This window comes from Thamnophis elegans, chromosome 2 (assembly GCF_009769535.1).
Source record: "Thamnophis elegans isolate rThaEle1 chromosome 2, rThaEle1.pri, whole genome shotgun sequence".
In the NCBI taxonomy this organism is placed as follows: Eukaryota; Metazoa; Chordata; class Lepidosauria; order Squamata; family Colubridae; genus Thamnophis; species Thamnophis elegans.
The window spans coordinates 162,108,884-162,178,154 of NC_045542.1; the positions used below are offsets into that span (position 1 = coordinate 162,108,884).

The window sequence follows — 69,271 nt, forward strand, 5'->3', positions numbered from 1 at the left end:
TCCCAGCCAGGCGGAGTCCAGAGGGGCCCGGAGCCTTTCCCCCCCTTCTCCCCCCTCCCCCCCCAGGATTGGGAAGAGTCGGCCGCGGATCCCCGCTCCCTCCTTCCCCCGAAGTTTGGGGTGGACTTGGAGGCGGGACCGGGCGCTGGGATCCCCCATCCGGCACCTGGCAAGGCTGAGACGGCTGGGGAGGATGGGCTCCGTAGTAGAAGCTCGTGGATTCCGCAGGGACACAGACCGACACTAAACGAGGATTCCCTTCCAGCCCTGGAAGTCAGCCAAGCCCTCCATCCATTCATTGCCCGCCGGCCGGTCTCCCTGCAGCAGAGGCGGCCCCGTCGAGGTGGAAGGAAGGACCCCCCCCCCCTCTTCCTCCTCCCGCCAGGTGCAAAGGGCGAAAGTTTAATTCCCTGCCTTTCATCCCTTCCCAAGGAGCTCCGTCTCCACTCGGGGGCGCCTCTTCCCGGGTGGGTTGTGGGGAAATGCGGCATCGAAACTGCAAGTGGATGAGACACGTGGATCAGAGGTTGGATGTGATGTCTTTTGCCAATTGTAGAAAATGGGCGACATGTTTCCCTTATTGTGCATCTCTGGGCATCAGGAAAGAACATCCCATGAGCTTTGCTTTCATCGTGGTTTGCCCCGTGTGCCTCTTCTGGTGTCTCCGAAGTTCAACAGACTCCACAAATCGTTTTTCACATTCTGGGCATTGATGGTCACATTCTGGGCATTGATGGGAGTGACTGGTGGGTGTGTAACACTTTCCAAACCACAGGTGTGAAAGCTGACAGAGTAACAGACTTGGAAGGGAACCTGGAGGTCCTCAAACTCAACACTCCCCTCCCCCCCAGCAAGAGATCCTATGCCCATGATGGTGAACCTGTGGCAACCGATTTCGCCGGCCCTGGGCTCCACGAAAGCCCTGTGTGCATGCATGGAACAGCGGGAGGAGGATGTGTCACAGGTGATCCACTATTGGACACTGTTCCACTATCAGGGCATAGTGGGGATTTTCCCATTTCATTTTTCTGATGTGTCGCTTTTGAGCAAAACTTGATCACACTCTATGCCAGTGGTGGGTTTCTATCAGTTCACACAATTTTCCCCGAACTAGTAGCTCTCCTGTCAAGCAGACAGCAAACCGGCTCTGTTGCTTTGAAAGTGGTCCCATCCACTTTAATCAAAATTTTCATTAAATGTTGTAAAGATATCTGCTTGAATGTAAACTTGAGGAAGAACATGTTAAGGAAACTGTTGTGGCCCAGCACGATATGGTTCAGCTGCTGATGGACTTGGATAGCGAGGAACCATATGAGTCTGCCATGGTGATGTGGAGGACCCTGGGCAAGGTTCAGACTCAGAGCAGGGGCCAGAGTGGCTGGTTGGCCACCAGGAGGTGCCTGAGGCATGGAGCAGTGGGGGGGATCAAAGGAAGTTTGTCCCTAATGCTAGATTGAGAAGGGCTGAGAAACGGAAGCAGCAACTCCATAGGCAGACTCTCAAAAGATGATTAAGCACAGGTGGTTGTTGATTGACCCCTCCCAAGAGAGATTATAGATGAAGCATTGGGAGGGGACATTTGCAGGAAACAACTGTTTGAATTAGTAGTCAATAAAATCTGTCCGTCTATTCTAGCCATGTTTGTTTGTTTGGATTATCTACGTTGCTTCGTTCAAATTATCTGGGTTTCTGCAAAGCTACTGTATCGCACGTGAGTTGCCTGGGCCCTCAGCCAAAGGACACTCCGCACATTTATAGGGCCTCCTTCCTGCCCCTCCTGATGTCTCCATAGTTCAGAAGAATCCACAATCCCAGTAGGTGAGAATAGAAGAATCTATTCTCACCTATTGGGCATTGATAGAGTCTCTCTCGGGTGTGAAGCCTCTGATGTTTAAATTAGGTGTGACTTTTTATCAAAACATCTCCACATTCTTTTGTCGTCACCTTGACTTCTCCGTGTTCCTGTTTGAAGAACTCTCAATTTATTATCTAGAGGTAGTCCTCTACTTACGACCACCATTGAACCCAGAATTTCTGTTGTCAAGTAAAACACTTAAGTGAGTTTTCCACATTTTACAACCATTCTTCCCACACTTGTTAAGTGAAACACTGCAGTTGTATAGCTAGTCTCATGGTTATTAAGTGAATCTGACTTCATCCTTCACTTTCAGTGCCACTGTAACTTGAATGGACACTAAATGAACCCTCCTTTTGCTTTTCACCCATTTCTCTTTTTATTTTCAAATACTTAGAATCAAAGGGCTAGAAGGGACCTACCACAGAATAACAGAGGCGCAGGCTTCTAGTCCCACCTTCCCTGCGCAAGGCAGGAGTCCTTATACGGTTCCCAACAATTTCACATTAGATATTAGGTTTCCACACTCACATCAGATTTTCATTTTCATGTCTTAGAAATAATTTGTTTTAAAAAATATAACAACATTTAACTTAGCAAAGAAAATTTCCAAGGAGGCAATTTTAATGGACAAACTCCAGGAGACAAGATGTTCCAATTGGCAAGAAAAAGTATTCTCATGTTACTCACACCTGCAAGGTTTTCCTCCTGTGTGGATTTTTCATATGCATCTGAAGATAAAAATCTTTGCCACATTCTAAGCCCTGATAAAATTTTCTCTCCAATAAGAATTCACTGATGCTGAAAGAGTAGTTTTCCAAGGAAATCATTCATCACGCTTCAAACGTTTAAAGTGCATCTTTCCGATATGGAGTGTAATTTTTAAGGGACCATTGAAAAGAAAATGCTCTCCTACGATCTGAGAGTTTCTAATTTTTCTCCCTTTTATGAACTCTTATATGGCTTCTAAGGGTTGAACAACCATGAAAAACTGTTCTACCATCAGGGCCTATTAGGGCTTTTCCCATGTCATTTTTCTCATGTCTCCCTTTTGAACAAAACATTACCACACTCTGAGCATCTCTATGGCTTCACTTGTGAATGGACCTTTTGATGCCTCCTAAGGTGTTGTTTTTGGGAAAAACCTTTGCCACATTCCCCACATTTATAGGGCCTCTCTCCTGTGTGCCTCTTCTGATGTCTCCGAAGTCCAGCAGAATCCACAAACCTTTCTCACATTCTGAGCATTGATAGGGTTTGTCTCCAGTGTGAAGTTTTTGATGTCGAATTAGGTGTTCCTTCCGAACAAAACATCTCCCACAGTCTGGGCATTGATAGGGTCTTTCTCCGGTGTGAATTCTCTGATGTTTCAGCAGGCATGATTTGCTGGTAAAACATCTCCCACATTCTGAGCATTGATGGGGTCTTTCTCCGGAGTGAACTCTCCGATGCTGATTTAGCTGTGACTTTGTGTTAAAACATCTCCCACATTCTGGGCACTTTTCATTTTTCTGCACAGGCTTGGAAGGCTTCTCTCCTTTGTGAATCCTCTCGTGTTTTCTAAGATAATATTTGCAACGGAAAGTTTTCTCACACTCTGGACATTTATATTGCTTTTCTAAGTGGCTTATCTGATGCATCCGAAGTGTACTTTTCCGGGTAAAAGATTTCTCACAGACTGGACATTTATATTGCTTCTCTAAGTGGCTTTTCTGATGCATCCAAAGTGTATTTTTCCGGGTAAAAGATTTCTCACAAACTGAGCACTTGTGGCATTTCTCACCAGTGTGGGTTTGGCAGTGAATTCTAAAGGATGATGCATAAGCAAATGTTTTCCCACATTCTAAACATTTGAACTTTTTTTCCCCTCTGTGAACATTCACATGACTTCTGAGGATTTGTATTGTACGGAAAAATGTTCCACACTCGATGCACATATAGGGCTTCACCCCTGTATGGATACTTTGATGTTCAAAAAGATGTGACTTTGTAAAAAAACATTTGTCACATTTTGGGCATTTATAGGGTCTATCCCCAGTATGAAATCTCTGATGTCGAATTAGACTTGACTTTACACCAAAACATCTCCCACATTCTTGGCATTTGTGGGGTTTTTCCCCAGTGTGAATTCTCTGATGTTTCAGCAGGCATGATTTGGTGGAAAAAGATTTCCCACATTCTAGGCACATTTTGTTTTCGTCCTTTGTGTGTGTTTTATTATGTTTGCAAAGAAATGAGCTCTTAGTGAAACACTTCCCACATTCTAGGCATTTATAACGACTCTCCGCTGTGTGAATTTTCTCATGTCTTCTAAACAATTGTTTATAACGGAAAGATTTCCCACACTCCAGAAATTGATAAGGTTTCCCTCCGGTGTGGATTTGCTGATGATTAAGCAGCTGGGAGGTTTGAGGAAAGCATAGCCCACATTTCAGACACTTGCAGGGCTTCTCTTCAGTTGGGCTCTTCTGAGGCCTAGAGAAATGCCGTCTCTCAGGAAATCTTCCCCAGCACTTCCAGGACTCCTGAGATCTCTTTCCCTGGTGGATTCGCTGATGGGCTCCAAGGTCCGAGCCTTTAGCAAAACGCTCCCCGCACTCTCCGCATTTGTAAGGCTTCAGTCCTGGGTGGCTCTGTAGATGTTTGGCAAAGCTCCACACTCCAGGAAAGGATTTCCCACAAAGGAAACACAGGTGGGATCCATTCCCCGTGTGCAGCTTCTGGTGGATCAAAAGGAGGGAATGGTAAGCAAAGGATTTCCCGCAATGGGAGCATTTGGAGAGTCTCCCCTGATTCCTCTGGGGGGAACTTTGGCCAAAGTGTTTCCCACTCTGCATAGTCTCCAGGGTCTGCTCACCTCCAGGGATTTCTATCGGAGGAAATTCAAACAAGCAGAACTTTGGCCAAAAGGTTGGACGATGGGCAGGAGGAGGGGCTCCAGCATGAGTCCGAAAGCTGAGAAGACAAAACTTCTGGTCCTGGTGACTGACCCAGATTGGATCCTGCAAGCAGAACTTTGTGCAAAGGTTTTCCTGGTGGCACCTGCAGGATGAAGTGAAACAGAGAGGAAGATTTATTTTCTTCAGCTCTCCAAATAGCCCAAACAATAGCGGGGAGACCCCCTATATGAACACTGGAGGGCCCACCAAAGCCTATATTCCCTCCCCCCAGGATCAAAGCAATGCCGGGATGCCCCCTGTGGAGCTGACCTCCCCTCCCCTTTTCTTCATATGATGAGAGGGATGGCTGACAGAGTCCCTGTTGCCCCCCATTTGCCTGCCTGAACTGGGGATGATCCCTGCCTTTTCCTTTTGCTCGCTTTGGGTGTGGGAGATGATTCTATATGATGTGAGAGAAACTGCAAAGACCCCTCATAGGATTTATATGTTCCAAGTAGAGCTAATTGTGTACAGAGTACAATCCATGTAGGTATTCATAGACCCTTTTCTTTGGGCCAGCACAGATTGAATATGTCTCCCACCTAGAATGGCTTCCTATTGTTGCTTTATAGTTAAGGGAGGATACAAATACATTGATTGGGGCCAGCAATGCAGTTTGAACATAACAGGGAACAAACAATTCCCATTTTAAAAAATTGACCCTAGAATATATGGACCTAAAGAGGAAGACCGATGGAAGCCTATCACTTTTAGAAGGAAACAACAACCGAGAGCAAATCCCCTTCTATGTATCCTCCTCCACTCCAAGGAAGCCCCTCTGGAACTGAACAATCGCTGTCATGTTCTCCCCCTGGAAGGAAATATGAAGCCACCCAGAAAAGAGCAATAGTTTCTAAAAAAGAGGCAAAATCTAGCATTTCTACAACAGGGAAAAAATATTCCAGCATTTCTTAGAGAAAGAAAGCAAGTTTTATTTTTAGTTTGAAGTTTTATTTTATTTATATGCCGCCCTGTTCCCTGCCGGTGACAGGTGATTCAATTCATAGGGGAACAGAAACTATAGTTGATCTAGGCAGGTATGTTATCTCCCTGAAGCAAAAATCAAAGATGTAAGAGAAATAATCAAACCCATGGAGTAATACCCCTTTTTTCTACTGCACATGGAGACCAATAAAACAACAATGAATCTGAAAAGAGCAGATTATGGTTCCCATTTTCAAGAAAAGGGGGTGGGAGACCCTGGAAACTACAAACCAATCAGCCCAACATCAATATCTGGGAAGATACTGGAAAAGAATTTAAAAAATCTGATCTGCAAACATCTAGAGAAAAAAAAAGTTATAATTAAAAGCTATTATGGGTTTGTTAAAAAGAGATCATGCCAAACCAATCTTATTTCCTTCTTTGAAAAGAATAGAGAGTCTAGACTAGAAAAGAAGGATTGGAGGTGACATGATAGCTATTCCAGTATTTGAGGGGCTGCCACAATGAAGAGGAGGTCAGCCTATTCTCCAAAGGACCAGAAGGCAGGAGGAGAAACAGTGGATGGAAAGGCGGGGGGGGGGGGGGGACCCAGAAACTACAAACCATTCAAGAAGAGAAGCGAGCTGGAATTAAGGAGATACTTCCTAACGGGGGGGGGGGGGGGACAATTAATCAGTGGAGCAACTGGTTTGCAGAGGTTGTGGCTGCTACTACACTGGAGTCTTTTAGGAAAAGAATGGACAGCCACCGGCCCGAAATGGTATAGGAACTCCTGCTTGAGCAGGGGGCTGGACTAGAAGACCTCCGGGGGGGTTCCTTCCCGCCCTATTCTGATGGACAAAACCCACAACTGACACATCCTTTCAAAACAAAACTGGGCAAAGAATGGTGTTTTTTTTTTCAGATTCTACCCAGCTTTGCAGAAACAAAACAATTAAAACACTAGGATAAAAGCAAAGAATATTCATTTTCCTCCATTTAAATAAAGGCGAAAGAAAGTGGATCTTTTCTGCGCTGGGAAAACATTCAACTCAATTCAAGCCATTTGAACCCCTTTTCTTCCCCTAAAGAAAAACCCTCCACCCCCCATTGAAGAGAGAAGGGCGGGTATTTCTTTCAGCCACCCAATAATCCCCCCCCCTTAAACCCTTGGAGGAGAAGCCCCCTTTCCCTCCGTGGGGCGAGGCTCCCCCACCCCCCTTTGCCCAGAGGCTCCCTGTCCAGCCCTGCATCCACCCGAAGCTTCCTCCTGGCACCGACTCGGGGCTACCTTCCTCCTGGCGGGGAGAAGCCCTCCTGGCAGCCCGAGGGAGAGCTGGTGCCCCACCTGCTCGGAGCGGAGCCCAGTAGCAGCCTTGCCGGATGCCCAGAAGTTGCACAGCCGCCCAAAATGCCGCAAGTGGGCAAACCCCAGGGAGGGAGGAAGAACGAGAGGTGATTCCTAGAGAGGCCCCTAGAAAGCCTCTCCCCGCCTTTTCCGTCTCCTTTTTCCTTCCTGGGAGAATGGAGGGGGGAGACGCTCTGGCCCCTCCTTCCTCTCCGCCCCCGGGATCAGTTGCTGTTTCGGGGTCCGGCAAGCGACTTTTCCCCTTCGGAGGACGCTGGGCGAGAGCCGCCTCTTTCCTGGCCGGGCGAAGGCGAGTCTTTTAAGCGGGAGGTAGAAAGTCAGAGGGACAGTCACAGGACCCCAGCAACTGTCTTCCCCAGCCGACTTGGCCGGGGATGATGGGCGAGGCTGTATCCCAGAGCTGGGGTCAGCAGGAGGGTGTTTGGCGGCTCTTTCCAAGCTGCCGCCTTCCCACTTGGGGCGAGTTCCCACGACGGCTAAACGAAACCCGGGTTGGGGCGCCCTCCCCTTCCCGGGTGCACGTCGGAAGGGCCGATCTAGTGCGCAACGCACCCCGTCCTTGCTTCTCCGTTAAGGAGTTTGTGTCCAAGTTTGGTCTGGGATGTTTTTTGGGGGGACTGTTAACATTTTTCTTGGGGCGAGGACTAAGGAAGTGGCATCTGTATTGGGTCCTCGGGGTCTGTTGTTGACAAATGGCTTGCGAGTTGCAACCCACCCACCCCCGAAATAGACCTAGTCCTCAACTTACAACAGTTCATTTAGTGACCGTTCAAAGCCACACCCCAGGGTCACACGATCAAAATTCCGATGCCGGGCAATTCGACTCATATGGATCACGGTTTGCAGTATCCTGGGGTCATGCGATCAACGTTCGCCACCTTCGGATGAGCAAAGTCAGTTGTGGGGAATCAGATCCACCGAAAGGTTTGGTTTACTAATTTAAGAGCGGCAGGGATTCCCTTTAACAATGGCGGTAGGAAAAGTCCTAAAATGGGAGGAAGCTCATTTAACAAATTCCTCGCTTAACAACAGACATTTGGGGCTCAATTGTGGTCGTAAGTCGAGGACTACCAGTATTGCTTTTTGAACAGTAGTTAAGAAGGGCAGTTTAGCACTTCCTCCTTTCATTCCCTCTCCCCCCCCCCACACACACACCCAAACCTTGAAAATTAGTTTAGCATGAGAGCGAAAGAGATAAGGAAGGGAGGAAGGAAGGAAGGAAGGAAGGAAGGAAGGAAGGAAGGAAGGAAGGAAGGTTAATCCTGAGTTCCCAAGTTGAAGGACCCAGAGGCTGGATCTCCTGAATGCTTCTTGCTTCCTAACAGTGTTTTTCAACCTTGGAAATTTTAAGCTATTTATTTATTTTTATTTATTTTATTTACTTAGTTTGTCAAGCATGTACAAGATAACAGGTATAAATATAAACATGGACATGAGCACATGAAATAAGTACAAACAAATGGGGACAGTGGGACAGGGACCGTAGGCACGCTGGTGCGCTTATGCACGCCCCCTTTATGGAATCCCTTTAAGAATGGGGTGAGGTCCACGGTGGTCAGTTTGAGGTTGAAGCCGTGGGGGTTGGAGGATGTAACAACAGAGTCAAGTAGAACATTCCAGGCATTGACCACTCTGGTGCCGAAGTCGTATTTTCTGCAGGTTACCTTGACTTTGTATCTATTGTTTGCCCGTGTATTGTTGCAGTTGAAGCTGAATTAATTGTTGACAGGTAGGATGTTGTAGCAGACAATTTTGTGTACTATGCTGAGAACAGACCATAGGCTGTAGTTCAAGGTGGTCCAAGGCCAAAATTTCGAGCCTGGTGGCATAAGGGATTTTGTATTGTTGAGCGGAGGAATGGAGGACTCTTCTCGTGAAATACCTCTGGACTCGCTCAATTGTATTAATGTCCGATATACAGTATGGATTCCAGGCAAACGAGGTGGCGCAGTGGTTAAATGCAGCACTGCAGGCTACTTCAGCTGACTGCAGTTCTGCAGTTCGGCTGTTCAAATCTCACCAGCTCAGGGTTGACTCAGCCTTCCATCCTTCCGAGGTGGGTAAAATGAGGACCCGGATTGTTGTTGGGGGCAATATGCTGACTCTGTAAACCACTTAGAGAGGGCTGAAAGTCCTATGAAGCGGTATATAAGTCTAACTGCTATTGCTAAATACCTCGCCATCCTGCTTGTTCACTCTTCCCATGTTCTCATCTCTAAGGATACCTTTCCCCGATCCTTGACAGATTTGCTTTTCTTACGCAAGGATTTGTTTGCTTTTGGACAAGTGACCAATCTGCAGGGGCACTCAGAAATGTACAATATATGGACTCTTGCTTGAGCTGGGGGTTGGATTAGAAGACCTCCATGGTCCCTTCCAACTCTGATGACAACATGATTAAAAAGCTAATTGTTGGCTTGTCTTTTTCCCCATTTCTCCCATCTTCTCTGTCCTGTAGGGGGAAAAAAACATCAACCTTTTGGAAAAAACAATTATTTCACTGACCGAGCCAGTTTGGGAAAGAAAAGTTTCTTCCTTGGACAAATCCACGGATTAACCAGAGGTCTTTGCAAGCGTCTCCTTTCTGCATTTAGGAGAAGAGGCAGAAGGCGATGTCCGCATTGAGCGCCTTGAGTGAGGTCCAGGCGAAACGCATGTGGGAATTTTTCCCCAAGAAACTGGGAGGGGAGATGCTACAGACAGATGTGGAGTTACCCCAACACTGGCAGGACCTGATCATAACCGCAGGCTCTCTGCACTCCGGCTGGTGGGGCAGCCAGGCTCCAGAGGAGCCCACCCCCTGGGACGACCCCAAGGGTTTCCTGGCCTCCTTCGAACAAGTGGCTGAGGCCTGTCGGTGGCCCCGGAAAGAGTGGGCAGCCCGGCTTTGGCCTGCCCTCCGCGGAGAAGCCGAACAAGCTTTCAGTAACCTGGAGTCTCGAGACCGGCAGGATTACGGGAAAGTGAAAGCAGCCATCTTGCACTGGGATGCCCTGAGCCGGGAGAAGCAACGCCAGCACTTCCGGCGTTTCCGCTACCAGGAAGCGGAGGGGCCCCGCGGGGTTTACAACCGGCTCCAGGCGCTGTGCCGTCAGTGGCTGAAGGTGGAGAGGCACTCCAAGGAGCAGATCCTGGAGCTGCTGATCCTGGAACAGTTCCTGACCGTCCTGCCTCCGGAGATCCAGAGCTGGGTACGGGAGAGGGGCCCTGCTTGCTGCACCCAGGCGGTGGCCCTGGCCGAGGATTTCCTCTGGATGCAAAGAGAGTCTTTGAGATGGGAACAACAGGTAAATCCCCTGTCAGGGTTCCATATAGCATCCAAAAGTAAATCAGAGTTTTTGCATTTTCTATTGTGAGAAAATGGGAGCAGAATAATAGACAGTGTGGCAGGCCAAAGACCCAAAAGAAAAGATCCAGCCATGGGGGGCTTAAATCTGGCCTGCGGGATTGACCTGGAAAGGACCTGCCCGTGGTGCCTCTGTGTGGGCCATTTTCGGCCTCCCCGGCCTCCAGCAGCATTCTGCCAGCCCAAAACAGGCTGTGTGGAGGCCCCATGGGGCCCGTTTTCGGCCGGGACAGTGTCGCAGGAGACCGTCCAGGACGAAAACGGGGTTCAGGGGGGTGGGGGCCTTGAGCCCATTTTGGCCGGCTGGATGCTGTAGGAGGCGTCCGTCCTGTCTCCCCATCCCCACCCCCCCTGCCAGCCCGTGGAGGAGAACTACAATGCCGATCCAGCCCTCTAAGAAATCCAGTTTGACATCCCTGCCCTACAACAATGGTTCCTAACCTTTCCTGCTTGTTGGACCGGGGTGGGAGGGAGACGGGATGGTTCCATGCGCGGGGCAGAAATTTCCTGATAGTTGTTAATCAATTCTTTCCCCATTCTTTCTTATTCCATTCCATTCTTCTTAATTGCTCATCTCCCTCAGGATGGGGCTCTAGGCAGTGTACAATTCCATCAATAACATTAAACATTAAAATCAGAATAATTTAGGATTAAAAAAAAAAATTTAAATTCTAAAACCACATTCTAAACATTCCAACAGAAGACGAATTCCAAGATGGGGAGGTTAGGCTTGTTAATTAAGGGGGGGGAGCGAATTCCCTGTATCCCTCACGCAAGGGCGCACAGCCTTCCCTACCTGAATGTGTGGGACAGGCTGAGGTGATGGGGCAAACTCATTTCCTTGCCTTCCCTGTTCCTAAGTTGCATTTCATGTTTTGATCCTGTCTGCAGGGGACCACAGCCGCTGTTCCCTCAGCCAAGGCAGAGCGGGACTCGTCTGACAGCGGAGGGATTTTCCCAAGGTCGTTCCTGGAGGAAGAGGAGAAAGTTGGAAATTTGTGTGGTGAGTAAAAAACAGAGATTCCTGGGTTTCCATGGAATAATCAATGAGAAATTTGGTACCTTGCTCAATAGTAGTAACTGTCAGAGGGATTTTTTAATGGACAACCATTGAAATATGAGCCAGCAGTGAGCAGCAGCTGCCAAAAAAGCCCACACAGTTCTAGGCTGGATTAACAGAAGGATAGACTCAAGATCACATGAAGTGTGAATACCACTTTATAATGCCTTGGTAAGGCCACACTTGGAATACTGCATTCAGTTTTGGTCACCACGATGTAGAAAAGATATGGAGACTCTAGAAAGAGTGCAGAGAAGAGCAACAAAGATGATTAAGGGCCTGGAGACTAAAACATGAAGAACGGTTGCAGGAACTGGGTATGTCTAGTTTAATGCAAAGAAAGACTAGGGGAGACATGATAGCAGTGTTCTCAGGGGTTGCCACAAAGAAGAGGGAGTCAAACTATTCTTCAAAGCACCTGAGGGCAGGACAAGAAGCAATGGGTGAAAACTAATCAAGGAGAGAAGCAACTTAGAACTGAGGAGAAATTTCCTGACAGAACAATTAATCAGTGGAACAACTTGCCTTCAGAAGTTGTGAATGTTCCAGCACTCACAACTTTTTAAAGAAGGTGTTGGATAACCATTTGTCTGAAGTGGTATATTTTATGTTTTCTCCCTTTTGCCCTCTTCAATCCTCTCTTTATTTCAGCAGGCGATGTCCGGCAGAACGAGAATGGCAGGAAATTTTTGAAAGTTGCCTCCGACAGAACTGAGCCACCAAAGCTGGAAGAGATGCCCTTGCTGAAGAGAACAAGGAGAAACTATCTCACGGATAAGTGTAAGAAAAGTACGGCTTCCCAAGTGGCGGGATTCCATAACGCTTCCCTCCCCGAAGAGAAACCGAACGAAAAGAGAAAATACAAGTGCAACGTTTGCGGGAAATTCTTCAGCTACAAGTCGAGCTTGAAGATCCACCTGAGAATCCACACCGGGGAGAAACCGTACAAGTGCTTGGAGTGCGGGAAGAGCTTCATCCGTAGCGACCTCCTGGCCTCCCATCAGAGGATCCACACGGGGGAGAAGCCCTACAGCTGCTCCTTTTGCGGCAAGTGCTTCTGCGACTTGTCCACATTGATCAAGCATCGGAGGATCCACACGGGGGAGAAGCCGTACATCTGCGTGGAGTGCGGCAAGAGCTTCAGCCAAAAGGCGATTCTCAACTCCCACCAGAGGATTCACACGGGTGAGAAACCTCACAAATGCGGCGAGTGTGGGGACAGCTTCAGCCGGAGCACTTACCTGGCCTCCCATCAGCGAGTCCACCTGGGGGGACGGATGTGTCAAAATGCAGATTGTAGCCTCCCAGATCAGCCCAAACTGATTCAGTCCCCCATCGTTCCTGTGGAGGAGAAGACCTTTAAATGCCCCGAATACGGTCAGAAGTTGAAGCAGCATTCGCCGTGCTTGGCCCACCAGAAAATGTACGCATTGGGCAAAAGTATCAGTGTTTTTGAATGTGGAGACAAGATTCATTTGGAAGCCATGGCTTGCGAGACTTCGGAGAAGCTGAGTGATTAGCCCGGAGGTCGACAAATCTGCGGCTCTGAAGCCGCATGTGGCTCTTTCATCCCTCTGCTGTGGCTCCCTGTCGCCGGTTAGCTGCACAATTGATAGGGCTTTTGGTTAGGACAGGTAGAGGAAAAGGGACGCCGCTCTAGGAGGAGACTCTATGTTGAGGGAACCGGACTTCCAGAATTGAATGGGGGGCTTCTGGTTATGACTTTTGTGGCTCTTTGAGTCTTTAAGGTGGCCGACCCCTGGATTAGCCCATGGGGAGGGGATTTGCTCCTCTCTTGGCGCTCGGAAAAATTTCCAATCCAATTGGCATTAAAGCAATATGGCGAATTGCCCACAGTTGTGAGGGAAGTGGGGGCAAAAGATTTCAACTATTTGTCCCTTTCAGAGAGTTGTGCACTGAGAAGCTACAAGATGTACTTCTTGGGGATAGCACTTAGCAGCAGCACTTAAGACTTATAAGACACACCTTTTTCCCTAAAAAAAGAGGATGAAAATCTGGGTGCGTCTTATACACCGAATACAGCATTTTTTCCAGAGGTGGGTTCCTACCAGTTTGCACCAGTTCGGTAGAACCAGTTCGTCAAATCTACCGAACCGGTTAGAAGAGGTTTCACCAGTGGACTCGGAAAGCAGGCCACACCTACAGAAGAGGTTCCAAAAAATTTTCCCCAACACACACACACACACACACACACACACACACACACACACACACAGACTCGCACACACACACAAAGAGAAAGGAAGAAAGAAAGAAAAAGAAAAAGTGAGAGAGATGAAAGAAAAAAAGTAAAAATGGACAAAGAAACAAAAGGAAGGAAAGAGAGAGAGAGAGAGAGAACACATGGCCAGCAAGCCACTCCCACCAGGTCACATGGCCAGCAAGCCACTCCCACAAAGGAGGCCACACCCACAGAGTAGGTTCAAAAAATTTTTGAAACCCACCACTGATTTTTTCCCTCCCGAAACCCCGCACCCTTCACCAAAATGGCTGTGTAGAGTCTGTAGGAGGCTTTCAGAGTGCTCCTGGGGGTTGCAGAGGGCAGAAATGAGTAAAAAATGGGCCATTTTTGCTCAATTTTGGCCCCACCCCATCCTGCAGCCCCAGGAGCACTCCATAAACCTCCTAAAGGCTATGCATGCAATTTTTTTGATAGAAAATGGACCTGTTTTGCGAAAAATGGGCCGTCCCCCCCCCCCCCCCGGGAGCACTCTACAAGCCTCCTAAAGGCTATTCGTGTCCCATTTTTGGAAAGTTTGCAGAGTGCAAAAAAAAATTTTTTTTTTATTTGATTCTTCAAAACCTTGGTGCATCTTATACTCCAGTGTGTCTTATACTCTGAAAAATATGGTATATACTGCTTCTCAGTGCTTTGCAGCTCTCTCTAAGGGGTTTACAGAGTCAGCCTATTGCCCCTCCCTCCCAACAATCCGGGTCCTCATCGTGGTTAGCTGTCGGTTTCTCGGGTTTCAGTCAAGAAGGAATGGCATCCGCTACGCACTCTTCCTTGTTGGTTGTTCCTTGTTCCGTCCTTGTTCTCAAGCCGAGAAACCACCCACACCTGGATGACCGTTTGACGAGTCTCAAGATTGGCCCTAGCAATTATTGGATACAAATAGTCCTCAATTTATAACACTTCTTTTACTGACTGTTCAAAGTTACAACGGCACTGAAAAAGAGTGACTGATGACTGTTTTTTCAGGGTTGCGTGATCGAAATTCGGTCGCTTGGCAACTGACTCATATTTATGACAGTTGCAGTGTCCCCGGGTCACGTGATTCCACTTTCGCGACCTTCTGGCGAGCAAAGTCAAGGGGGACGACGACCAAGATTCGCTTAACGACCTTCTTACTAACTTAACCCCGGTGACAAGGAAGGGTCCTAAAAGGTGGGCAAAATTGATTGAACAATGCTCTTGCTCGGCAACATAAGTCGTGCTGTCAATCTGTGGAGAATTATTTTCGAAGTATTATCTTTTTGATTAAAATAGTACAAGCGCCAACAGGCTTTTCTGTTGTTTGAAGCAGGGCCTCTGGTGTCTTTTGGACAAATGCTTTGGAATACGGGGTGGGGGCCCACAACATGGTTGCCAAGGCAAGGGGCTGCCTACTCAGCAACCCACCCACCCCAAACTACAGGTCCTTTAGCAAAAGGACATTTAGTGACCATTCAAAGTGATGTTTTACCTCTCTAAATGTCTCTGGAGATTCTCAGTCATCCAAGGTCATGGTTGTCCCCAAAGATGCTTTTTCAAGAGGCCACTGGACTTTCTGGTTTTTCTTTGAAGACGTTTCGCTTCTCATCCAAGAAGCTTCTTCAGCTCTGACTTCCATTCCCCACCATCCAGTCAGAGCTGAAGAAGCTTCATGGATGAGAAGCAAACATCTTCCCAGAACAAGTCTCTCCAGGGGTACTTACAATCCAGTTCTGAAGTCCTGGCAGTTGAGTCCCCCATGATCAAATGACGGCATTTCAAGAGCTCCGCAACTGGTCTGCATTTACGGCTGTTTGCAGCGTCCTGCCAACATTTTACGATGTTTTTACCCCAAAACGGCATTTGCTTCCAGTTCCAATAAAAGGAGAATACTTGTAGTTCAGGGTGGAAACGAAGAGTCCTTGGTCCTCTCTGAGGTTGTTGATATTCTTTATATTCACAGCATAGCTGATTGTCGGAACTTTTAAAAACTTTGTAAAGCATTTTTTTTTTTACTACCGTTAGTAAAATAAATGCTAAAAAAAAGTTTAGGCGATCAGGTGTGCGAGAATCAGCTGTGCTGCACGATTTATATTTGCTAGAAAGCAGGAAATCCTGCGGCACAGCTGTTCTCTCCTCCCCCCCAATCGCTGTTCTACTTAATGTTTGCAGACTCAGAAAAGACTTCTTAGCGCCTGTTGTGCGCATTCACACAAAGCAAACTGGTAGCAGACTTTAGAGTGTTTCACCCCTGGCCAGATCTAAGCACCCACGGGCCTTGAGTTTGACACCCCTGATCTCGGGCCAAAGAAATGAAGGACTGACATCTTTGAGACTCTCCGTTATGGACTTCAACTCCCAGAAATCCCCAGTTTGTTATATATATATAATGTGTTGTATTTGTGCTGATAAATAAATAAAGGGAAACTAGTATAGATCTATTGCAAGCTATTTAGCTCTCATCAGCTAGCCATACCCTTACTGGGATTAGAACCTGTGCTGTTCTAATCCCAGTAAGGGTATGGCTAGCTGATGAGAGCTAAATAGCTTGAAATAGATCTATACAGGGACGTGCAGTCACTAGAGGCAAGGGAGGCGGGGCCTCACCAGTCTCCTCAGGGAAAGGAAAGGATTTTAAATAATTTTCTTAAAATAATTAAAGCCAGGGTAGTTGCTACCAGATCTCAAGTCACAGTGGCTTGGTGTCTGCTCTCAGTATTAACTAGGAGGAGGCCAGAGAACGAGGGGCCTCTTTTGCTTAAGGAATTTTTCGCCTTTTAAGAGTTAAGCAAGGGTTAACAAGCGAAGAATTTCTTATGCAAATGAGGCACGTATTCTCTCGCCTCCTGTAGAGGGCATTTTTAGAGGCTTTTTAGAGTTCTCTGGGAGCAACTAGCTCAGTCTGACTTCAGAGCTCTGGCTTTTCAAGAGTGGAGGGCAGGGCTGGAAGAAGCAGAGTTGAAATAGTCTCTGAAACAGCTGGAAAAGGTGCGTGTGGGGAGGGGGGAGGAATTCAAAAAGTTTGATTGGAAGGCAGCAGGGGAAGGGGGGGTATGGCAGAAGAGCTGCTTTCAAGCCTTTGGAAAATATATCCAATCCAACTTCTGTGTTTGTGTTTGAGAGTGAGTGAATGAGAGAGGGATCGAAGTTCTCTGTGTGCGTGTGTCTGTTTGAGAGAGTGGGAGGGAGGGAGATAGGGAGGAAGGAGCGGGAGGGAGAATAAAAAGAATGGAAAAACCTATTTTGCAAGGGGGAAAAATGCTGTCGCTTTAAATCGGAACTGAGCATGCCTGGCTGTGGAATTCTGGGAGTTGAAGTCCACAAGTCTAAAAAGTGCCTCATCAGGGCTAAAGCTGACCGCACGTCACTGGATCTATACTAGTCTCCCTTTATTTATTTATCAGCACAAATACAACACAAATGTAACAAAGGCAACAGTAAAAAATATTGGGCTTTCTGTCTGGATGGTCTCTTGTGACGAGCCAATAGACAGAGAATGGAAGCAGTACCCTTCCTCCCATATTTGGGCATACCAGGGGTTGTGACACTAAATACATGTGTGTGTGTGTGTGTGTGTGTGTGTGTGTATTTGTGCTGATAAATAAATAAAGGGAGACTAGTATAGATCTATTTCAAGCTATTTAGCTCTCATCAGCTAGCCATACCCTTACTGGGAATCGAACCTGTATTGCATCCTAGGCAGATGTGTTAACCACCAAGCCACAGAGCTCGACTCCTTATCAGCTGTGCCGGGGTGAAAGGTATCTATTTTAGAGTTACAACCCCCGGTATGCCCAAATATGGGAGGAAGATCACTACATACATACATACATACATACATACATACATACATACACACACACACACACACACACACATACATACATACATACATATAAAATCTTTGAGGTTTTTAATTATTTGTTTAGTTTGGTACACTGGCCAGAGTCCACTGGAGTTGGGCAGCCAAAAAATTAAAATACATAATAAACACTAAGGTTTACTGGATTATGAATTCAGCATGAGCCAACAGAGGGTTACAGCTGCCAAAATAGCCAATGCAAGCTTGCGCTTCCTCAACAGTTATACACATCCTCTCCTCGTTTAGCGACTGCAATCCATTTCTTAAATTGGAAGCGAAATGGTCACTAAGGAAAACGGTTGCCAAGGGAAGGTGGGGCAGAGACAAATGCTGTGAAGATCACAGGTTGTGGTGTTTCATTTGTAGATTTTCACTCTTGTCAGTTTCCAATTGCTTTTTGCATGAACGCCTCAAGTCAAGATTCTACGCGTGTTGCTATGCCACCTTATCACTTTCAATCAGAAAAAAATCAGAAAAGAACTGGGAGGGACCTTGCAGGTCATCTAGTCCAACCCCCTACTCAAGCAGGAAACCCTATGCCATTTCAGACAAGTCCAATCTCTTCTTCAAAACTTCCCGGGATGAAGCACCCACAACTTCTGAAGGCAAAGCTGTTCCAGCTGTTCTCCCTGTGAGGGGATTTCTTCTCAATTCCAGGTTGCTTCTCTCCATTAGTTTCCATCCATTGTTTCATGTCCTGCCCTCGGGTGCTTTGGAAAATAAATTGATTCCCTCTTCTTTGTGGCAGCCCCTCAAATCCTGGAATGCTGCTATCATGTCCATCCGTCCCCCGCCCAGTCCTTTTTTCTAGATTAGCCAAACCCAAATCCTGCCAAAAATCAGTTGCAACTGCGTACCCTGGTTAGAAGTTGATTTCTTAAATTACCATCATATTGGAGGATGGATGTCGAATTTGTGAGATCTGATTGGTCTGTTGATACCACATGGCGAAGGCCATACTTGCAATCACTACAATACAAGAAGAATAGAAAATCCGGAGGAGAGCCACAGAGAGCGAGTAGCTGGAAGGGCAAGTTCCCAACCCTTGAGTTTGGAACCGGGCCGCAGAAGTGATGGGGGAGGGTGTGCATCCCCCTCTTGTGTGAGCGGTGGGTGAGCATGTGCATACGTGCACCATTGGTGCAAGCTGCGGGCGCAAATTGAGCTACGTGCATGCACCCTTGCCTGCCGCTTACGCATGACCCTCTCTTTACCAGTGGTGGGATTCAAATAAATTGAACAACCGTTTCTCTGCCCTAATGACCGGCTGGATGGGCGTGGCCAGGAGGTGTGACAAGCAGCACTCGGTCTCCTGCAACCCCCACCCGGAGCAAAAACGGGCTGCGGGGGACGGGGGGGGGGACGCTTAAAACAAAAGTTTTTAAGACTTGTGCAGTGGAGCTGTAATTCCTTTGGTAAGCTTAAAGAAGAGCAAATGAAGGCGGAAGTGATTTCTTTTTTCTCTAGCATACAGAGCTGAATTCAAGAGAGACTGCAAGGCTTCTCACTTAGCTGGAAGGTATTAATTTTGGGCCTAGCACAGGGGTGGGATACCTGGTGGGAGCACCAGGTACCGTTCCAGTACGGTCAGTGGTGGGTTTCAAAATTTTTTAGAACTTCTTGTGTAGGTGTGGCCTACTTTGTGGGAGTGGCTTGCTGGCCATGTGACCAAGAGTGGCTTGCCAGCCATGTGACTGGGTAGGCCAACTTATAAAATGTGGTGAAACTCAATAATGCTCTTGCTTAGCAACCAAAATGTTGGCTCAGAAACTCTGGCATTTGAAGCAGGCAAGTCTTAAAGCTGTCGAGTTACAAGGCCATTGCACCCCTAACCCTTTGGGAAAAAAACCCCAGGGGTGTTCAAACTTGACAGCTTTAAGACTTGTGGACTTCAACTCCCAGAATTCCTCCTCTTGCTCTTCATCTTGATGATGTGCGGACGGGTGGGGGGGAGGGAGCTGGAACCGGTTCTAAATGGCACTGTAGATTTGTGGAACCTCTTCTATAGAAGAGGTTAGAACTGGCAGGAACCCACCCCTGAGTCTGCCACGGATTCTGCTTACCCTTGTTTCTTCTGGTTAACCGGGTTTGTCATGAACTTTCCAAAACTTCTCTTCCTTGATTTCTATCTAGCCAATCATACATAGCGTTCCCTCATATTTTTTCTGCACAACCACCTCGTGAAATTAAGGGGGCTGGACAGGGGTGAAATCAACTTACCTTTGCTAATGGTTCGTAAATGTGAGCGCACACACCACCTCTGCGCATGCGCAGGACTTTCCACGCATGCACAGAGCATAAAAAATGGGACGTGATGTCTGGGTGGGCGGAGCCTCCCGCCACGACCGCTACTGATTCACCCGAACCAGACAGAACCGGCTGAATTGCACAACTGGGGCTGGACTAAAAAAACTCCAGCGACCCCAGAGTTTGGGGTGGGGGATTAGACTCTAGATCTCACCACTCCTAGTCCAGCCCCTTCCTCATGACTGAAAATTCCCTAAGAGCACAGGCTGGGAAGCATGGGCCAACAAGGATTTAGAGAGGCAAGCCAATAGATGTGTGTCTTGAATGAGTGGGACCAAGATGAGAAGAACCAAAATAAAAATAATGCCAATATCATGACAATATAGTTCATATTTATTCCCATTGGATCGAACCATTTCTTCATTCTAGCATATTCAAAGTTGGTGGCAGTTTTGAGAAGGCTCAGGAGCAGCAGAATCGAACGCTTAGGAAAGGGGGCACTCGCTCTGCCTATTTCAGTTTTGACTATTGTTCCTATAAGCTAGTATTTCTCAAGGTTGGCCACTTTTAAGAAGTATGGACTTCAACTCCCAGAATTCCACAGCCAGCATGAGGCATCCTGGGAGTTGAAGTCCACTTCTCTTAAAGTTGCCAAGCTTGGGAAACACTGCTATAGACAAATGATCAAGAGACACCAATTTATAACATCGTGGTGGGCATGACTGCTGTACGGGTAGTTCTCCATTTACGAGCACAATCGAACCCAAAGTTTAAGCAAAACAGACATTAAATGAGTCGTGCCCAATTTTTACGACTTTTTTTCCCCCCACTTCCGTTATTGATGGTTGTTAATAACGTTCAAAGTTACAACGGCCCGTGATTTCCACTACCGCTTTGGGTGAACCAGTCCAAACCAGGCAGAATACCACCTGTGGTATTACTAATTTAACAATTGTAGGGATTCGCTTAACTAAGGTGGCAAGAAAAGTCGTAAAATGGGGTGACCCTCACTCAGCGGCATAAATTCTGGGCTCAATTGTGGTCGTTAAGTCGAGGATTACCTGTATTAAGCCTTAGAAATGGCGGGCATTTGAAACTGGAACGCAACCGTTGGGTTATAAGGAGAGGTTAATTTGTGGGCTTCCTCTCCAGTATGGATTCTCTGATGTCTAATAAGATTGGTGCTTTGGCTAAAACTCTTCCCACATGCCAGGCATTTATAGGGTTTCTGCCCTGTGTGAATCCTCTGGTGTTTAACGAGTCCCGACTGATCGCAGAAGGTTTTGTTACAGTCCGAGCATTTGTACGGTCTCTCGCCGGTGTGAATTCTTTGGTGCGAGGTAAGGTGGGTGCTCTGGCTGAAACTCTTCCCGCACTCCGAGCATTTGTACGGCTTCTCCCCCGTGTGGATGGTCTTGTGGTTAATGAGGCCCGACTGGTTGCAAAAGCCTTTCCCGCACTCCGAGCATTTGTAGGGCTTCTCCCCTGTGTGGATCCTCTGGTGGGAGGTCAGGCTAGTGCTGTGGCGGAAGCTCTTCCCGCACTCGGAGCATTGGTAGGGCTTCTCCCCCGTGTGGATCCTCTGGTGTTGAATCAGGTTGTTGCTCTGAGTGAAGGTCCTTCCACAGCTTGGACAACCGTACGGCCTCTCCCCCGTGTGAGTCCTCTGGTGGGCGGTCAGTTGATTGCTTTGACTAAAACCTTTCCCACATTCTAAGCATTTGTAGGACTTCACGCCACACTCAGCGAGGTTGTTGGTCTGATGAATAGTCTTCCCAAAACTCGGGTTCTTCTTGGGTTTCTCTCTCCAGGGGTCACCCTGGCGCCGCTTCTTCCTCTCTTCCGTTGATTGTCCCGGAACGATGACTTTGTGGACGTCTTCCTCCTGGCAGGAAGTGGCGAGGTCACTCCTTTTCTCTAGAGGGATCCCCTCAGATCTGTTTGATCCGCCCTCCTTCCGTACGTTTCCTTTGAGCACTTCGATAGGGTTGGTTTCTGAAGTCATCTCACAAGGTTCCATCTCGTCTTCATTCTTCATTCCCCCCACTGGAATAAAAAGAGGAAGCGATTAAAACGGTGGAAGGAGCCGTTCCTCCGATGAACGATCCACCCTTGTTTTGGTGACCTACGTCAGGCCATCTACATCTAAAACACAGACAAACTATGGTTACAAAATAATGGCTTCCGGATGGTTACTCAACTTCAGGTTTAACCTTAGATCTGAACCCTCAGCCTAGCTCAATGCACATTAGAAGGTTCCCTTTCTGATCCAACGGCATGGTGTCTCACTCACCGTCTCCCTGCTGAGTTTCGGCATGCAGCTGCCTCTGCTCCGTATCATGGGGAATCTGGCCAGTCTCAGTGGAAGGCAGGGAGTTCTCTTTGATGTTGACCTGGAATGAGCAGAGAGGAAGAGTTTTAGGATAGGACAACAGAGCTGGGAGGGGAGGATTGTGTCCTTTGCCACATGGATAGATATTTATTCCCAGATAGGATTGGGTTTGTCTCCCATGGAGTTCATTTTTCATTTCTCTCTCCCTCTTTCTCTCTCTCTCTCATACACACACACACGCACATCTATCCATCATCTTTGTCTGTCTGTATGTCTGTCTGTCTATCTATCTATCTATCTATCTATCTATCTATCTATCTATCTATCTATCTATCATCTATCTATCTATCATCTATCTATCTATCTATCTATCTATCTATCTATCTATCTATCTATCTATCTATCTATCTATCTCCATCCATCCATTCATCCTTCCATTTATCTAGCTATCAATCCATCCATTGTCTGTCTGTCTGTCTATATCTATCTCTAGACTATCCATCCATTCATCCATCCAATCATCCATCTATCCATTTCTCCCTCTATCCATTATCTCTATCTCTATCCATCCACCCATCCATCCATCCTTCCATTTATCTATCTAGCTATCAATCTATCCATTCATTGTCTGTCTGTCTATATCTATTTCTATACTATCCATCCATCCATCCATCCATCCAATCATCCATCTATCCATTTCTCTCTCTATCCATTATCTCCATCCATCCATCCATCCATCCATCCATTTCTCTCTATCCATTATCTATCTATCTATCTATCTATCTATCTATCTATCTATCTATCTATCTATCTATCTATCTATCTATCTATCTATCTTCTCATTATCGATTATCATCTATCCATTATCTATCTACTGTATATCTCCCTTTCTCTCTCTCTGGAAATCTTGGGTTCTTCTGAAACCTATAAATATATTTCTTTTGTGTAAGGATACTGCTGTCTTGACTGCAATTGGAGAACAGGTTTAGTCTTAATGGATTAAAATGGAGGTGTCTGATAGATACTTTGAATTACAACTGCAATTAACCCTAGACATTGTCTGCTCTGGGGGACAGATGGGGCCTAGTCCCAAATCTCTAGAAAACAGCTCAATGGGGAAAGCTGAGAGAGGACATTTGGTACCTGGCTATCATTGGTACATTAGCCAGTTGAAGCCAAAGCCAAACAGGCACAAGACTAAAGGAAGGAAGAACTCAACAGATGCTGGAACAAGGCTTGGCTGGTTCTCCAGAATGTGCGGGGAAGCAGGAGCAGCTACAATGCCCTTTACTTGACCTCTGCTTATCATTAGTATAAGCTTCTCTACCCAGCTTCTTACATGTTTTGTATGGGCTCTTTGGACTTAGCCTGCAACAGCTTCATTACTGCAACTCTGCATCCCAAAACACAGCTGTGATTAAGACAGAGAACTCAAGACAAGCGAGCGATCCATGATTATCACTAAGCTTCTTGGCCAATGGGGAGACCAGAGGTGGGTTCCTACCAGTTCGCACCTATTCGGTAGAACCGGTTCGTCAAATCTCCCGAACCGGTTAGAAGAGGTTCCACCAGTGGACCTGGAAAGCAGGCCACACCTACAGAAGAGGTTCCAAAATTTTTTGAAACCCACCACTGGAGGAGAGAGATACAGAGAGAGAGAGAGAGACAGACAGACAGACAGACACACAGAGAGAATTACATAGGGAGGGAGGGAGGGAGGGAGAGAGAGGCAAAGAGCCACTCACCCCCCCACCCACCCCCACCCACACACAGAGACAGACTCACACAGAGAGAGAAAGAGAAAGGGAAGGAAAGGAAGAAAGAAAGAAAAAAAGAAAAAAAGAAAGAATAAGTGAGAGATATATGAAAGAAAAAAGAAAAAAGGGACAGAGAGACAAAAGGAAGGAAAGGAGAGAGAGAGAGAGAGAGAGAGAGAAAGAGAGAGAGAGAGAGAACACATGGCCGGCAAGCCACTCCCACCAGGTCACATGGCCAGCAAGCCACTCCCACAAAGGAGGCCACACCCACAGAGTAGGTTCAAAAAAATTTTGAAACCCACCACTGGGGGAGACTTCTGCAATCTTCTACACCCGAGTACCACAACGTCTCACCTGCTTCCCACAGCGCTCCTTGGCCTCTCGTTGACGCTGAAGGAACTCTTCGGCTAGGCCCACCGCTTGGGAGCAAGTCTCGGGGCTGCATTCCCGGACCCAACTCTGGATCTCCGGGGGCAGGATCGCCAGGAATTGCTCCAGGATCAACAGCTCCAGGATCTGCTCCTTAGAGTGTCTCTCCACTTTCAGCCACCCATAACAAAGATCTTGGAGCCGACTGTATGCTGCGGTAGGTCCCTCCGCCTCCTGGTAACAGAAATGCCGGAAGTGCTGACGATGCTTCTCCCTCTGCTGGGCGTCCCCTTGCAAGATGGCTGCTTTCACTTTCCCGTAATCTATCTTATCTTTGGCAACCATCCTGTCAAAGACCTGTTGTGTCTTTCCACTGAGAGCCGGCAAGAGCCTGGCTACCCATTCCTCCCTGGGCCACTGGCAAGCTTTGGCCACTTGCTCAAAGGAATCGAAGAATGCCTTGGCATTGTCCCACGGGGTAGTCTCCCCCGCCAAGGGTGCGGATGTCCAGGTGGAACAAGGGGACTCCATCTTCTTCAGAAACACCTGCAACTGGGCTTCCCAGCGTCTCCTCACCCCTTCTCTTGCTTCTTCTCTCACCCAATGGGATGTTGTTGTCCTTTGTGGATAGTGTCCAATACACCCAGAAGGCACTGACTCCAATGGTGGACCTCCTCCTCCTTCCTCATCTCCCCGGGGTTTGAGGGCAGCAACCTTCTGGAGGCCACCAAGGGCTTCTCTGACCTCTTCTAGGTCTTCTTCTTTTGGCCAGACAGGGAACGGGGTCTCTTCCATTTTAATCCAGGGATGGAAGGAGCTCCAAAAACAAGTTCTCGGGAGTCACACTCTTCTCCTCAACTCCTGGTTGCGAAAGCAGAAAAAAAACCGAACCTAAGTTAGCGATCAACTGATGTCTTTACTCAAAATCCTGGGTGTCAGATAGCAAATTACCGCGATGGCGAACCTGTGGCACTCTGCGGGCACATGAGTTGTTGCCCAGCTAAGCTCCATCGCGCATACGTGCACGCCTCCCATCAGCCAGCTGATTTTGGTGTCTTTGCCATGCATGCGGGAGACGCATGCGCACAAGTGGGGGGGAAAGGGGGTTGTGCGTGCATGCACAGGGCAGGAAGGCACTCTCTCATCTTTCTCTCTATCTCCCTCTCTCATCTCTTTCTTTCTCTCTATCTGCCCCTCCCCTTCTCCCCCCTCTCTATCATCTCTCTTTCTCATCTCTTTCTCATCTCTTTCTCTCTCTCTCTTTCCTCCCCCCTCATTTTGTCTGCGGCAAAACTAAAACAAGTAACTAAACCCATCCTCATTCACCTATTTTAAAGAGAAAAAAACATTTTATCTATTCATCTTAGTTAGAAGATGAATAGCTGCTGGAAATCTCTCTCTCTCCCACCCCCCCTTTCAAATCTGCTTAAATCACCACGAAGGGTCCCGCTCCCATCAGGCTGCCTGCAGACCTTATTGGATTCCCAAACCCACCGAGCCCAGGATGATGGGTGCGGATGGCAAGGCATAACGGAATAACAGAGTTGGAAGGGACCTTGGAGGTCTTCTAGTCCAACCCCCTGCTCAAGCAGGGGACCCCGTTTCCCATTTCCCTCCCGCTGGTTTCTTCTTTTCTGGGATCCGGTGCGCCTCGCCTGCGATCTATGGAGAGCGGGGGGTGGGGGGGGAGGACCTATATAATTTGGGAAAGAAAAGTCTGCCTGTCAATCAAATCCAGAGGGTTTCCCCCTAATTTTGTCGAAAGCTCCTTCGCGTTTTTGCACCTCCTTCCATCCCCCCTCCCTAAATCTTTTGCTTTTTTTCATACTACCTTCGTCTGGGTCCTTTTGCAGCGGTGGAAGCAATTATATATATATAAAAAAACTAACCTCTTCTCGCTTTACAGAAAAAGAACCTTCTGATCCCTCCCATTAACTCCTCCCCCTCTTCCTTTCTAGGAAGCACAGCTCTATAGGTTTAACCCTTTGTAAACGAAGGTGTTTTTTTTTTAAAAAAAACTTTGATTTGAAAAGCAGAATTTAATTTTAAGTCGAAGAGACTCGGGAGCTAAAAGTCTTTTTTTTTTTAATCACTGGCCAGATCAAACAAGGAAGAACCATCCAACCGTTGATATTATAATAATCCCGCGTTTCTCAACCTTAGCAAATGTGTGGACTTTTAAGTCCCAGAATTCATGCTGGCTGAGGAATTCTGGGAGTTGAAGTCCCACCAGTCTTCAAGTTAACAGACTAACAGAGTAATAACAGAGTTGGAAGGCATCTTGGAGGTCTTCTAGTCTAACCGCCTGCTTAGCCAGGAAACCCTACACCACTTCAGACAAACGGTTGTCCAATCTCTTCTTAAAGACTTCCAGTGTTAGAGCATTCACAACTTCTGGAGGTAAGTTGTTCCACTGATTAATTGTTCTGTCAGGAAATTTCTCCTTAATTCTAAATTGCTTCTCTCCTTGATTAGTTTCCACCCATTGCTTCTTGTTCTACCCCCAGGCACTTTGGAGAATAGTTTGACTCCCTCATGAAGCCGAGGTGGCGCAGTGGTTAAAATGTAGCACTGCAGTTCAGCAGTTTGGCTGTTCAAATCCCACCAGGCTCAAGGTTGACTCAGCCTTCCATCCTTCCGAGGTGGGTAAAATGAGGACCCAGATTGTTGTTGGGGGCAATATGCTGACTCTGTAAACCGCTTAGAGAGGGCTGAAAGCCCTATGAAGCGGTATATAAGCCTAACTATTGCTATAAGCCTAACTATTGCTATTGCTTCGTCCTCAAAGACGGAAACACTGCTATCATGTCTCCCCTAGTCCTTCTTTTCATTAAACTAGACATAACCAGTTCCTGCAACCATTCTTCATATGTTTTAGCTTTCAGTCCCCTAATCATCTGTGTTGCTCTTCTTTGCCTGGGTCAATGATCAAAATTTGGGCACCTGACAAGCAGCATATATTTGCAACCGTTTCCGCTACCTGGTAATATGTGATTGTGACTTTTCCAACCCGCTGTTGACCAGCAAAGTCAGGGAGGAAAGACGGATTTGCTTAACAACCATGTGATTCCCTTAACAACTGTGCTGATTCACTTAACAACTGCAGCAAAAAAGGATGTAAAGTTGGGCATGATTCACTTACGCCTTGCTTAACCACAGAAATTTTGGTCCCCACCGTGGTCGTAAGACGAGGACCACCTGTATTTATAGCTCAATATTTTCTCTCTTCTGAAGTCCTTACTTCTTCTGCTTCATTAGGTTAGGGGAAAATGAACTGGCACTGAGTTTATGGACTGAGCGAGGCTTCCCGAGAGCATGAATCTTGGTGGTCTCCTTCTAAGATCCACTGTGGAACCACTTCAGTGACATGGATCTGCATCCAAGAACAGAGATTAGAAAGAGGACAAGATTTAGGGAAAGGATCTCCACAATCTTCTCCAAAGACGAAGTTTTTTCCAGAAAAAAATTGATGGAATTAAGGAAGGGGTGACTGTTCTGACTGAGGCTTCCCGAGAGCATGAAGCAAACTCCTGACAAAAAAACTATTTTATTAATTTACTGTGAATTCTGCTCATTGACACCCAGCAAAGTTTTTCAAGGGAGGATTTACAGTCACAGCCCTTATCTGGCTTGGAGAGCTGCCAGACCGATATCTGTAAAACGTAGGAAGGAGTCTCAGAGAGTCAAAAACCAATTAAGCGAAATAATTGTCTCCTGCAAACTCCACTCCCCTTTCACTCCTCTTTTATTTCCTCTGGGAGGGGGCATTCATCGTCCACCTGTGGCCTTACTCCCAAGTCGACCCCTGTTCTTTAGCTGTTCCCTTCGTCTGGCAACTCTGCGCATGCGCACACTGGGAACAGGCTGTTCTTCTGCCTCACTGATATCTGACTCTGAAGGCAGCTGATAACTGTCAGACAGCTCTGGCCCCCTCTGCCTCCGACATAGAGCCCTCATCAGAGCCTTCCCCAGACTCCGAAGACTGGCCCATCTTCCTCCCCAACCTCCTCACTGTCCGAATCTGCTGCCAGCTTCAATGGCCACTGGTGAACCACAACACAGACTTTGCTTTGTTTTTTTAAACTAGAATTAGATCCGTTTCTGAGAGGTCAGTTTGAATGGGTCAAAAGGGATTTTTGGCTTTTGATCCTGGCACCTGTGGTAACTTTTCTCTACCAGGCAAAGGTAGGGATTTGATCTGAGGATATATGCTGGATTGCAAGAATAGGGCTGTTGGACTCCAGCAATTTTTGTGTATACTTGTAATAACAGAATCATGAACTTTCAACTGGGTGGAATCCCAGGAAGTTTTCAGAATTGGAATTTTCCATAGATGTGCCAACATGTCTGTCTTATTAAATTGGAACTTTAAGGATAGATCTGCCTTGGACTCTGATTTAATTCTGCATGATATTTGGAACGCTGACATTAATAACAACAACAACAAAATTTAAAAAAAACGACCCGGATTGATTTTAATATCCTGATGACATTTCAGGTTTCTCTCTTCTCCAAATGAGCAGTTAATGGCTGTTGACAGCCAAACATGTACACATTCACATTTAAGCGTGTATCTTTAATACATTACTACAAGTGTTGCATAAGAGGGTCAAAGTTTCCATTAGATACGGTCCTTTGGGAACATGTCAGAGAGTTTTGGCAGTGGAGATGAAGGCAATTTTTTTTTTTGGCCTTATTCTTCTTTACAGAGTGCTTTTCTGCGTATCCTCTATTTTATTTGTTTGCATTTATTAACCACCTGATTCCAAAATTATTCAGTTTCTTGAGATTAGCTAAGAGTGCTTAGCTAGGGACGCGGTGGCTCAGTGGCTAAGACACTGAGCTTGTCGGTCAGAAAGGTCGGCATTTCGACCGTTCGAATCCCTAGCGTCGCGTAACGGAGGGAGCTCCCGTTACTTGTCCCAGCTTCTGCCAACCTAGCAGTTCGAAAGCATGTAAAAAATGCAAGTAGAAAAATAGGAAACACCTTCGGTGGGAAGGTAACAGTGTTCCCTGCATCTTCGGTGTTTAGTCATGCTGGCCACATGACCACGGAGGCATCTTTGGACAGCGCTGGCTCTTCAGCTTTGAAACAGAGATGAGCACCGCCCCCTTGAGTCGGGAATGGCTAGCACATGTGTCCAAGGGGAACCTTTACCTTTAAGAGTACTTAGGGGCTACTGCTTGCAGTTGGCAAGCATACAGTTAATCCTTGCTTACTGACTGCCTTGTTTGGTGGTTATTCAAACTTGCAGTGGCATTGAAAAAAATGGCTGTGACCAATTCTTGAATTTATGGGGACCTTTGCAGCTCTTCATGGTTACAAGATTGCAATTCATGTGCTTTGGAACTGGCTGGAGACAAGTGGAGTTAACAGAGAAAGAATTGAAGGGGAAGGAGGAGGGGGAAGAAGGGAGAGGAGGAGGAAGAAGAAGGAGAAAAGGAGGCGGGAGAAGGAGAAGGAGAAAGAAGGAGAGGGAGAAGTGAAGGAGGTGAAAGGGAGAAAGAGAAGGAGCAGGGAGAGGGAGAAGGAGGAGGGAGGAGAAAGAAGGAGAGGAAGAAGAGAAGGAGGGGGAGAAGGAGAGGGAGAAGGAGGGGGAGAAGGAGAGGGAGAAGGAGAAGAAGGGAGAAAGAAGAAACCATCTTTCTCACCAGTTTCATAGCAATCATAGACTTTTTTTATTTATTTATCAAAACCGACTTCAAATGCCAGCTAAGCAAGTTCTGCTTCAGCCTGAGAGCAAGAACGGCTGGCTCACCTACAGACAAGCATTCAGTGTTACCTGGTGGGGGGGAGGTCAATGCCCCATGGGTTTCCCCACCTCCCTGGTTTTTGCAGCTCTGCACTATCCCAAATCCGGCTGCTGAAAGTTGCAGGCAAGTGGCCAAATAAAAGTTGGCCACCTTTCTTGCAATTATTGGTTGTTGTCGTTGTTGGAATGAAATCAAGAAAATGCTCTAATAGGCTTGGAAGTAAAGCTTCTTCAAGCAGAGTGTCACTCTGGTGGCTTTAGGAGGACATCCCTGTGGTTTTCGTTGCAGAAATAATGAAGTGGTTTGCCATTCCATTCCTTGAGGAATTTTTTTCTTTGGATGGGAGTCTAGGCTGAAGTTCTATGATTTTCTGGTAGTCTTCCATCCAAGCACCAATGAGCTGTTGTGGCCCAGCAGGAGCCGTTGGGGCTGTCGATGGACTCCGATAGCGAGGAATCCTATGAGTTGGCTATGGAACATGAGGAGGACCCTGGGCAGGGTTCAGACTCAGAGCAGGGACCAGAGAGGCTGGTTGGCCACTAGGAGGCGCCTGAGGCATGAAGCAGTGGGGAAAATCAAAGGGAGTTTGTCCCTGACACCAGGCAACAAAGGGCGGAGAAACGGAGGCAGCAGTTATGGAGACAGACTCATAAGAGATAATCAAGCCCAGGTGGTTGTGGCTTGGCCCCTCCCAAGAGAGTATATAAGAAAAGACTTTAGGAGGAGTCCTTTTGCAGGACACAACCATTCGTAGTAATCTGGAGAACTCCTTGTCTGGTCTGCCTTGTGTCCCCATGTCTGTTGGAGTCTGGGTTGCTGCCAACGTCTTGCCAGTGAGTCGTGTCTGGGCTTTCAGCCAACAGGATTATAATTGCTGTGAATAAAGAGTGGCAAACAGCTAAGCCTGTGTCTGCGTTCATTACCGGACGGAGGGGGGGGGGGGGGCAGAACAGAGAACTAACAACACAAAATGAAATTCAATGATGAGAGAAGTAAGGTCCTATATTTAGGCAAGAAAAACCAAAATGCACAGGTATGGAATAGTACCTATGGCGTATGTGCCAAATGTGGCACGAACGCCTCCCGCTGGCCAGTTGGTCTTTCGATCTCTGCCACCCATGCGCACAGGGCAGGGGGCATGGGGGGGAAGTCACGTGTGCATGCACAGGGTTGTGTGTGTGGAGTCATGCATGCATGCAAGGGGTGGGGCAGGGTGCATGCACAGGGTGTGTGCACATGGCATTGGGGGGGGGTTGGGCCTGCACACCCTTGTGCTTTGGGCACTCTGACTGAAAAAGTGTAGCCACCACTGTTATAGAGCTTCCTGCTTGAGCAGGAAGGGGGGTTGGACCAGAGGTGGGCTCCTAACCGGCAGTGACCCACGCCTGCCACACCCCTCAGCTCTTGTTTTTTGCTTCTGTGAATGCGCAGAGCATTTTTTTATTGCATTGCGCATGCGTGCGCAGCACATGAAGTGCAGGTGGTGCATCCACAAGCGAATCGGCAGTAGTGACTGCTGGAGCCCACCCCTGGATTGGACTAGAAGACTCTAAGGCAGGGGTCAGCAAAGTGCGGCTCTGGAGCCGCATGTGGCTCTTTCCTCCCTCTGATTGATTTTGATTTGATTTGATTTGTCTTGTATACCGCCCACTCCCGAAGGACTCCGGGCGGCTCACAATAGACAAGGGAAAGGTGAAAACTAGACAAAGACAACACTTTAAAAACAAAACCGCAACATTCACAATTTCCGTGGGGCTGGATATTTCACAGCCCACCCGGCCAGCTGGAGCAGCCAGGACTTGGTGGCTTTGTGGAAGGCCGGGAGGGTAGTAAGGGTCCGGATCTCGACAGGGAGATCATTCCAGAGGGCCGGAGCTGCAACAGAGAAGGCTCTCCCCCGGGGAGTCGCCAGCCGACATTGGCTGGCAGATGGAATCCGGAGGAGACCTAACCTGTGAGATCTAATCAGTCTGAGGGAGGTAATCGGCAGGAGGCAGTCTCTCAGGTACCCAGGTCCGATGCCATGTAGGGCGGCTCCGTCATTGGTCGGCGCCACAATTTTGAGAGGAGCTTCCGGTGGGGGGCGGAGAGAAGCACAGTGCACCAGGAGAAGACTCTATGGTAAGGAGAGGGCTTTCCAGTTGTCTCCACAATTGATAGGGCTTTCGGTTATGACAGGTAGAGGAAAAATTACGCCGTGCTAGGAGGAGACACTATGGTCAGGGAACTGAACTTCCGGCCAGCTCCAGAATTGAACAGGGGGCTTCCGGTTAGGACCTTTGTGGCTCCCGGTGTTTTCTTTTCTGTGGGAAATGGGTCCAAATGGCTCTTTGAGTGTTTAAGTCTGCCAACCCCCTGCTCTAAGGTCCCTTCTAACTCTAACTCTGTTCACTGTCTTGAAGTCTGTTGTTGAGAATAGTCCAAGGTGGTGCTGCCCCGTAGTAAAGCCTTAAGACACCCGTGAGCTTAAAAAAGAAAAGCACTGCAAAAAAAACCTCCCAAAATTGTGTAGCTCACCATTCTAGACCCTTAACCACCTCAGCCCTAGTAGTTCTGGTGTGCAGTGCCCTATTGTGTCGTTTTGAGGGTAGAAGTTGAAACAATTTCTGTCCAGGATGTGAGGGGTCTGTAGATATTTTCACAGCCCCTTTTTGACTCCTGCAGTTTATGGGTCCTCCATGGAAGGCAGGTTGGCAGCCATTGGTTTTTCTGCAGTTCTGATTCTCCTCTGAAGTCTGTGTCTCTCGTTGGGTTGCAGAGCCAAACCAGACAGTTATGGAGGTGCACATGACAGACTCAATAATTCCTCTGTAGAATTAGAATTAGATATTAGTCTTTGGTGGCAGGAAAGCAGAGATCTGGATCATCTGGTATCAATTAACACGGTTTGTTAACAGGCGGACCTGTTGAAAGCACCTGCCTTTTAATAAAACGAGAGTTAAAAGGTATTACTAGACCCTTAGTCACGAATCCCAGGGCCGCGGCACAACACCGGGCCAGGGCCGTGTCCCATTCGGAACTGACCCACGCGAGAGCACGTCTGCCTCTACTGCTCCACTCACGCGAGTGTGCAAGGCTCCACTCGTATGAGCGGCAAGGAAGCAAGCAAGCAAGCAAGCAAGCGCGCGCGCACACACACACACACACACACACACAGAGAGAGAGAGAGACATGGAGCTGTGCACAGGCACACGTGCGCCTACCACGCACCCGGATCAATCCCGCTTCCACACCAGCCCGCCAAGTCGGAAAGGTTGGGGCCCGCTGTACTAGACTAGAGAGTTGAGACGAGACCAGCGTTTCAGGACCTTGGACAGCTCCGATTCGGGTTGAAATACCGGCTGAGCGTCAGGAAACGGACCATTCTATTTATCTCTGTATTAAATCCTTGTCTGTGTCTTGGGCAGACATTCAGTAGACCACGATCTGCTTCTGAGGAGTTGGAAGTTATTGGTTTTGGGTCTCAGGTTCAGAAAGTGGCAAATGAGTGGAAACAGACTCCTCAACTTTGGAAACCTTACAATGAGCGGACTTCAAACTCCAAGTACAATTCCCCATGCTGGGTGGAGAATTCTGAAAGTTGAAGTCCATGCATCTTAAAAGTTGTTAAGATTGAGAAACGTCAGTCTGGAAACGGTGTTGTTGTTGTTAAAATAAGTCTCTTCTAGATGATCTTGGAGTTCATAGAAGACACCAGTGGTGAAATGATCTTGGGGGGGGGGGAAACCCCTGTTCTGGCCATTTGTGGGTTAGTGGGATCATTTGACAGTCATTGATTTTGGATCCACCCAGGGGCTGTGCTTACCCCAAATTTTACAAATGGATTATGAGTTAATCCATTTTCTGGATTCATTACAAAACAACACACCAATCAATCACAACAAGGCCTCAAGGTAAGTCTAGAATGAGTCAGGTTTAGCAAGCATGTCTGACCCTCTTGCATGCATTGTGTGAATGCAATCAATTGTTTAAAAGAAAACCTTCCTTACACCTTTGTGATCATGGTCCCTTTGTGAACGTGGCCCACAGTGTAATGATGCACAACAGGGCCTCTTCAGTGGTGGCACCCCATTCTTTGCAATCTCTTCCCTGCTGGACTATGTTTGTTTCCAAATATTGTAACTTTTGAGCACTAGCAAGACTCATTCATTTATCCGGATCTTTGATTGATATTTAGTTTAGTTTAGTTTAGTTTATTTGGATTTATAGGCCGCCCTTTTCCCTGAGGGGACTCAGGGCGGCTTACAATCATTAGGGGGGGGGGGTGAAATTCAAAACAAACAATATGTGCACAAAATAAGTAAAATAATAAAAGCACAACTTGCATTCAACATTCACACTTGGGTGGGGCAAATCGAAGACTTATCCCCAGGCCTGTTGGGATAGCCAGGTCTTAAGGGCTGCGCGGAAGGCCTGGACGGTGGTGAGGGTGCGTATCTCAACGGGGAGATCGTTCCACAGGGTCGGAGCTGCAACAGAAAAGGCTCTCCTCCGTGTAGTCGCCAGTCGGCATTGACTGGCAGATGGAATTCGGAGGAGGCCCAGTCTGTGCGATCTTATCGGTCGAAGGGAGGTAATCGGCAGAAGGCGGTCTCTCAAGTACTCAGATCCACTACCATGAAGGGCTTTAAAGGTGGTCAACAGGACCCTGAAGCGCACCCGGAGATCAACAGGTAGCCAGTGCAGCTCGCGGAGGATGGGTGTTATGTGGGCGAACCGCGGTGCGCCCACTATCACTCGCGCGGCCGCATTCTGGACTAACTGCAGCCGCCGGATGCACTTCAAGGGCAGCCCCATGTAGAGCACATTGCAGTATTCCAGCCTAGAGATCACAAGGGCTCGAGTGACTGTTGTGAGAGCCTCCCGATTCAGGTAGGGTCGTAACTGGCGGACCAGGCGAACCTGGGCAAATGCCCCCCTGGTCACAGCCGACAGATGATGGTCGAAGGTCAGCTGTGGATCCAGGAGGACTCCTAAGTTACGAACCCTATCTGAGGGGTATAGAATTTGACCCCCCAGCCTGATAGGTGGAACATTAGCCAAATTGTTGGGAGGGAAACACAACAGCCACTCGGTCTTGTCCGGGTTGAGTACCAGTTTGTTAGCACTCATCCAGTTCTTAACGGCCTCAAGACCCTGGTTCATCACATCCACCGCTTCATTGAGTTGGCACAGGGCGGACAGATACAATTGCGTATCGTCCGCATATTGGTGGTATTTTATCCCGTGCCTCCGGGATATCACGTAACTGCAGATTTGTTTTTGTTGTTCTTGCTAGTTTTTTTTAAATCTTAAACTGCATTTAGGTTATTTGTTTACTCTGTTTTATATGACTGCTACAATGATGAAAAGAAGGCAAGCAATTAAAAAAAAACAGAATATTCACCCTTAGCCACTTTATTATTAAACAAAAGCAAGAGAGAGTCCACAGGTATGAGCTGGTTTCTAGACTGATAAGATTCAAAACTGTTATATAAGCAGTTGCAACTGAAGAAGCTTCTTGTGTTTTCAACAACAACAACAACAACAACAAAACAAGGAAGTCCAGTTGGTTTTTGAAAAGCACTTTTGACACAACCATGACCTGGATGATGGAGCATCACAGATAAAGAGCTGCAAGCCTTCCCGTTATCAGTGAACAGACTTGCCTCGTCATCAGGCTACAAAGAAGAAAATTTAAATAAACTTAAAAATGACACTATCAAGTTGCATACAAGGAAAACCAGTACAAAATGTTTTACAGATGGCACCTGTCACCAACAAGGTTAGCTAAAATCTTAACAAATACCTCCCCAAAATGTTGGAAATGCAAATCAATACATGGAACATATTACCCTTTAGGGTGGACCTGTGAGGAGGCTAATTTTTTTTGGAAAAGGATCAAAAATTGGCTGGAGGCAATAACAGGAGTTAAAATAGAATGGAAACCTGGAGTTTTTTTTATTAGGATTTATGTCTGCGAAATAGAAAAAAGAAATCCAGTTATACTACATATAATTACGGCGGATTGCCTTTGCCCAGAAATGGAAAAACAAATTAATTCCAAGCAAAGATGAAATAATAAGAAAGGTTATGGACTGTGTCGAAATGGACAAACTAACTAAAGAAATCCAGGGAAAAGAAGAATCAGAATTTTATCAGATATGGGATAAATAGTATAGGTGGATGGAGGAAAGAAACAAAAATCAATGAAGGAATATAACAAAACTCAAAAAATAATAGTTATGAGTAAAATAAGAGGGTTAAGAATGGTGAAATCCAAATGAAATACAATAGAAGGGGAAATAATATAAGGTGAGTGGTATCGATTGATAAATTGCTATTAGAAAGAACAGGAAGTTCCTGTTCATATTGTATTGTATAAATGTGGTGTACGTCTAAATTGTGTGTGTGTGTGTATTTTACATGTTTGTTAATAAAAATCTTTAAAAAAAAGTTTCTTCCCAAACAAATCCTACACTGAAAATAGATTTTATTTTCCTGGGCTCCAAGATCACTGCAAATGGGGATTACAGCCAAGAAATTAAGACGCTTGCTCCTGGGAAGGAAAACTATAGCAAATCTAGACAGCATCCTAAAAAGCAGAGACATCACCCTGCCAACAAAAGTGTGTATAGTCAAGGCTATGGTTTTCCCAGTTGCAATGCATGGCTGTGAAAGTTGGACCATAAGAAAGGATAGGCACCAAAGAATTGAGGCTATCGAGATGGGTACGGTAGTCCCCTGGAGCTGCTGGATTCTCTGTCTTAGGTAAGAAAACCACTTGGGACCCCACAAGAGGAGGACCCCCAACTGCTAGCAGCAAATTAAAATAAGTGGGCTAAAGATGGCTGAGAGCATCAGTGGTGGCAGAAATGCGGGCCAGGCCCACTGCACTCGATGTCATAGATTGCAGGGCCGCAGTAACCTCGCCAAACAGGCACCACAAAAGGGCCGGTGGCTGCACGGGGGCGGGGAATGGTATCCACTGTGCTTGGCGCTTCGAACACAGATGACTGAAAATCAGTCATCCCTGATGGAACTGGTGCTGGGCCCCCGATATGCCTGTCTCCAGCGCCCTGATAGCACGGTGGCTGCGGGGTCTTTACGGCGGAGATTATAGAGCTGCTGGATAACAGCCAAGTTTGCTCTTCATAGAGTACGATTGCTCCCCTTACGCCTTATGCCGGATAATGGATGGTCTCCACTTATAGGGGAACCACTCTTGGGCATGCTCTGGTGATAGGTCCTGACCCTGGCGGTCACCAATCTCACTGGACTTAAGGGCGCTGGCGATGGACTGCAATGCTGCAGCCCCCAGCTTCGACTCCTTGATTCTTATAGTGGAGTCAAGCAAAGCGAGTCTCCATGCTGGGGGGCCTGAAACAAATACTAACAAGGTAGGCAATTGGCAGTGGTCGGATTCAGCCAGTTCGTACCTATTCGGGAGAACTGATTGTTAACTTTCTAAGCAGTTTGGAGAACTGGTTGTTGGAAGAAATCTCATTTTGTTTTTTCTACTTTACAGGGCTAATCCTGTAAGGAAGGCAGGAAGGAAACATTCTGGTGTTGTTTCTAGCCTAATCTTTGTTGCCCTGCTTACAGAAACTGCCTCTCCGGTTAACCCTTATTACATTGTAATAGTTAAGGTGAAGCGCCCATCGATGTGAGTGACGTTGAGTTGGCCGCGCCCACCCAGTCACATGGCCATTGAGCCACGCCTACCCAGCTGGTCATTAGGGCAGAGAACCGGTTGTTAAATTATTTGAATCCCACCACTGGCGATTGGGGAGGAGGAGAACAGGGAGGTTGGCACCCTTGATTTAAATCCGCTGCAGATACAAGCTCCAAGGTAGGTGGTGGAGGAGGGTCTGATAACACTGGGGCAGAGGGTGGCCCCGCCCACTTGATAAACTGCACACACGTCTTAATTGCCTCAGCCGACCGCCCTGGAAAATGTAAGGTTAATAACACATGGAGAACTTTCTTTAACATCCCCATTGTCCAGCAGCGGTTAGCATGGCATTGCAATGCCTCATCCTCCACAGGTAAAATAGCAAACCTCTCAGCGTTCACATCTGTGGGATGTTTGTGGGCACATGTGCGTACTCGGGCCACGCTGAGATTTTAATTGCCAGCCACAGATGCACGAGAACATGCTAGACCGAGAACTATCGTGGCTAAAACCAGGAACATCATGGGGAGCTTCCATGGCTCCTGCTAGCCTCTCTTGAATGCTGTTATCCTGGGCTCCAGAGTGGCCAGGATTTTTCTTATGATTTTACGATGTAACCAGCAGTAAACCCCTGCAGGAAGGTTAGCCCCGCCGGGGGATGGCCTGGCTCTTTGCTAAAGTGCTGGGGAGTAAATCCACCAGCACCTTGCCCAGCGGTCGCCACGAGGAAGCGCCTAGGACGTGCAACCAGGGTGCTCCCAAGCATCAAAAAGATCCTTAAGAGAATCAAGGTCTCATCTGAGTGGGACTGAAAGCACCTGGGATGAGGCTCGTGTGAGGAGGACTGAGGCAGCCTGCAATGCCGCTTACACCAGTGGAGTCACAAGCGCCTGCAACAAGGCTTGCACGAGTGGGGCTGTTGCCCAGCCACAGTGCTGAGAGGGATGCTTGTGTGAGTGGGCTGGCTGGCGGCTCATGCGGCCTGATGGCAATTAGTCCACGGCCTGGTAGTGGCCCACAGCCCACAGATTGGGGATCCCTGATCTAACTTAAGCAGTGAGTTCTTGACGGAGCTTCTCTGCCTGGTCCCTCACAAGCCAGGTCACGTGCCGTCCTTGTCATCGCTGTGTACGCTCTGGTGCCGGGTGAGGTGGGCCTTCCGGATGAAATCCCTCCCACACTTCAAGCATTTGTACGGTTTCACTCCCGCGTGAATCCTCTTGTGGTTAATCAGCCCCGAGCCTGAATGGAACTGGCTGCCGCACTGCACGCAGGCGTACGGCTTCTCCCCCGTGTGGGTCCTTTGGTGGATGGTCAGAAGGGAGTTGCGGCTGAAGCATTTCCCGCAGGTCGGACACCTGAAGGGCTTCTCGCCCGTGTGGCTCCTCTTATGCACCAGGAGGTGAGAACTCTGGCTGAAGTTTTTCCCGCAGAAGGAGCATTTGTACGGCTTCTCGCCGGCGTGGCTGCGTTGGTGGTAGATGAGGCCCTGGCGTGAGTGGAAACTGTTCCCACACTGGGTGCACTTGTAGGGCTTCTCTACGTCGTGGGTCCTCTGGTGGAAACTGAGATGAGAGCTTTGACCAAAGGTCTTCCCGCAGATCAGACACTTATGGTAAGGTCTCTCGGGAACCGGGATATTATCGTCTGTTTCCTGTCTCAAGGGCAGCCCAGACGGGATGCTTGACCTCTGGATCTGGAATAATAGGGGTTTGCCCAAGATCTTCCTATTGATGACCGAAGTGATGGACATGGCTGCTTTGCTCCCTATATGGATTCCTGGCTGAATCTTTGGCTGGGTCTGATTCTGGAAGAGTTTCCGCTGCTCGGGGACACGGGAAAAGTTCTCGGCAAATTGTCTTTGGGGGATCCAGCACAGATCGCTTTCTTCACCTCCTTCCTGCAAACAGCTTCTCTCCTTCTGATCATCCGCAGGTCTGCACTCTGTCAGAATGAGAAGAGATGTTGGTTTCACGTAGAATAGACAGAGTTGGAAGGGACCTTGGAGGCCTTCTAGTCCAACCCCCTGCTTAGGCAGGAGACCCTATACCATTCCAGACAAATGGCTGTCCAATCTCTTCTTAACACCCCACTCCACCCACCCACCCACCGCAATGATGGAGCACCCACAACTTCTGGAGGCAAGTCGTTCCACTGATTAACTGTTCTAACTGACAGGAAATTTCTCCTTGGTTCTAAGTTGCTTCTCTCCTTTGATTACCATATTTTTCGGAGTGTAAGACGCACCTTTCCCCCTCAAATAAGAGGCTGACAATATGGGTGTGTCTTATACAGAGAATACAGCAATTTTTTTGCCCCCTGAAACCCTGCCCCCTTCACCAAAATGGCCGTGCATAGCTTGTAGGAGGCTTTCAGAGAGCTCCTGGGGGCTGGGGAGGGCAGAAATGAGCAAAAAACAGGCTGTGAAAAAAGGTTGTTTTTTGTCAAAAAGGGGGCATTGGGAAGCTTATAGTGCTCCACTCTATAGGCTTCCCAATGCCTCCTTTTTTGACAAAAAAACGGGCCCATTTTTGCAAAAAATGGGTCAGTTTTGCTCGTTTTTGCACCCTCCCTCCCCGAACACTCTACAAGCCTCCTAAGCACTATTCATGCCCTTTTTTGGGAGTGGGGGAACGGGCCTATTTTCATGAACAACGGGCTGTTTTTTGGAGATTTGCAGAGTGCAAAAACTTTTTTTTAAATTTGCCTCTTCAAAATCTTGGTGTGTCTTATACTCCGAAAAATATGGTAGTTTGGAGAATAGGCTGCCTCCCCTTCTTTGTGGCAGCCCCTGAGATATTGGAACACTGCTATCATTTCTCCCCTAGTCCTTCTTTCTATTAAACTAGACATACCCAGTTCCTGCAACCGTTCTTCATATGTTTTAGCCTCCAGTCCCCTAATCATCTTTGTTGCTCTTCTCTGCACTCTTTCTAGAGTCTCCACATCTTTTCTACATCGTGGCGACCAAAACTGAATGCAGTATTCCAAGTGTGGCCTTACCAAGGCCTTATAAAGTGGTATTAACACAACGTGATCTTGATTCTATCCCTCTGTTTATGCAGCCTAGAACTGTGTTGGCTTTTTGGCAGCTGCTGCATGCTGCTGGCTCATATTTCAATGGTTGTCCACTAGGACTCCAAGATCCCTCTCACAGTTACTACTGTTGAGCAAGGTACCACCTATATTGTACCTGTGCATTTCGTTTTTGTTGCCTAAGTGTAGAACCTTACTTTTCTCACCACTGAATTTCATTTTGTTAGATAGTGTCCAATGTCTTTGTACTGCTTTCTGCCCTAAGCAAATCAGGGGCACCTTTTCTGTCCGAGAAATTATATTAAAAGGCAGAAGTTTTTATGAGCCGAAATTCTTCATCATTTATTTCCATTCGTTTCATTTTTCAAAAGCTTCATCCTTTTTAATATAATTCCTTGGCTTGAAAATGTGCTACCAGACTCCTTCTGATTTTTTTTTTTTTTTTGGGGTTACTATAGGTCAGTGTTTAGCAATGGAGATTTTGGCCTCAATTGTGGTCATAAGCCGAGGACTACTTCTATCTTTGAAATGATGTCCCAAGGGGATATGGGCTGTCTAATATACTAAAAAAACACTGACTCATATCTAAACCAAGAGAGGCTACAACAGTGTGGAAACCTTTGCAAGAAAAATGTCCCTTAGAAGATGTGGAGGAGGAGGAGGAGGAGCAAAACTTAAACTGAGATGTTTTAAGGATGTGGGATGCAAAAAGTACCTGGGAGACTCCTGTCCCCATCACTTTCTCCTTTGGCTTCTTCTTGCAGCTGGCTTTGATCTGGAGGCTGGAAGCCTTGTTCTGAAAAGCCAACTGCTACCTCCTCACATGGCATGATGTCCTGAAATATTAATGGAGATATACTTTAGCTAGCTGATGGAGAGACTATACCTTAATGTAATATAAAGAACATTTGATGGAATTTGGTGGGTCTATTCTAATGAAAAGAAGGACTAGGGGTGACATGATAGCAGTGTTTCAGTATCTCAGGGGTTGCCACAAAGAAGAGGGAGTCAAACTATTCTCCAAAGCACCTGAGGGCAGGAAAAGAAGCAATGGGTGGGAACTAATCAAGAAGAGGAGCAACTTAGAAGGAAGGAGAAAATTCCTGACAGTTAGAACAATTAATCAGTGGAACAGCTTTCCTCCAGAAGTCGTGAATGCCCCAACAATGGAAGTCTTTAAGAAGATGTTGGATAGCTATTTGTTTGAAACGGTATAGGGTTTCCTGCCTAGGCAGGGAGTTGGACTAGAAGACCTCCAAGGTCCCTTCCAACTCTGCTATTGTATTGTATTGTATAGTCCAGCATATGAATCCAGTCCTGTTGTAACTTTGAGCGGTCACTAAATGAAATGTTGTAAGATGAGGACTACCTGTATTTAATTAATTATTGCAGCAACAATTTTTATTACAGTAACGGATCACTTCACTAACCAGCCTTACTTACTTACTTACTTATTTATTTATTTGTCAAATTTATTGGCCATCCATCTGACCGCAGGGTAACTCTGGGCGGCAATGGGGATAGAGAGATAGAGATAAGGATAGAAACAGACAGACAGACACCATCTAATGGTTAAGCTTCAGGCTAGAAAACAGAACACTGTGAGTTCAAGTCCCACCTTTTAGCCATGAAAGCCAGCTGGGTGACTTTAGGTCATTCACTCTCAGTCCAACCCACCTCCCACAGTTCTTGTGGTGGGGGAAATTATGAGGAGGAAGGTGTGTCGGACATGTCTGCCGCCTTGTGTTATTCGTAAAAATAAACCAATAAAAGGTGTGATGCAAATAAATTAAAAACGTCTGTCTGTGAGTCCTAGGCAGAGGACAGGTAATTTATTTGTATGGTCAAAACATACAAGAATCTTAAGAGCTGTTTCGGCCGTGAACAAGTGATCCGTTTCTCATATCTAGTCAATTTCTCAGTGGCTGGTACAGTACAATCAGAGTACTAGCTTGCAGTACATAGAAGAGCATATACATATATATCTATATCTATATCTATATTTATATCTATATCATCTATATCTATATCTATATCTATATCTATATCTATATCTATATCTATATCTATATCTACCCATCCATCCATCCATCCATCTATCTATCTAGTGCTAGTTTAGTGAACATTAAAGTCCATCCACATTGGAAATTGATAGCAATGCTTCATATGTCTCTCTGAGACAGGCTGCGTCTCCACCACTAACCTCACGGATGCAATCAGGATCAGTTCTCCTCGCCTGGCGCTCCCACTCCTCCGCTTCCTGCTGCTTCTGCAGAAAATCCTCGGCCAGGGCCACAGCCTGGGAGCAGGTATCAGGGCCGCAGCCTCTGACCCAACTCTGAATCTCCCCTGGCAAGATAGTCAGGAACTGCTCCAGGATCAACAACTCCAGAATCTGCTCCTTGGAGTGTTTCTCTACCTTCAGCCACCGTTGGCAAAGCTCCTGAAGACGGGAGCAAGCCCGCCGTGGGCCCTCCGCCTCCTGATAGCAGAAACGCCGGAAGTGTTGGCGCTGCTTCTCTCGGCTCAGGGCACTTCCCCGCAAGATGGCCGCCTTTACTTTCCCGTAATCCTCTTGCTCTCCGGCCTCCAGGCCACTAAAGGCCCATTCGGCTTGCCCACTGAGTGCGGGCAAGAGATGGGCGACCCACTCGTATTTCGGCCATCGGCAGGCTTTGGCCACTTGCTCAAAGGAGGCCAGGAAGCCCTTGGCATCATCCCACGGGGTGGGCTCCTGGGGCGGCTGAGGAGACCCCCATCCTGAGCAAGGGGACACCGTTTCCTGCTGAAAGTGCTGCCACTGGGTGTCCCAAGAAGGAAGGACCACTTCGTCTGGTTCCTGCTTAATTTTCTTCTGCAGTAGTGGCAGGCTTTGTGGGAATCGCCCAGTGCTTCCAGTTGGTAGCAGCTGAGGGTTTCTTCCCACCTTGGCTGACCCCCCTGCCACTTTGAGGACCATCACCGAATCTTCCATTGCCAAGACAGAAGTGGAGCTTCCCTGCAGGGGGAGAAAGAAGACAAGCAAGAGAACCTTTGTTGCTGGGAATGAAAGCTGATACAGGTAGCCTGTGACTTACAACCCTTCGCTTAGCAACAGTTCAAAGATACACCGGCACTGAAAAAAATGACTTATGACTGTTTTCCACAGTTATGACCCTCGCAGCATTCCGGTGGCCACGTGATTTACATTCGGATGCTTGATAATTGACTCGCCTCTATGACGGCTGCAGTGTCCCTGGGTCATGTGATCCCCTTTCGCGATCTCCGTGTCAGTAGGGAAACCTGATTCACTTAACAACCGTGCTACTAATTGAACCACGCTAGCGATTCACTTAGCCAACGGGGCAGGAAAAGTCGTAAAATGGGGCAAAGCTCACTTAACAAATTTTTCACTTAGCAACGTAAATGTTGGGCTCAATTGTGGTCATAGGTTGAGGGCTACCTGTAAAGTAGAGAGGGGAAATCCTGCCCATGATGGGCTGAGAAACCCAAACCAGCATCTGACCTTCTCATTGATACCATCTTTCTTGCTTTGATTAGACCTGAGGTCTTGAAACTGGGCAACCTTGTGGACTTCAACTCCCAGAATTCCTCAGCCAGTCATTTGCATTTTTTGAGAGAATTGTTGAGGTTTATCTGTGTCCTCAGTGGTGCAAAGGGGTGCGGAGCCTTCTGGGAACTGCTGAAAGGACTGTGTTGTAGACTGGAGATAGACGCTGTCATATAACTGTCCCTCTGTTGAGAGAGGGCTGCTCAATGTTGACGTAGTCAATGATTCTCTAAAAGGTTGCAAATGACCAGCTGCCTGCAAGGAATATAAATCCTTCCATTCCCTACCATCCAGTTAGAGCTGAAGAAGCGTCTTGGATGAGAAGTGAAACATCTTCAAAGAAAAAACAAGAAAGTTCAGTTGCCTCCTGAAAAAAAAACACCTTTGGGACATAACCATTGTAGGAATTTAGCACCCACCCGTCTCCTAGGAAAATGAGATATTTTGTTGTTAGTTGTGAAGTTGTGTCTGACCCAACACAACCCCATGGACAACATTCCCCCAGGCCTTCCTTTCCTCGACCATCCTCTGGAGTCCATTTAAGCAGACACCTATTGCTTTGGTGACTCCATCCAGCCATTTCCTTCTCTGTCATCCCCTTCTTCTTTTCCCCTCAAGCGCACCCAGCATTAGGCTCTTCTCCAGTGAGTCCTTCCTTCTCATTAGGTGGCCAAAGTACTTGAGTTTCATCTTCAGGATCTGGCAGTCAGGGTTGATCTCCTCTAGGGCTGACAGATTTGATTGCTTTTCAGCCTAAGGGACTGGCAGGAGTTTTCTCCAGCACCATAGTTCAAAGCCTCAATGCTTTGGCGATCAGCCTTTCTTATGGTCCAACTTTTACAGCTTTACATTGCAAGTGAGATATTTTAGGAAATATTAAAAGTATAGAATGTTTCCCCTAAAAGAGGCAGGAACTCACACACACACACACCAACTTTTTCAATGGGCCATTAAACCCCGAGTCAGTCTATTCTACATAACAAAGATGTACCTCCTTCAGGCAGAGCCATAGTAGAAATTATTACATCATCGCCCAGCAAGCTTGGGACTCAGGACAGCTTACAGAGTTACCCCTGCATGGAAGTCTGACAACCAGTCAGACTCCAAGCTCAAATTCAAAAAAGAGGGGGTATAAAACTCAGGCACTCTCAGCATCTCTCCCCTTTTTTCCTTCTTCACCCAACATCTTCAAGGCATGTGGTCCTGTCCAGCGTTAAAGCCATCTTTCCAAACAGCCTCCATGTTTCCAGTGAGTCTTTCTCCCCACTTGGAACTGAATCCAGGAGGACATTTCTTTTAACAGGACATAACCCTGATCTGGATGACTGAGCATCTCCATAGACTCTCTTGGATTAGTTAAAAGTTGTAGGGGTTGAAAACCAAGACAACTGACAGTCACTTGATTTGGGGTAGGTGCTTTTTTTTCGTTTGGATGCAAAAGACTTGAGTGGGTTTCTCCTGCCTCCCCACCCCTTTATTTTGACAAACTCACCCAATTTTCCTGATTGCGACTGCACCCCCCAGGTCTTCCTTCCTGCAGATGCACCTCGCGTGACTCTGTGGCAGAGAAAGGCGAATCCCCTTTTTAAATGCATTGGGATCCTCAGCAGGACGGAAAGCGCCTGTTTCCAGAGGGAAGGGGAAAACTGTGACAACAGGAAAAGGGTCTGCAATATTTACAGGGCTCCTTTTGTCAAGCTATGGTCTCACATCCGCCTTTTCCTCTCTAGGAATGCCTCCCCACTCACCCACCCCGGAATTCACTAGACTTAACTCTTTCACGCCCGGATTTCTTCCAAGACTTTCCCTATCCTTAATGCACATTTATAGATGGATCTAAAAATTTCCTTGGCCTGGCTGTGGATAATGAGAGCTGTGGTTCAGCACATCCGCGTTTGGCACCAGTTTGGAGAAGGAGGCTTATTGTATGCTCAAATGAACCATAAGCTCTCAACCATGAATGAACTCGCCTGACCTAGATGTCAAAGGCTCCTCCCATTCCCTTCTCTCGTCTGAATGCTCCCGGGGCAGGACGTTGGCAGAAGGGGATGAGATCGACCCTGCTCTCCCTCCGAGCCTTTCTGGTGTGTGTGTGTGTGTGTGTATGGGGGGGAGGTTGCAGAATTTAACTGAGGGCGGGAAACCGGCTGGTGGGTTGTCCGTCCTCTCCGCATTGTGCATTTGGGCAAACGAAGCTACGGAGAAGCAGGAAGGGAGGAAGAGCGCTAAAAAAAAACCTACCCAAAAAGATCCGAGCTATCGCTGCAAGGAACAGAGGAGGTGGGGAGGGGGCGCCTTTGCAGAGCAAGCAAGAGGGTCCGTGGTCTCCCCTTTTCGCTGCCTTAAGGGGGATGCCCAGTTCTTGCAACCGTTCATCGTATGTTTTAGCTTCCAGTCCAGTCTCCTAATCAGGAATAGGAATAGGAATAGAATAGCAGAGTTGGAAGGGACCTTGGAGGTCTTCTAGTCCAACCCCCTGCCTAGGCAGGAAACCCTATACCGTTTCAGACAAATGGCTATCCAACATCTTCTTAAAGACTTCCAGTGTTGGGGCATTCACAACTTCTGGAGGCAAGTTGTTCCACTGATTAATTGTTCTAACTGTCAGGAATTTTCTCCTTCCTTCTAAGTTGCTCCTCTTCTTGATTAGTTCCCACCCATTGCTTCTTCTCCTGCCCTCAGGTGCTTTGGAGAATAGCTTGACTCCCTGTGAGGCGGTTGACATGATGTGCCAGTGCCTGGAGGCTGTCAGGGTCTGGATGGGGGTTAACAAGCTTGTACTCAATCCAGACAAGACCGAGTGGCTGTTGTGTTTTCCTCCCAAGAATTTGGCTATTATTCCATCACTCAGGCTGGGGGGTGAAAATTTACGCCCCTCAGACAGGGTGCGCAACTTGGGAGTCCTCCTGGATCCACAGCTGACTTTAGAACATCACCTGTCGGCTGTGACCAGGGGGACATTTGCCCAGGTTCGCCTGGTGCACCAGTTGCGCCCCTACCTGAACCGGGAGGCACTCGCAACAGTCACTCACGCCCTTGTGACCTCAAGACTGGACTACTGCAATGCGATCTACATGGGGCAGCCTTTGAAGAGTATTCGGAGACTTCAACTCGTCCAGAATGCAGCCGCGCGAGCGATTGTGGGTGCACCTCGGTACACCCACGTTACACCTCTCCTCCGCGAGCTGCACTGGCTACCGATCGGTCTCCGGATACGCTTCAAAGTGCTAGTCATAACTTATAAAGCCCTTCATGGTATTGGACCTGGGTACTTGAGAGACCGCCTGCTGCCAATTACTTCCCAAAGACCCGTCAGATCACACAGGGTCGGCCTCCTCCGGGTTCCGTCCACCAGCCAATGCCATCTGGCTACTACCCGGGGGAGGGCCTTCTCTGTAGCAGCTCCGGCCCTTTGGAATGAACTCCCCGCGGAAATCCGGACCCTCACCTCTCTCCAGGCCTTCTGGAAAGCCGTCAAAACCTGGCTGTGCCGGCAGGCCTGGGGTTGATGAGTTCCCCTCCCCTCTCGACTGGTATGGCTGTGTGATTTTCGTGTATTTTAATTATGTGTACTGTTGTTTATGTTCCCTTTCCCCTTCGAGTTGTTCGCCGCCCTGAGTCCCTCCTGGAGAAGGGCGGCATACAAATAAACCAAAACTGAAACTGAAACTGAACTGTTCTTTGTGGCAGCCCCTGAGATATTGGAACACTGCTATCATGTCTTCCCTAATCCTTCTTTCATTAAACTATATAATGCATTGGATGAGGGTCCATGGACTCCCCTTTTCACTGCCATGTGGGGAGGGGGATGCCCAGTTCTTGCAACCGTTCATCATACGTTTTAGCCTCCAGTCCCCCTGTCACAAATAGGAATAGAATACAATAAGAAAAGAGAGGAAAGGAGAGGAGAAACAATGGAATATAACAATGGAATATAAATATATAAACAATTAAATGGAACAGAACAGAAACCAAAATAAACAAGCAGGATAGGACTAAGACTGATGCCTCTGAACTTTCCCCCTCCATCCCCATCGATCTCGATTTCAGTTTGATTGCTGCCTCTCACCCCACCCCATCCTGAATTTCCAGGGGGAGTTCAAGTGCCTCACTAGATGTGGGTCACTTTATTGGGTGCTTTTCTTTCAAAGGGGTCCAAAGCTGCCTTTAATCCTCCTATTGCCTCTTTATTTTAGCTGTAGGAGCCTTTTGGGTTTTTTTTAAAAATCCGTCCTCCTCATGAGTTCTAGGTGACTGGGTGAGAAATGCATCAAAGCAGTTCATTCAGCCCAAACAATCCTTCTTCACAATATCGTGTCCCCCCCGTTAATTTATTCCCCTCCCCAACTGTAAATCAACAAGGTAGGCAGGCTCAGGCTGCCCCAGTCATCCAGAATTTCTATAGGTGAAGATGAATTTGAAGCCGCCATTCTCTATTCCTGGTTCTCACTGATCATTAAGTGGATGGCATCCTAGATAGGAAGCGTGGAAAGGAGAGGCCCTGTGAGTCCCAGCACAGTCCACATTTGACTTGAGGGAGTCTTGGAGAAGCTTAGAGATGCTTTTGAGATATGTTGCTTAGAAAGCTGGAAGGAAGACGCTGGAAACAAAATGAGGGCTGGAGGCTGATTGAAAAGAAGGTCCATTTATTGGTGAACAGAACCACAGGGCAGCTGAGAGTGGGTGGGTTTTAATTTGTGGATTCCTATGGGAGTCATGGCTGGCTGTGTAGGGAAAAGGGGGAATGCAAATCCTAGTTGCTTGTCTGAGCTAATCTGGTCATCCTCTGTTGCTTATCCCAGTTTCTGTCTTGACCCAGTCTTTCTGAATGGGTTACCAAATCTGCATTTTTAAAAGCTGGCCTCCTCAGTTTCTGCTTGGGGGACAGGGAAACTGGAGGTGTTTTCTGCCTTCCTTAAGATTTCTCCCCCTGTTTTTCCTTTAAGGGAAATATTTTATCCTGTATTTTTTGTAATATTTCCCAAAATATTTCATTCTTCTGGGGCAGGTGGACTTCCCACACTGGGTTAAAACTTCCAGTCAATGTCTTACTAAGTATGGATTGGCTTTATTGGGTGCTTTTCTTTCAAAAAGGGGGAAAGCCGCCTTTACTTTTCTTTGTAATCCCGTGTATTTTAGCTGTTGGAGCCTTATTTCTCTTTTTTTTAAGCCATCCTGCTCCACATGAGTTCTAGGTGATGCAGGGGGCGGGAAGGGGGATGCTGAAAAGCAGCAGTCCATTAAGCCAAAGCAATTCTTTCTCATAATATCTTTTTTTCTTATTCTTATATCCTTGCCAGTGTAAAAGATTGTGAGCAAAGATTTTTCTGCAAATCAACTATCAACAGATAGTAGAAATTCAGCCCAAGGCAGCAGCCACCAAAAAGGATGATGGAGCCTGGGGAACTCTTGGATGCCCCATCAGACCCAAGCAGCACTTTGAAAAACCATAAAAAACCTCATGAATGCTCAGAGTGTGGGAAATCCTTTGCTGGCCAGTCCCTCCTTTTGACCCACAGGAAGGTCCATGTGGGAAGCAGATCCAGTCAAGGTTTGGAGGGTGATAAATCTTTCTCTGGGAAAAACTCCAAAGATCTCAGGAGCCCCCCAACACTAAAACCCTATAAATGTGATGAATGTGACTTATGCTTTGGTCGATCGTCATACCTTCTTACACATCAGAAAATCCACACGGGAGAGAAACCTTATCAATGTCTGGAATGTGGGACATTTTTCCGTGAAAAAGCCACTCTCATAAAGCATGAGAGGACTCACACAGGGGAGAAACCTTACAAGTGTTCGGAATGTGGGAAGAGCTTTTCTCATAAGGCAAATCTTTGTGTCCATGAGCAGATTCATGCAGGAATCAAACCTCACAAATGCTTGGAGTGTGGAAAATGTTTCACGCAGATTTCATCTCTTCGGAGCCATGAGAAAACACACAGAGGGGAGAAAAACGAAAAGTGCCTCGAATGCGGGAAATGTTTTATCTTGAAATCAAACCTGCTGCAACATCAGAGACTCCACACCGGAATAAGACCCTATGAATGTGCAGAATGCGAGAAACGATTTCTAACTTCTTCTGATCTTCGGAAACACCAGATAGGGCACAAAGGCGATAAACCGTATAAATGTGGGGCATGTGGGAAAGGTTTCCTTGAACGAAGGAAGCTTCAGAGTCATGAGAGAACACATACAGGGGAGAAGCCATTCAAATGTGTGGAATGTAAGATGTGCTTTTCCCAAAAACACCACCTTGCCAGGCATCAGAGGGTCCACACAGGAGAGAAGCCATACAGATGTGGAGAATGTGGAAAATGTTTTGCTCAAAAGGGATACCTTTCAATACATTATAAAACCCACACAGGGGAGAAGCCATATCAATGCAACAAATGTGGACAATTTTATCGTACTGCCTCAACCCTTAGAAAACATGCTAAAATTCACACAGGGGAACCAAATTTCAAATGTTTAAAGTGTGGGAGAACATTTGCTGATTCATCTTCCCTTAGAGGTCACAGCCAAATCCATACAGGAGAGAAGCTGTAGTGACGTAACCTTAAATTTAAGCATAATATTCAAGAACCACCTCCCCCTATGACAGAAAAGAAAAGTTTTTGATCAGTGTATGCTAATCAAATCAAATCTTTCTTGTTAATGTATTATTTTTGTTTTAATTTTTTGATATAAAGTTTATTATTTCAGGAAATGTTTAACAGCTTCCAATTTTATTACTTCTATTACTTTTAATTATTTTGTTTAGTTGTTATAAGGGGGATTTACGCTAAATGGAGAGGGGGATTATAGTCGGTAACTATTTTGTCCATTGGATCTGTATCTTTGTTGGTGAATAGGAGAGCTGAAGATTTAAAGATAAGTTTGTAAAAAATGGGATCAGATATACAATGAAGATTCACCTAATTGTAGTTTGTAATTAAAGTGACAGTGATCAATCGTATACTCAGGATTAAGTGGAGCGGAGGTTACTTAGCACGTACATCGCAGGTTGTGAGATGTCTTAACTTTGAATTACGTAATATTCAGTTTAGTGTGAATTGTAAATTGATACCAGGTTGCTTCTTCGTTGCCATGTATTTAGAGAGTCTGGAGTTCTACAATGATGTCTGTCTGCCAACTGTCATTAACTGCCAATTTTTCAATGTAATCTGACTGCCAGTGGTTGCTAGTCTTTTGGTTCACACTACTGTGCTATCCAGGGTGCACCACCAGGAGGCGAACTAGCAGCACACACCCCCCCCCCCCCCCAAATGTGACTGTTGTGTTCCTGGAGAAAATATCCACCACATTGTGTCTGAATGTCCATCAACAACTTACACTGGCCCAATGTCTCATGATCTATAAGTCCATATATTTGCCATACACTAAATAAATAAATAAAACCAGGTTGCTTATCATGTGACCGAAAATGTTAGGGTACAATATGTGCAATTAAGGTTACTATATGTACAATTTTTAAATCTATAAATTTAAATTATTAAAGCATCTTCTTCTTCTTCTTTCATTATTTTAATGAAATAATGATATTTCATTATTATTCATATACCATACTGCATGACCATATTTTTCGGAGTTTAAGAAGCACCTTTTTCCCTCAAAAAAGAGGCTGAAAATTTCGGTGCGTCTTATACACTGAATACAGAATTTTTTGCTCAATTTTGTCCCCCCCAGCCCTAGGAGCATTCTATAAGCCTCCTAAAGGCTATCCATGCCCCTTTTTTGAAGAAAAAAACCGGACCCGTTTTCGTGAAAAGTGGGGCGTTTTGGGGAAGTTTGCAGAGTGCAAAAACTTTTTTTTTTTTTTTAAAAAACCTCTTCAAAACCTTGGTGCATCTTATACGCCAGTGCGTCTTATGCTTTGAAAAATACGATAAATGTTTTTCTTGCCTATTTCCATCAATCTAGAAGTAATTACCTCATTTTCTATCAAGATATCATTTGAAATAGTACATTTAGTCCTTGAGTTACGACCACAAGTGAGCCCAAAATTTACGCTGCTAAATGAAACATTTGTTAAGTGAGTTTTGCCCCATTTTGTTTTTCTTCCCACTGGTGTTAAGTGTTGCAATTGTTAAGTTAGTAACATGGTTCTTAAGTGAATCCGGCTTCCTCATTGGCTTTGATTGTTAGAAGATTGCAAAAAGGGATCTCGTGAGCCAGAGATATAGCAATTGTGATAAAACATGAACTAATTGTCAAGGATCTGAATTTTGATCATGTGCCCATGGAGATTCTACAGTGGTTATAAGTGAGAAAACGGCCATAACTCACATTTTTCAGTGTCTTTGTAACTTTGAACGATCACTAAATGAACTTGTAAGTTGAGGACTACCTGTATAAATTGAATGGGATATTTTTGTGGGATTCATTAACCTAACTAAACGAGACCTAATTTATCTCATTTTCCCTGATCCTAGTTAATTCTCTTCTCCTGTGTCCTGAGATGAGATGCCATCTCATCTCAGCCCATGACAAGGTTGAAGGAATTGGCATCTCCAGAAGATTGAAGAATTATTATTAAATTAAATTCTCATTAAAGAAAAGAAAGAATCTAGTGTTTTGTATGCGAGAAAACTTTCACCTATAAGCTGAATTTTAAAACTTGACATTGAAGGTATCAAAGTAGTGAGCAGTTTCTGCCTTTTAGGATCAACCATCAAGAGTAAAGGAACTAGCAATCAAGAAATAAGCCATAGTCCAGCACTTGATATAGCAGCCATAAAGGCCTTTGAAAACATCTTTAAATGCCATGATGGGTCCCTCCCTACCCACAATAACCAGAATTGTGTAAGCCATGATCATCTTCCCTATGGTATTCTATGAATAGAATAGATAAAGAGAAATAAACAATGGAATATAAAGTATATAAACAATAGAATGAAATGGAACAGAAGCCAAACTTGGACTTAAAGAAGCTGGAAAGGAAGAGGACGGATGTCTCTGAACTTTCCCCATTCCTGTTCTCTGGATGGCCCAAGTACTACAACTCCCATCACACCCTGCCTTCAAATGTTTGGGGCACCCTTTTGAGCCGGTTTCTTTGGGGTAGTGGCAGAGGTGGGTTCTGGCAGGCACTACTGCCGGTTCGTTTGCAGTGCAAGCAAAATTGTTATGCGCATGTGCAGAACTGAAGAACAAGATGAAACTGGTTTGGGGGCGTGGCAGGCCTGGGTCGCTGCCGGTTCCAGCGACCCAGGCCGCCAAACCACAACCAGTTTGGCAAAACCGATCTGAACCAATAGGAACCCACCCCTGGGTAGTGGTGCATAGAAGCCTGAGGAATAATGCATAGATGTTAATGGTGGCATTCCTGTAAGGGGCCTTGGGAATTGACCTGTTTCCTGGGTTGCCATGGAGACCATTCACCACCTTAAGCTAGCGGAACTTCAACTCCCAGAATGCCCTGTGCTGACTGGGGAATTCTGGGAGTTGAAGTTCACATTTCTTAGATGCCAAGGTGCATTAAACTCCCAAATCTGATTACAGCTTCGCACCAACCATGACCAGGTGCCTCTGCCCGGCCTTAAGACACCTGTATGTGTGTGTGTGGGGGGGGGAGGGGTTGGTTACAGACGTGGTGCGAATCCTCCTTGCCCCTCCCTCCTTTTATCCCTCCCCTATTTCATCAAGCCTCTTTTTGCTCCCGTCTTCGAAGGAGTTAAATAGAGGCGACGGATTCCTAGAGAGGAAGAAAATTTGGGTGGAGGTTGGGGTCTTGGGGGGGGGGGGAGGAGAAGAGGGGGGAAGGGAACGCTAAATGATCCTCCCATTTCAGGTCTCCTCTGAATGCTGCCGGGCCGGACGCTGAGATCGACTCTGCTGTCCCTCCGTTTTTTTCTGGTGTGTGGGGAGGAGGGGGGCGGAGGGGGGCGTGCGGGGGATCGGGCTCTTTAACGCGGGGGAGGGAGACACCGGCTGGTGGGTCTCCCCACCCTCCTTGTGCATTTGGGCAAATCGAAGCTGCGGAGAAGCAGGAAGAGAGCTGTGAAACCCCGCTACCCAAAAGACCTGCGCTATCCCTGCAAAGAAAAGACGACGTGGGGAAGGGGCGCCTTTGCAGAGCAAGCAAGAGGGTCCGTGGTCTCCCCTTTTCGCTGCCGCGGAGGGGGATGCAGCTTAGCTCCCCTCCATCCCCATCGATGTCGATTTCTGTTTGATTGCTGCCTTCCCCCCTTCTCCGCCCCCCACCCTACCCTTACAAGGTTAAAACTCCGCGTGGGTGTTCAGTTTTCTCAGTAGGTGTGGATCCAGCTTTATTGAGTGTTTTTCTTTCAAAGGGGTCCAAAGCTGCTTTTAATCCTTTTATTGCCTCTTTATTTTAGTTGTTAGAGCTTTTTTTTAAAAAAAAAATCCGTCCTGCTTCTCATGAGTTCTGGGGGGGGGGATGCTTCAAAGCAGCAGTTCATTCAGCCAAAACAATCCTTCCTCTCAATATCTTTTAATTTATTCCCCTCCCCAAGTGTAAACCTGCAAGGTAGACAGGCTGGGCTTGGCACCAGTTATCCAGAGTTCTTATATCTGAAGGTGGATTTGAACCCATCTCTCTCTATGCCTTCCTTCCTCCCTCCCTCCCTCCCTCCCTTTTCCATAAAGGAACAGGAAATGTGTCATAAGGAAGCCAGGATCAATAAGTGATGATGGATGGAGTTCATAACTGAAAAACTCAGAAAAAGCAAGAAAAGAGGATAAGAAATGGGTTCCTTATACTAGTCTGAACGCTCTTTCCTGCTCTTTTGTTTTTACAAAGCCTTAATCTTTTGTGTTGCTTGCAGGTAGTCCTTGATTTATGCCTACAGTTGGGATTGGAATCTTGCTTGTTTAGCAAAGTGGTCGTTATGTGAAATATCACAGGACCCCTTTGCTAAAGAAGTGTAATTCTGCACTCAGTGTTGCAGTTGTTCAGTGATCTCACTGGTCGCTGAGTGGATGGCATCCTGGGTAAGAAGCATGGATTTCCCAAAAGGAGAGGCTGGCCTGTGAGTCCCAGTGTTCTCCATGTTTGATTTGAGGGGGTCCTGGAGAGGCTTAGAGATGCTTTGGTCCACCTTGCTTAGAACATGCGGCTTGGAGAATGGTGCAAGGCTGCAAAGGCCACATTTGGGCTGATGTCAGTGGCAGCTGGCTGAAACTACTGAAGGCCCAAGGCCTCCACTTAAGGCACCGCCCCTGGCATTTCTGCCCCATTGTAGGGCCCAGCTTGGGTGACAAAGGCTTCTGGGCGCAGCTGCAGCTTTGCACCTCACTGCAGCTTTTCTAGTTCATGTATGGCCTGCACTGGACCTCCAGGATTTCCCACACCCCCTTCAAGCATCCCTGCAGTTCTCGCCTAGGTCTCCCTTCACTTAACCACCCACAAAATCACTTAATTTCCACCACAACAGAAGAGTTTGCCTTCTAGAGATGTAGGCGCTCTATCACTGGAGATTTTGTCTAGAGTGTTCGGAGATCCTGGAGAAGGGGTTACATTGGAAGACCTACATGGTCCCTTTCAAGTCTAGGATTTTATGATTCTATGGTTTTCTCAAAAGGAAATATTATTCTTCATTTCTTTTTCATTCTAACAGCGGATGAAAGAGTGATTTATCTACGTGACAACTATCAACAAGGAGTAGAAAATTAGCGCAAAACAGCAGCCACCATAAAGCATGGAGAAACTCTTGGATCTTTTATCAGACAAAACCAGCATTCCAAAAAACCACGAAACAACCCATGAATGCTCAGAGTGTGGGAAATCCTTCGCTCACGGGTCCCTCCTTTTGACCCACAGGAAGATCCATGTGGGAAATGGATCCATTCAAAGTTTGGGAAGTGGATCCATTCAAAGTTTGGAGGGTGAGAAATCTTTCTCTGGAACAGATGCCAAAGATCTCAGAATCCCCACAAGACTAAAACCTTATAAATGTGAGGAATGTGACTTATGCTTTGATCGAAAGTCAGAACTTCTTAAACATCAAAAAATCCACACTGGTGAGAAACCTTATCAATGTTTGGAATGTGAGAAAAGTTTCCCTAAAAAAGCCAATCTCAGAAACCATGAGAGAATTCACACAGGGGAGAAACCCTACAGCTGTGAACAATGTGGAAAGAACTTTGCTCAGCATGCACATCTTTGGATCCATGAACAGATCCATGCAGGAATCAAACCTTACAAATGCTTTGAGTGTGGAAAAGGCTTCGTCCAGAGTTCAGCTCTTCGGAGTCATGAGAAAAGACACACAGGGGAGAAAAATGAAAAGTGCCTCGAATGCGGGAAATGTTTTACCTGGAAATCAAACCTGGTGCAACATCAGAGACTTCACACTGGAGAGAGACCCTATGAATGCCCAGAATGTGAGAGACGATTTGTAAATTCTTCTGAACTTCAGAGGCACCAGAAGAGGCACAAAGGAGAAAAACCCTATAAATGTGGGGAGTGTGGGAAAAGTTTTCTTACTCCAAGAGAGGTTCAGAAACATGAGAGAATCCACACAGGGGAGAAGCCATTCAAATGTGGGGAGTGTGGGAAATGCTTTTCCGAAAAACACAACCTTGGGAGGCATCAGAGGGTCCACACAGGAGAGAAGCCATACAGATGCAGAGAATGTGGAAAATGCTTTGCTCAAAATGGAGATCTTTGGAGTCATCATAAAACCCACACTGGGGAGAAGCCATATCAATGCAATGAATGTGGGCAATTTTACCGTACCACATCAAGCCTTCGAAGTCATGTTAAAATTCACACGGGGGAAAAAAATTACAAATGTATAGACTGTGGGAGAACATTTGGTAAGTCCTCTTCACTTAAAAGTCACAGCCGAATCCATACAGGAGAGAAGCCCCATAAATGCTCAGAGTGCAATAAATGTTTTTCTCAGAAAAGTACTCTTGTAATACATCGACGAATCCACACTGGAGAAAAACCGTATAAATGTTTGGACTGTGGGAAATGTTTTGCCCAACCTGCAGCATTTCACAGGCACACCCGAAGTCACACAGTAAAGTGAACTTACAAGTGTGCAAAGGGTGAGAAAACTTTTCATTGCAAATCAAAGCTAAAGTGCATCAGAAACTCCATAGCAGAGGTAAATCCCTTCAGTTGTGAACAAAGTGGGAAATATTTTTTTTCAAAAGTCACACGTTACCATTCATTGGGAATCTCACACAGTGACAGAGGGGTAATTCTATAATTGCTTGGTATGGGCAATATATTTTTCCTAGTTTTCCTGAACAAAATGATTTTATAATTGGAGGACTACCTGTAAGGAAACCTTGATAAATCCTGAAGCATTCACAAAAGGGCATAATTGTATAAATGCTTGGAATATTGCAAAATTCTGACCACCAATACTTCTGGAGGCTGTAAAGAATCCATATGAAACAGAAATTGTGCATTTGGGGTGTGGGAAATATTTTTCTGTAATGTCTACTTGGTCTGCAGGTAAAAATGCCCTCCAGATAAACCCTCCAGGTGCTCCAGCTACTGGACACTTTCCGGGTGATAAACCGCATTAGAACCTGGTATGTGGAAAATCTGTTCCCTTGAAATGAGACAGTTATTGTGATACATTTGTAAGTCCCCACAGAGAGAAAGCCTAGAAATCCTGACGTTAATAGAATAGAAGGTCTTCTAGTCCAACCTCCTACTTAGGCAAGAAACCCTGTATATTTCAGAGAAATCCAATCTCTTCATAAAACCTTCCAGTGTTGGAGCATTTACAACTTCTGGAGGCAAGTCTTTGGACTGATTGTTCTGTCGGGAAATTTCTCAGTTCTAAGTTGCTTCTCTCCTTGATTAGTTTCCACCCATTACTTCTTGTCCTGCCTTCAGGTGTTTTGGAGAACAGCTTGACTCCCTCTTCTATGTGGCAGCACCTGAGATATTGGAAGACTGCTATCATGTCTCCCCTAGTCCTTCTTTTCATTAAACTAGACATACCCAGTTCCTGCATCCGTTCTCCGTATGTTTTAGCCTCCAGTCCCCTAATCATCTTTCTTGCTCTTCTCTGCACTCTTTCTAGAGTCTCAACATCTTTTTTTACATCATGGCGACCAAAACTGGATGCAGTATTCCAAGTGTGGCTTTATCAAGGCATTATAAAGATGTACCTGCTATGATGTTCTCCTGATGATGCTCCCGTTGGCATCCCTTACTTACTGTAAATATATTTATTTATATGAAACTGCTGATTGACAGTGTCTCCATTTGGACACCAGCTGTGCAATTCCCTGACCATGAAGATACACCTGGTTGTAATTGCAGAGACAGTGATAAATCACCCACTCGGGATTAATTGGAGCATAGGTTATTTAGTATGTATACTGCAGGTCAGGAGAAGTGCAACTTTGAATTATGTAATATTTAGTTTAGTTGAATTGTAAATGGATATCATGTGACCCAAAATTTAGTTAGTCAGGATACAATGTATACAGTTAAGTTTATTATATATTTAAAGTCACTTAAGTTTATTATATGTATAGTTGTTTTATCTATAAATGTAAATTGTTTTAAGCACATTCTTGTTCTTCTTTACTCTGATATTTCATTATGACTCATATACCATATTACATTAAACATTTTTCTTGCCTATTTCCAGCAATCTGGAAACAATCTCGTCCACAGTCCGGTGGAGTCCTTAGTCGCTGCCTGGAATACAGCAGCGACGGGGGCTCTAAACCAGAGTGCGCCTTTGCGACCTCTCCGAGGTAGCGGATCCAGGAGAGCTCCTTGGTTTACCGAGGAACTCCGGGAGATGAAGCGCCAAAAGAGACGCCTAGAGCGCCGCTGGAGGGCCAGTAAATCTGAGTCAGACCGAGCACTGATGAGAGCCTATATCAGAGCCTATCTCATGGCAATACGGGCAGCGAAATGTGCGCATTTTGCCGCTCTTATTGCATCCGCTGAATCACGCCCAGCCGCCTTGTTTAGAATAACCTGCTCCCTCTTGAAAGGGAGGGACGCGGATGACCCTTTACAAGGTAGAGCTGAGAAATTTGTTCAGTTTCTAACGGATAAAGTCGCTCGGATTCGGACAGAGCTGGACTCCAATTGCACGGTACCAGCCAAGGTACCGGGGGAAGGTCTTGAGCGGAGTTTATGGACTGAGTTGGCTAACTATTCCATCTCTCAGTCTGGGGGGTAAAATTATACGCCCCTCAGAGAGGGTTCGCAATTTGGGAGTCCTCCTTGATCCACAGCTGACTTTAGAACATCATTTGTCGGCTGTGACCAGGGAGGGCTTTGCCCAGGTTCGCCTGGTGTACCAATTGCGACCCTATCTGGACCGGGAGGCCCTTCAGATAGTCACTCACGGCCTCGTGACCTCAAGACTGGATTACTGTAACGCGCTCTACATGGGGCTGCCCTTGAAGAGTGTTCAAAGACTTCAGTTAGTCCAGAACACAGCCGCGCGAGCAATTGTGGGTGCACCTAGGTACACACACGTTACAGCTATCCTCCGCGAGCTGCACTGGCTGCCCATTGGGCTCCGGACACGCTTCAAGGTGCTAGTCGTTACTTATAAAGCCCTACATGGCATCAGACCTGGGTACCTGAGAGACCGCCTCCTGCCAATTACCTCCCAAAGACCGATTCGATCGCACAGGCTTGGCCTTCTCCAGATTCCATCTGCCAGCCAGTGTTGGCTGGCGACCCCCCGGGGGAGAGCCTTCTCTGTTGCAGCTCCGGCCCTCTGGAACGAGCTCCCCGTGGAAGTCCGGACCCTTACTACCCTCCCAGCCTTCCGTAAAGCCACTAAGTCCTGGCTGTTCCGGCAGGCCGGGGGCTGTTGAAGTATCCAGCCCCACTGTAATCTATGAATGCTGTTGTATTTTAAATTGTTGTTGTCTTATTTATCCCCTTCCCCTTTTTATTGTAAGCTGCCCGGAGTCCTTCGGGAGTGGGCGGCATACAAAACTAATAAAACAAACAATTAAAACAACAAAACAATTAGCCTATTTTCCATAGAAATACCACAACAAATAATATAAATTTAATGTCATTTTTAATGGGATTCATTAATTGCACTAATGAAGACTACCTTATCTCCTTGCCCTGATCTGTGGTTAATTCTCTTCTCCTGTGTCCTCCATGAACTGTCACCTCATCCCCAGCCCATGACAAGATTGCAGGAATTGGGCTCTCCAAAGGTTCTCATTAAAAATAAAAAGTCCAGTGTTGTATGTGAGAAATCTTTCAGCAATAAATTGAACCTTAAAACTTCTTGGAAACTCCACATTGGAGAGAAACCCTTTCAGGGCTGCGAGTGTTGAAAGAGCTTCAATAAAAGCAAATCTCTCATTTACCATCTGAGGTTCCACACTGAAGAGAGACCGAACCTGTGTTCAGATTGCGGGAAGAGCTTCAATGTGAGCTAAATACCGTGCTTCTCATCAAACAATTCACAAAGGGGAGAAAGTTTATTTTTTTCAAATGTGCATGTATTTTTAGCTTATTTTGATGACTGATTGCTTCAATGGCCAACTGTCAGGCCTATTCTTTCCAGTCATCAAACAGGCAAATAAAACAAGCCATGCAAATCCGTGGAGTCTAGAATAAATATAAAAAAGAGTGACTAACAACTACATGTAGAACAAACCCCTTTAGAACTGACAATGAGGATATCAAAGTTGTGAGCAGCGTCTGCCTTTTAGGATCAAACATCAACAGTAAAGGAAGTAGCAATCAAGAAATAAGCCCCAATTTAGCACTTGGTTGAGCAGCTATAAAGGCCTTTGAAAACATATTTAAATGCCATGATGGGTCTCTACCTACAATAATCAGAGTTGTGTAAGCCAGGATCACCTTCCCTATGATATTCTATAGAATAGGACAGAACAGAACAGGGAATGTTCAATATGCGGACGATACGCAGCTGTATCTGTCCGCCCCGTGCCAACTCAATGAAGCGGTGGACGTGATGAGCCAGGGTCTTGAGGCCGTCAGGGACTGGATGCGGGCTAACAAGCTTGTACTCAACCCGGAAAAGACCGAGTGGCTGTTGTGTTTCCCTCCCAATAATTTGGTTAGCGTTCCACCGCTCAGGCTGGGGGGCCAAATTTTACACCCCTCAGACAGGGTTCGCAACTTGGGAGTCCTCCTGGACCCACAGCTGACCTTTGATTACCACCTGTCGGCTGTGACCAGGGGGGCATTTGCCCAGGTTTGCCTGGTGCGCCAGTTGCGACCCTACCTGAACCGGGAGGCTCTCACAACAGTCACTCGCGCCCTCGTGACCTCTAGGCTGGAATACTGCAACGTGCTCTACATGGGGCTGCCCTTGAAGAGCATCCGGCGACTTCAGCTAGTCCAGAATGCGGCCGCGCGAGTGATTGTGGGTGCACCTCGGTTCACCCACATAACACCTATCCTCCGCGAGCTGCGCTGGCTACCTGTTGATCTCCGTGTGCGCTTCAAGGTGCTTCTTACCACCTATAAAGCCCTTCATGGTAGTGGATCTGGGTTCTTGAGAGACCGCCTCCTGCCAATTACCTCCTCGAGACCGATTAGATCTCATAGATTAGGCCTCCTCCGAGTGCCATCTGCCAGCCAGTGCCGGCTGGCCACTACGCGGAGGAGAGCCTTTTCAGTAGCAGCTCCGACCCTCTGGAACGATCTCCCCGTGGAGATTCGTACCCTCACCACCCTTCAGACCTTCCGCGTAGCCCTCAAGAGCTGGCTATCCCGCCAGGCCTGGGGGTAAAGATTTGATTCGCCCCCACCCGAATGCTGAATGTTGTTTATTTTTAATTATGTGTTATGTTATATGTTACTGTTTGTATCCCCTCCCTATAAGTTGTTAGCCGCCCTGAGTCCCCTCAGGGAAAAGGGCGGCCTATAAATAAACTTATTCCTATTCCTATGGAATGGAATAGAATACAATAGAAAATGGAATAGAAAGTATATAAAGAATAGGGTAGAATAGAAAGAATGGAATATAATGCAAGAAAAATTGAGCTTAAAGAAGCCGGAAAGGAGGAGGAATGATACCCCTGAACATTCCCCATTCCTGTTCTGTGGATGGCTTTTGTACTACAACTCCCATTGTACCCTATCTTCACGTTTGGGGTACCCTTTCGAGCCAGTTTCTTTAGTGCAGTGGTGAAGTCCTTAGAAGCCCAAGGGATAATGTCTCTGTATGGATGTTAATGGTGGTATTCCTGTAATGGACCTTGTGAATTTCCCTGTTTCCTGGGTTGCCGTGGAGACCATTGGCCACCTTAAGATAGCTGAACTTCAATTCCCATAATGCTCCATGCTGGCTGGGGAATTCTGGGAGTTGAAGTTCACATATATTTTAAAAGCTGCTAAGGTTGAGAAACGCTGCCGTAGACTAACTTGATGCATTCAACCCCTCAATCTGGTTACAGCTTCGCACAAACCAGGTGCCTCTGTCCGGCCTTAGGTCACCTGTGGGGAGGTAACTTACAGACCTGGGGTGAATCCTTCATGCCTCTCCCTCCCCCTTTTCATCAAGTCTCTTCTTGCTCTCGACTTCGAAAGAGTTAAGTAGAGGCGATGGATTCCTAGAGAGGAAGAAAATTTGGGGTGGAGTTTGGGGGCGGGGGGAAAGAAGAGAGCGCCAAAGACTCCTCCCATTCCCGGTCTCCTCTGAATGCTGCCTGGTTGGGACGCTGCCAGCGGCGTCTGCAGAAGGGACTGAGATCGACCCTGCTCTCCCTCCGGGCAATTCTGGTGCGTGGTGTGCGTGTGGGGAAGGGAGGTGCGGGGTTGGGGGGTCGGGCCCTTGGGGTCCCCACTTAATAGTGGGGAAACACCCGCTGGTGGATTCCTTCCACCCGCCTTGTGCATTTGGGCAAAGGGAAGCTGCAGAAGATCAGGGAGGGAGGAAGAGCATTGGGAAGCCCCCCCCCCCAAAAAAAAGATCCGAGACCTTCCTGCAGGTAAAATATTGGGTGAGACGGGGTCGCCTTTGCAGAACAAGCAAGAAGGTCCGTGGTCTCCCCCTCCCCATGCCGTGGTGATGGGGAGCAGCTTAGTCCCCCCTCCCTCTCCGTCATTCTGCCTTTCAGTTTGATTGCTGCTTCTCCCCCCCCCCCCCCCCGTTTGCAAAGCCGAGAGAAACGCAGGAAACAACATGGAGGCTGATTGGAAAGAAAGTTTATTGAAGAGAACCGGACACAAAGACAGCGTGTAATTCTGGGTCATCTGAACAACTAACTAGATGAGTGCCAGGGTTTTTTATGCAGGTCCTGAAATGCTGCTGCTGCTGGGGGTGGGGTGGGGGCACGGGGGTGGTGGCCGTGCAATGGAAGGGGCTTGTGTTCCGAAAGGGTATTGGGCAATTCCTATTGTGGTTAAGAGCTTTCTTCTAATGCTGGATCTTGGGTGAGGGGCTGCTGTGCTAATCCTGCCTTTCTGCTTCTGTTAGCTGCAAAGCAGTTTGGAAAATATTCCTGCCTTGAATGGATTTCTGCCTGCGGTATTTGCTTTGCATATGAATAGAGCCATTCTGGACAGTTGGCTGCTGTTGCTGCTTTCCATAAACCCTTTAATCTCCTTAAGGGCTGAATTCTGAAGAAAAAGTGGGGGCTGCTTTCTGTCCTTTAAGAGCATTTTTCTCCATTTCTCCTTTAGGGAAACATAATCTGCCTTTTTAAATATTTCCTAAAACATTTCATCCTGGGGGAGGGAGGGGGCTTCCCACAGAGGTGTGGAAATACTTTATTGGGTCCTTTTGTTTCAAAAAGTGGCAAAACCACCTTCGTTTTCTTACCTCCCGTGTATTTTAGCTGTGTAGCTTTCCTGTCCTGCTCATGAGTTCTAACTGGGAGGGGGGATCCATAAAAGCAGAAGTTCATTAAGCCAAAACAATCCTTTCTCATAATATCTTTTTTTCTTACACTTACCCTTCCCAATTGCAAACCTGCAAGGTAGAGGGGCTGAATCTGGCCCAAGTAGTTTCTGTAGCTGAAGGTGCTGTTGGAAGAAATCTGAGTTCAGTTCCAAGTGAGCAGAAAGCAGTGGTAGGTTCCGGATCATGTTGCAACTGGCGTCTTCCGCATGAATGCGTGAGCACCCACGTGCAGTGCGCGCGTGCATCTTACCTCCCAGTGACGCCTCTGCGATGCTCCAGCTGCTTGGTGGAGCATTGCGCAGGCGCTGTATATGCCATGTGTGGAAGCGCCGAAGGCTTTAAACCACAGGTAAGGAGCTTAGGCAGGTGGGTGGGCCCTCCGGAGCACTGTACTGAAACGGTACCCGGTGCTCCGGGCAGGCTCCGGTGCACCCGTACCGGGGCGTACCGCCTGCAACCCACCACTGGCAGAAAAATACTGGAAACATGGTGGCAGTGTGGAAAGGTGGTTTAATGGTGAGCAGGACCATAAGTTTGGTGGATCTTGTGAGGGAATTTGCTTATGAATAGACCTAGCTATCTCTTTATCTCTTAAATGCTGACATCTGTGGGCTATTGAGGAGGGTGGGAGCTTTTAAGAGTCAATCTGCTTCCTGGCTCAAATAAACATGTTTCTCCATTTCTCATCCAGGGAAATATAATATTCAGCCTTTTTAATATTTCTCAAAATATTTCAATTTTAGAAGAGAGGGGTAGATGCTACCTTTCTCTCTCTCTTTTCTTTCTCCCTCTCTCCCTTTGAATTTGTATTTCTTTCCCCTCCCCCCTCCAACAGGAAATGTGTCACAAGGAGCCCAGGATTAATTAGTCATGGGTTGGAGTTCCTAATTGCAAAACTCAGAAAAAGCAAGAAAAGGGGAGAAGAAATGGGTTGCTTACACTCACCTCAACTCTCTTTCCTCCTTTTTTGCTTTGTTTTGTTTAGCAAAGTGGTGATTATGTGAGGTATCACATGATGGCTTTGCTCAAGAATTGTGAATCTCTACCTTTCTCAAAAGGAAATATTATTCTGCATTTCTTTTTTCCCCCCTAACAGAGTAAAAGATTGTGAGCAAAGATTTACCTGCAAGAAAATATCAACAGAAAATACAAATTCATCTCAAGGTAGCTGCCGCCAGAAAGAATGATAGAACCTGGGAAACTCTTGGATCCCCCATCAGACACAAGCAGCACTCCGAAAAAGCTTGGAAGACTCCATGAATGCTCAGAGTGCGGAAAATCCTTTGCTGGACGATCCCTGCTTATGACCCACAGAAAGGTCCATGTGGGAAGCGGATCCAGTCAAGGTTTGGAGGGTGATAGATCCTTCCCTGGAAAAAACTCCAAAGATCTCAGGAGCCACCCAACACTAAAACCCTATAAATGTGATGAATGTGATTTATGTTTTGGTCGATCGTCATACCTTCTTACACATCAGAAAATCCACACTGGAGAGAAACCTTATCAATGTCTGGAATGTGGGACATTTTTCCGTGAAAAAGCCACTCTCATAAAACACGAGAGGACTCACACAGGAGAGAAACCTTTCAGCTGTGGACAGTGTGGGAAGAGCTTTTCCCAGAAGATAAATCTTTGTGTCCATGAACAGATTCATGCAGGAATCAAACCTCACAAATGCTTGGAGTGTGGAAAATGTTTCACACAGATTTCATCTCTTCGGAGTCATGAGAAAACACACAGAGGGGAGAAAAATGAAAAGTGCCTCGAATGTGGGAAATGTTTTATCCTGAAATCAAACCTGCTGCAACATCAGAGACTCCACACTGGAATAAGACCTTATGAATGCGCAGAATGTGAGAAACGATTTCTTACTTCTTCTGATCTTCGGAAACACCAGATAGGGCACAAAGGCGATAAACCGCATAAATGTGGGGAATGTGGGAAAGGTTTCCTTGAACGAAGGAAACTTGAGAGTCATGAGAGAACCCATACGGGAGAGAAGCCATTCAAATGTGTGGAGTGTGGGATGTGCTTTTCCGATAAATACAACCTTGCCAGGCATCAGAGGGTCCACACAGGAGAGAAACCATACAGATGCGGAGAATGTGGAAAATGTTTTGCTCAAAAGGGATACCTTTCAGTACATTATAAAACCCACACGGGGGAGAAGCCCTTTCAGTGCAATGAATGTGGACAATTTTATCGTAGCATAACAACCCTGAAAAAACATGCAAAACTGCACACGGGGACCAAAATTTCAAATGTTTAGAGTGTGGGAGAACATTTGCTGATTCATCTTCCCTTAGAAGTCCAGGGAAGTATGGATAACCAAATAGATACAGAAGAGAAACCTTAATCACATAACCTTAAATTTAAGCATAATTTACAAGAAGAACTTTCCCCTCTGACTGAAAAGTTTTCAGTGTATGCTGTCAAAAAAAATCAAATCTTTTTTGTTAACATTTTATTTTTGTTTTCATTTTTCAATATACAGTTTATTATTTCAGGAAATGTATAATAAGTTCCAATTTAATTACTATTGTTTTGTAATTATTTTGTTTAGTTGTTATGAGGGGGCTTTAAGCTAAATGGAAAGGGATTATATAATCATGTTGTTAGCTATTTTTGTCCATTGGAACTGGATCTTTGTTGATCAATAGGAGAGCTGAAGATTTAAAGATAAGTTTGTGAAAAATAGGATCAGATACATAGTGAAGATGCCCGTTTGTAATTGGAGAGACAATAGTAAATCAGACACTCAGGATTAATTGGAGCGCAGGTTACTTAGCACATATATTGCAGGTTATTGGATGTCTTGAGTTTGAATTATGTAATATTCAGATTAGTGCGAATTGTAAATGGATATCAGGTCGCTTATCATGTGACCCAAAATTCAGTTAATGTCAGGTTACAACGTATGCAATTAAGGTTATTATATGTACAGTTGTTTTATCTATAAATATAAATTGTTTTAAGCATATTCCGGTTCTTCTTTACTGTGGTGTCTCATTATGATTCGTACATCCCATTAAATATTTTTCTTGCCTGTTTCCAGCAATCTGGAAACAATTAGCAATAAACATAATTGTGTAACCCATCATCATCTTCCCTATGGTGTTCCATGAACAGAACACAATAAAAAAAGAAAATATGGAGTATGAAGTATATCAAGAATAGAGTAGAATAGAAAGAATAGAAGTGAACTTTGAACTTAAACAAGCAGGAAAGGAAGAGGACTGATGCCTCTGAACTTTCCCCATTCCCGTTCTGTGGATGGCCCTAGTACTGCAACTCCCATCACACACCCCTTCACATATTTGGGGTACCCTTTCGAGCCAGTTTCCTTGAGGTAGTGGTGAAGTCCTTAGAAGCCTGAGAGATAATGTCCCTGTTAATGGTGATATTCCTGTAACTCGCCTTGTGAATTTCCCTGTTTTTTGGGTTGTCATAAAGACCATTGGCACCTAAAGATATCTGAACTTCAACTCCCATAATGCTCCATGCTGGCTGGGGAATTCTGGGAGTTGAAGTTCACATATATCTTAAAAGCTGTTAAGGTTGAGAAACGCTGCCCTAGACTAACTTGATGCATTCAACCCCTCAATCTGGTTACAGCTTCGCACAAACCAGGTGCACTTGTCCGGCCTTAGGTCACCTGTGGGGAGGTAATTTACAGACCTGGTGCGAATCATTCATGCCTCTCCCTCCCCTTCTTCATCAAGCCTCTTGCTCCGGTCATCGAAAGGCGATGGATTGCTAGAGAGGAGGAAAATTTGGGGCGGAGTTTGGGGGCGGGGGAAAGAAGAGAGCGCCAAAGGCTCCTCCCACTCCCGGTCTCCTCTGAATCCTGGTCGGGACGCTGCCAGCGGCGTTTGCAGAAGGGGCTGAGATCGACCCTGCTCTCCCTCCGGGCGTTTCTGGTATGTGTGTTTGTATTGGGGGGGGGGGGGGCTGCAGGGTTAGGGGATCGGCCCACTTCATGGAGGGGGAACACCCGTTGGTGGTTTCCTTCCACCCGCCTTGTGCATTTGGGCAAAGGGAAGCTGCAGAGGATCAGGGAGGGGGAAGAGTTTTGGGAAGCCCCCCACCCCAAAAAAGATCCTAGCCGTTCCTGCAAATAAAAGATTAGGTGAGGAGGGGCCGCCTTTGCAGAACAAGCAAGAGGGTCCGGGTGGTCTCCCCTTTTTCCATGCCGTGGTGGTGGGGAGCAGCTTAGCCCCCCCCCCTTTCCGTCGTTCTGGCTTCGATTGCTGCCTTTCCTCACCCACCCACCCGCCTCCCTCTCACCCCCTCCGCCCCCCCGCGCCCTTTGCAAGGTGAAAACTTCCAGCGTGTATTCAATGCGTTACTAGGCGTTGGAACACAAAGACGTTGGTTCAGTTCTAAACTGGGTTTAAGAGTTAAGCTGGGAGAAAGACGCTAAAAACAACATGGAGCCTGATTAGAAAAGTTAGAAAAGAGAACCAGACACAAAGACAGCGTGCAATTCTGGGCCAGGTGCACAGCTAGCTAGATGAGTGTCAGCATTGTTGATACAGATCCTGAAATGCTCTCCCTCCCTCTGTGTCTGCAATGGAAAGGCCTTGTGTTCTGAAAGGGTGCTGGGCAATTCCTATTGTGGCTAAGGGTTTTCTTCTTGTGCTGGGTCTTGGGTGAGAGGCTGCTTCTAATCCTACCATTCTGTAAGCAGCTTGGAAAATATTCCTGCCTTGAATGGATTTCTTCCTGCGGTATTTGCTTTGCATATGAATAGAGCCATTCTGGATAGTTGTCTGCTGCTGCTTTCAATAAGCTCTTTATCTCCTTAAGGGCTGGCAGCTGAGCTTAAGAAAAAGTGTGGGCTGCTATCTGACTTTAAGAGCAGGTTTCTCAATTTCTCCTTTGGGAATATATAATATTCTGCCTTTTTTCATACTTCCAAATATATTTCATTCTTCTGGGATGGGTGTGTGGGAAGTTATCATCCAGCCCTCTCCCAGAAAAAATGAAATATCCTAGGAAATATTGAAAAGGCAGAATGTTTCTCTGGATGTGAAAAGCACGTTTTAAAAGACAGAATAGTTGCCTGTAGCTTCCTGCCTACCCCCACTTTGTCAATAGGCCCATTAAGACTAGCCAGGCTAGCCCACTTTACATAATAAAGACTTCAGCAGCAGCTACAGAAAGGCGTGATAATATTGGCCTTTTACTC

General features: G+C 46.6%; 7 protein-coding genes across 11 annotated transcripts in view; 5 read left to right on the plus strand and 2 right to left on the minus strand.

Moving 5' to 3' along the window:
- Positions 1-2,458: 2,458 nt before the first annotated feature.
- On the minus strand, positions 2,459-7,171 carry LOC116502772 (zinc finger protein 260-like). The gene is made up of 2 exons (XM_032208698.1): positions 7,067-7,171; positions 2,459-4,897 (listed from the first exon to the last, which is right to left on the minus strand). Exon 2 carries the CDS (start codon positions 4,690-4,692, stop codon positions 2,947-2,949), a length of 1,746 nt encoding a protein of 581 aa, XP_032064589.1. The 5' UTR covers positions 4,693-4,897; positions 7,067-7,171; the 3' UTR covers positions 2,459-2,946.
- Positions 7,172-9,549: 2,378 nt separating this feature from the next.
- Positions 9,550-13,117, plus strand: LOC116502775 (zinc finger and SCAN domain-containing protein 31-like). Of its 2 annotated transcripts, none has more exons than XM_032208700.1 (3): positions 9,550-10,374; positions 11,325-11,436; positions 12,145-13,117. In XM_032208700.1, the coding sequence occupies exons 1-3, from the start codon at positions 9,700-9,702 to the stop codon at positions 13,011-13,013; spliced, it is 1,656 nt and encodes a 551-aa protein (XP_032064591.1). In that variant the 5' UTR covers positions 9,550-9,699; the 3' UTR covers positions 13,014-13,117. The 2 variants fall into 2 exon arrangements, with proteins under 2 accessions (XP_032064591.1, XP_032064592.1); XM_032208701.1 differs by having other exon boundaries at positions 12,148-13,117.
- A 7,694-nt stretch (positions 13,118-20,811) lies between these two features.
- On the minus strand, positions 20,812-45,943 carry LOC116502515. The gene is made up of 7 exons (XM_032208394.1): positions 45,762-45,943; positions 42,923-43,717; positions 41,435-41,555; positions 38,790-39,627; positions 24,261-25,113; positions 22,111-22,210; positions 20,812-21,863 (listed from the first exon to the last, which is right to left on the minus strand). The coding sequence occupies exons 2-7, from the start codon at positions 43,691-43,693 to the stop codon at positions 20,884-20,886; spliced, it is 3,663 nt and encodes a 1,220-aa protein (XP_032064285.1). The 5' UTR covers positions 43,694-43,717; positions 45,762-45,943; the 3' UTR covers positions 20,812-20,883.
- A 240-nt stretch (positions 45,944-46,183) lies between these two features.
- On the plus strand, positions 46,184-51,708 carry LOC116502784 (gastrula zinc finger protein XlCGF17.1-like). Its single transcript, XM_032208712.1, has 2 exons — positions 46,184-46,353; positions 49,570-51,708. Exon 2 carries the CDS (start codon positions 49,658-49,660, stop codon positions 50,816-50,818), a length of 1,161 nt encoding a protein of 386 aa, XP_032064603.1. The 5' UTR covers positions 46,184-46,353; positions 49,570-49,657; the 3' UTR covers positions 50,819-51,708.
- A 4,224-nt stretch (positions 51,709-55,932) lies between these two features.
- On the plus strand, positions 55,933-57,270 carry LOC116502516 (zinc finger protein OZF-like). Its single transcript, XM_032208395.1, has 2 exons — positions 55,933-56,968; positions 57,035-57,270. Exons 1-2 carry the CDS (start codon positions 55,933-55,935, stop codon positions 57,268-57,270), a joined length of 1,272 nt encoding a protein of 423 aa, XP_032064286.1.
- Positions 57,271-62,772: 5,502 nt separating this feature from the next.
- The window catches only part of LOC116502786 (gastrula zinc finger protein XlCGF17.1-like), an 11,865-nt gene continuing 5,366 nt past the window's right edge, over positions 62,773-69,271 (plus strand). Inside the window, exons 1-2 of one of the 4 annotated variants that reach the window (XR_004254587.1) lie at positions 62,773-62,957; positions 65,177-65,663. The gene's annotated coding sequence lies outside the window, so the exon portion shown is untranslated. Of the gene's footprint in view, positions 62,958-65,176; positions 65,664-67,906; positions 68,001-69,271 lie in introns of those variants that run through there. The other 3 variants (XM_032208717.1, XM_032208714.1, XM_032208716.1) reach the window with 3 other exon arrangements.
- On the plus strand, positions 65,666-66,718 carry LOC116502517 (zinc finger protein 79-like; the record flags this gene model as incomplete). Its single annotated transcript, XM_032208396.1, has 1 exon — positions 65,666-66,718. A coding segment is annotated over one exon (684 nt), but the record flags the coding sequence as incomplete, so codon positions are not given.

Excerpts from the sequence above, each read along its gene's own strand:
- LOC116502772 (XM_032208698.1), bottom strand. The coding sequence starts at position 4,692 with ATGCAGAGTGGGAAACACTTTGGCCAAAGTTCCCCCCAGAGGAATCAG.
- LOC116502775 (XM_032208700.1), top strand. The coding sequence starts at position 9,700 with ATGTCCGCATTGAGCGCCTTGAGTGAGGTCCAGGCGAAACGCATGTGG. Across the intron at positions 10,375-11,324 it reads CTTTGAGATGGGAACAACAG|GGGACCACAGCCGCTGTTCC; the intron begins GTAAATCCCCTG and ends TCCTGTCTGCAG. Across the intron at positions 11,437-12,144 it reads GAAAGTTGGAAATTTGTGTG|CAGGCGATGTCCGGCAGAAC; the intron begins GTGAGTAAAAAA and ends TCTTTATTTCAG.
- LOC116502515 (XM_032208394.1), bottom strand. The coding sequence starts at position 43,693 with ATGGAAGATTCGGTGATGGTCCTCAAAGTGGCAGGGGGGTCAGCCAAG. Across the intron at positions 41,556-42,922 it reads ATCCTGATTGCATCCGTGAG|GACATCATGCCATGTGAGGA; the intron begins GTTAGTGGTGGA and ends TTAATATTTCAG. Across the intron at positions 21,864-22,110 it reads CGAAACTCAGCAGGGAGACG|TGGGGGGAATGAAGAATGAA; the intron begins GTGAGTGAGACA and ends TTTTTATTCCAG.
- LOC116502784 (XM_032208712.1), top strand. The coding sequence starts at position 49,658 with ATGATGGAGCCTGGGGAACTCTTGGATGCCCCATCAGACCCAAGCAGC.
- LOC116502516 (XM_032208395.1), top strand. The coding sequence starts at position 55,933 with ATGGAGAAACTCTTGGATCTTTTATCAGACAAAACCAGCATTCCAAAA. Across the intron at positions 56,969-57,034 it reads TGAATGTGGGCAATTTTACC|ACTGTGGGAGAACATTTGGT; the intron begins GTACCACATCAA and ends ACAAATGTATAG.